Below are 72,089 nucleotides of genomic sequence, written 5' to 3'. Positions count from 1 at the left end.
AGGGAACTTAGATTTAAAGCCCCACTCAAGCGGTACAATAAAAATACCTGGAGTAGTGCTTTAATCTATGTAGATTCTAGATTTTGAAAAGTGACATGCGGATTAGCAGAATACAGGCTCTCTACCCTTAATAGTACATCCTCTGTTTACTGAGCCATGCAGTCCCTGGGCTGGACGCAAACTTCCTGTTCACTGAATATGGACCGTTATCTGTCACGGCGGCACCAGGAAGTGGTCGCTATACCGTGTACAGCGCTGAAGTGTGAGCGGGTCATACGCTTTGAACCCCGTCCACCCGAGGGACCTGGTAATGGTTGAATAGGGCGGTGTGGAGTGATGGACCTTTACTGATCTGATCCCTCCTCCAAGGATAGCGCAACAATTCATTTGCTACGGAAGGGGAAATAATCAAAATATTCCGTATAATATCACCATTAAATATTCATAGATATCAAAAAGCCTTTAACTGAGAACCCACGAAAGATTCAAAAATGAAGGGGATGGTGACAAATTCATAATAAAATTTAAAATAACATATATTTAATATTCATAGAAAATACAAGACTGGATCAAATTCCCAAAAATATTAGCAGCGGTTTACCAGGTTATAAAGTGCTTAGTGCAATGACCAACCATATATTAATACCAATTAATTATATATAACAAGATGCAGAGTGCAGATGTTTAAGTAATAATTAGTTATATATAAATAAGATCTAGATAAAAGGTATACCAAATAATGCCTAATAAATATAAAATGATAGAATGTATAAATCAATTAGGGATTAATGTACCTTTAAAGGTCGTCAAAAGTCCTGTGTACCGCTATACCCTGACGCGCGTTTCAAGCAATCTTTTCCTTAGGGGGCGCCCTTTATACCTTTTTATCTATATCTTATTTATATCTAACTAATTATTAAACATTTGCACTCTGCACTTTGTTATACATAATTACTTGGTATTAATATATGGTTGGTCATTGCACTAAGCACTTTGTAACCTGATTAATCTGCTGCTAATATTTTTGGGAATTTGACCCAGTCTTGTATTTTCTATGAATATTAAATTTATGTTTGTTATTTTAATGATTTAAATAAAAATACAATTTTATTATGAATTTGTCACCATCCCCTTCATTTTTGAATCTTTCGTGGGTTCTCATTTAAAGGCGTTCTGATATTTACGGAAGGGAAAAACCTGCAGGGGGAACTGGGCAAAATTTCATGTCTGTGACCAAAATTGAGGCATCATTCGTAAAGTGCATGAACTAGGGATTTGCAAAACAAACCAGTAGTGCAATTGATATGCCAGAGTATTCCCCCATGGATGCAATGCTCTCTAGGATGGGGAGGGAAAGATTCTAAGGCTATGTGCCCATACTGCGGAAAATGCGCGGATTTTGCCGCGGATTTCTCGCGGAAAAGCCGCGGATTTCCCGAAAATCTGCAGCACAGGTACTTCCCAGCCATTTCTATGGCATTTTGGAAATGCTGTGCCCATGCTGTGGATTTTTCCGCAGCGGATTTCGTGCGGATTTTGTTCCAGTAAAATCTGCAACATGTCAATTATTGTTGCAGATTTTCATCCGGATTTTGGCTTTAAAATTGGGGGGAAAAAAAATCCGCACCAAAATCCGCATCAAATCCGCGGCAATTCCGCGGTAAATCCGCACCTTTGAAAAGGTGTGGATTTTGCGGGAAAGCTGCGGATTTTGATGCAGAAAAATCCGCAGCTACATTCTCCCGTGGAGACACAGCCTTAGAAGAAATCCGCCATGTACACAGTCTTTAAGATTGTTGCTTCTTCATGGGCCAATTATCTGCCTGCTTCAACATACCGCGGTTTAGCCGACAGATGAGCAAACCACTTGTTCGTCGGCTAATTGGATTATTGTGGCGGGGCCATTAATTCATCCTTGTTGCCAACAAATCGCCCCATGTGTGAATTGAGGATGTGATGGAACGATCATGGGGTATACTATTGCGCCGCTGTGCGGTGTAAGGGACGTGTGCACACACTTCTCCTCTGTTCCCATTTATAGGGTGCGCAGATTTACATCTTTTGGATATGCTGAGTCCTGTAGAAAGGAAGAGACAAGGCTACATCCACGAGCTGATAGTGACTGAAGAGAACTACGTGAACGATCTCCAGCTGGTCACCGAGGTGAGTTGATCCGGAGGGGCAACTTTTCTGATCTGCTGAAACATCCAGTAAAGATTCATAGACCAGATTTTCCCATCACCGCTCTTCAGTTTCTATTTATTTTACATACTGTATTTGCCCCTTTTCATTTTTCTTAAAGGGAATCTGTCAGCAGGTTTTTGCAACCTCATCAGAGAGCAGCATGATGTAGGGAAAGAGATCCTAAATCCAATGATATATCACTTTGTCACCACTACTTCACCCAGTAAACTAAGTTTTTAGATTTAGCAATGCAGCGGAGCTGAGAAAGCTGCCCCCGCCCCCACCAGGCTTTCTGTATGCAGTGTCTATAAATTGTCAACTTATCACCCAGCACCAGGCGATGTAGTCCAAGCAATGATAATCTACTGGTACTAAAACAAAGTTTATTTTGATAGTGCCAACATATTTTGTAGCACTTTGCAATTAAAAACAACACCACGGACCTTGATGGGGTGTTTTAACCCCTGCAGCATGCTGTCCACAAATTACATGGCTAAAATCTGCTGATAGATTCCCTTTAAGGAAGACTAAATTTTGGTGGTTGTCTGAGGCAAAGCTTGGCCAACATAACTCCGGTTTCCTATGGCTGTATAAAAAAAAAATAAAATTCAGGCCAGTTATGTCCACAATTCGGCTTTGTCTGTAGGAGCATGCCCTATTCTAATTTGTTTGACAGATCAGATTAATGCATACTGTAATTTTTTTTTCCAATGGACCTTTATCTGTTCAGAAAATTGCTCAAGTGCACTGAAACATTGTCTACCATTGGTCTCTCGTGTGCACGGGCAGCACAAAGGCCAAAAATATGCTTGTCTATATGTACACTAATAGGTTGGGTTTGTGCACAAGAAGACCACACTTCAGGACATGAACAAAACAGACTGTTTGCAAGTCTACGTCCACGGGATCGTCTTGGTCACCATCTCAGAGATAAAAAGCACGGACAGCGTCCCAGGGGTATTTTTAATTTTCTTTATTCCATCAGGCAACGTTTCGCCCTACATATGGGCTTTATCAAGTGTGTGACAACACTTCAGTACATGTCTGCGTTTTTTTTTTATTCTTTTACACCCAAACCATCTCTTGTATCGTTACTTTTTGGTCGTTCTCTGAATTTTCATTCTTCATTTTTGACCACAGGTGCTCATTTTTTGTATTTTTTTTTTTAAGCATTTTTCATCACTTGGATTTTTTTTTTTTCTTACCCTTTTCTGTTTTTTTTTTTTTTTTTTTTTTTTTCTTCCTACCTTTTAACAATGAAGAAATTGCAAGTGGTAGATGCTCAAGAAGGTGTCCAGGGTGTGAAGTATGGAGCTCCTTGAAAGCTAAAAATGGCTGAAGAATGGACATGCCGCTTCTTTTAGCTGTTTGGTCAATTTTTAAACCTGAATCTGTTAAAAGAAACCCAGAACATTGGTGATAAGCGAATAGCATGGGGGTTCTTAACAAGCAGTTGGTGCTCGGATGGGAATGACTTGAGTACTCGAGTATAATGGAAGTCAATGGGGGAACGCCAGCATTTTTCTGGGAAATCTTAAAGGAAAAATGCTTGAGTTCCCCATTGACGTCTATTATACTCTAGTTGCGCCCATCCGAGCATTAACTGCTCGTTAAGAGCCCCCGAAACCGAATTATTCGCTCATCAATACTGAACATATGAACAGTGAGTGGTTTTTATATGGAAATGAATAGGTTCTTTCTTTGGAGCATTTTCTGAAAGCTTTTTCAGGCGGATTTCATAGCGGACATACCTACAAAAAGTCCTAAACTATCTACTTTTCTCGCCATTGGTTCTTACTTCCCGCTGCAGCTCTTCCTTTTCAGTCTTGCTGCACACTCCGGGCCCTGCTGCACACTCCGGGCCCTGCTGCACACTCCGGGCCCTGCTGCACATGATAACCAGGAAATGATTCACAGGGGCACATTAATTTGACTGCTTTTAATGAGCTGCAAGAATTAACTACCAATAATTAGCCCGACATAAAACTTTCTATCCCTGGAAATAACCATATTCCCTCTATCTGTATCCAATATTGATATGATTTCAATGATGTCTCCTAGACTTTCCAGAAGCCATTACTGGAGTCCGAGCTGCTAACGGAGAAGGAAGTGGCAATGATATTTGTCAATTGGAAGGAGTTAATCATGTGCAATATTAAGCTACTGAAGTAAGAGGTTTTATTTTTATTAAGTAATAGTCTGTTCCTCTCTGTAGAACCTTTTTAGCTACAATCAGTACTCGTTTGAGAGGCTAGCTATATTAAATTTATTTTACATGTAAATGTGGCCACTAGGGGGCACACTATACCTGTATCATCCAGTTGCTGTGTTGGATTGATTGAGACACTGTTTCTTTTCTGACCTTTTCCGCCAGTTTGATTTACCATTTTCCTATTTGAATTTAGGAGGTGAGTGGTTAAAACCCAGAAGGAGTGGACTCCTCTTCCTTTATTTCTCACTTAATCCACAGGATCGATGATAAGTGTATGATCTCCGAGGGGTCTGGCTGATGAAGCCCCCCTCTGATCCAGAGAGCAGGGTGTGCCCATAGTCTCTTGTATGGATGGAGCAGTACTGAGCATGTGCAGTCACTGCCTCTACAGGAAGTCGCACATGCTCACACTGACTTTGGCACGCTGTTCTCATGATTGTGGGAGGTCGTAGGGCTCAGATAATACATACTAGGACAGCTCCATTGAGGTCTACACAAATCATTCTGGGTATTACCAGACTCTAGATTTTTCTTTCTCAAAAGTAGCACTTTTTAAAAATTGACCTTTCCTAGGGCATTACGTGTTCGGAAAAAGATGTCTGGTGAGAAGATGCCCGTTAAGATGATCGGTGACATCTTGACAGCCCAGTTACCGCATATGCAGCCCTACATCCGCTTCTGTAGCTGCCAACTTAACGGCGCTGCCCTCATTCAACAGAAAACCGATGAAGTGCCTGAGTTCAAGGAGTTTGTCAAAGTAAGTGTGTCGTCTTTTAGTGCACTCCAATGCCTGCCTTCTTTACTGTTCTCTGTTATCAGCCATTCCAGGTTGGTAGGAGAAAAATTAACAGTAAATGCATAAAAATCACTGACCGCCATGAACGACCATATGTCCAGTGCTGGGAACCTCCTATATTATTTTTTTTTATTATTTTTTTTAGCTTTACTGGATGTTTTTCTTTCTCCTTAGAGACTAGCCATGGATCCTCGATGTAAGGGAATGCCGCTGTCCAGCTTCATTCTCAAACCTATGCAAAGAGTGACGAGATATCCTCTTATCATCAAAAACGTAAGTAATATGGGGTATGGCAGCGAGACGCCTGAAGAGTAATAGGTCTGGTGGTCCATTTGTAGACCTAAGATGCCTGGTGGCCGATTTGAACCATAAGTCCTTGTTTCTTGGGGTTCCAGATGTAACTAGCATGGGTGGACATGCCATTCATGCAACGTGTGCAGTCGCACAAGGTCCCAAAGTTAAGGGGCCCATTTATACCTCCAAAGCAGGTGCAGTTTTGCATTTTTACAACTTATTATGCTGCAGAGAGCCCATATATTCTTCTCGTACAGGGGCCCTTTTCTGGTCCTGTCCGCCAGTTCTGGTCTGGCCAGGATAGATATAACTATGCCTATGTTATAGCAGCTTTGCTCACGCATTGCGATTATTTTTTATTTATTTTTTTTATTATTTTGCTGTTGTTTTTTTTTATATCTTATACTTTTTTTGCCCCATTAATACTTAGATTATAGAAAATACCCCTGAAAATCACCCGGATAACAGCCACTTGAAGCATGCCCTGGAGAAGGCTGAGGAGCTGTGCTCTCAGGTCAACGAGGGCGTCCGAGAGAAGGAAAACTCCGACCGTCTGGAGTGGATTCAGGCGCACGTGCAGTGCGAGGGTCTGTCAGAGGTAGATGGCTGGATGTACATATTATATTTTTCTCTTTTACAATTACGGAGATTTTCTCTACTGGGTAGAAGACTTCTGTTGCAGCAAGCTTCCTCCAGCCAGACACAAAGCTTTTCATGCACTACCAGCATCAGGCAGGACACCAGAGCAGAACGATTTGGAGCCACTAGCTCCCTTCTAGGAGGTTTTAACTACCCATGTAGGACTGTTGAAATTTTTTCTTTAATTTGACATCATTCGCTCGTATTTCTTTTCCGTACAGCAACTAGTATTCAACTCTGTGACCAACTGCTTGGGGCCGCGCAAGTTCCTACACAGCGGCAAACTGTACAAGGCGAAGAGTAACAAGGAATTGTACGGTTTTCTGTTCAATGACTTCCTGCTGCTGACCCAGGTCATAAAACCGCTCGGCTCCTCCGGTACTGACAAAGTTTTCAGCCCCAAGTCCAACCTCCAGTACAAGATGTACAAGACGGTGAGTGGTAACCAGCAAAAGGTCTTCTGGTAGCATACAATAAAGGGAAAGTACACAACACAATTGTCTCACGTGAACATTTTAAGATATTGGGCAGTTAGGAGGTTAAAGGATATGTCCACCTTTGAAGCCAGGACTGTGCAGTTTGATCTTGCAGTCATATCGTTCCATATGTCTTGCTAACTGACATGGAGTAGGGACAGATGCCATGTAATGACAGCAAGATGAGATTACATACGGGTTGGGTTAGCACATTGGACTGCATCGGAGCTGTAAACACAAAATGGTATGAGATTTTCTAATTAAAGAGGACCTTTCAAGAGTGTTTTCAGCGCTCACCCTCCTCTCACACTGACTGCTGTGAAATAATAGCTGGAATTGTTTGTACTGAAACATAACTCAGCTCTGCTGTAACTCTCTTTTGTAGCAGCAAAGATCAGTAAGGAGGGTGTGTTCTTTTCTCCCTGTGTGTTGCTGCCTGCTTAAGATTGGTCAACCTTTTTCAGGGGAAGAAGTACACGCCCCAGAGACAAAATTCTACTAACGGCCAGTTGAACTATAACATAAATAATTACTTTACAAGCTAATATTTCCAATGTACTGGGGTAATTGCCAAATAAAACTTGTTTTTGTCACGCTAGTTACGGGGAAGTACCAAGCGCATGGCGAATGGGAAGGGAAACCCTGTGTCTAGGGAGAGGGATGATGGTGACCCCTGACCGAACCTACTGCTGGTCCCTGGAGTCCTTCACCACACTAGATAGGTTCTTCACATATGCACCGAGCTGGATACCTGACCCTAAGTATCCATAGTGCTGGGCCCTAAATACTTAAAGGATACTATAAAGTCTTTGTTAACCTCACTAAATAACTATAGAAGACACAAGGGGACACACAGGTGGAGAAGCATGTACTATTTATCATTAGATGAGTCGGGTAGACGCTCAGCAGACCTTTCAGCAACGATACCACTGAGGCGTACAAGCCACCTGCTTGCAACCTGGGCTTGAAGGAACTGAAAATTACACCAGTCCAAGGGAAGGAAGGAGTATTTAAGCACCAAGGAAATACTGACAATCATCAGCTGGGTGGAAGTCGAGCTCCTGCTGGGTCTGAAAGGGAAAGAGATGAATCCAACAGGAAAGTTACCTATACCAATGTATACTGACAGCAGGAACAATGGAGAGTCAGGGAGCATTCTGCACAGCCAAACCATGTGACCTTCTACTGCCATAAACCACATGACTGTTACACGTGACACACTCATGACTGTTTTACTTAGCTCTGCAGACTCTATTCTTTAATGTTTTGAACGTTATTTAAAGGGTTTGTGCCCTCTTCATTAATGGGTATTGTCACATAGTACATTTTGCAATTTTAAACTTATTAAAATTTTCAGCAATTCTTTAGATATTCATGTTTTTTTCTTTTGTTTACAGTCAATTGCCTTGGAGACCGACCACCGCTGCACAGAACATGCTCAGTGCTTACAAGTTATTTTCTACCAAGCTTATTTTTGCAGCTGGCCAGGATTGCTGGAACGCGCCGTTACCTCCTAATCATGGCCAAGTGCAATGGCATGTGTAAAATATAGTCAGCAGCAGTGGTCAGTCTCTAAGGCAATGAGCTGTACAAAAAAAAAAAAAAAAGGTGTTAATATTTCAAGAACAACTGTAAATTATAATAAGTGATAAATTGCAAAAGTGCTTCCCTTCAGAAGTGCTATGTGATATCTACCTATGAAGATGGGAATAACCCTTTTCATTTTTTTTTCCTTCTGGTACAATGCAAGGTGGCCGCAAAAGTGTACATTGGTGCAACACAACACTTGTACAAGCAGTCGATTTGCATTCCCAGCCTCGTGGCAGCCGCACATCATATTGTTCCCTATCTTGAGCTCTATTACTATCAGATTTTTAGGAGAACTTCTCCAAATGTTGAACCTAATATCAATCTTCTTCCTGCAGCCAATATTCCTGAATGAAGTCCTGGTGAAGCTGCCCACAGACCCCTCAGGGGACGAGCCGATCTTCCACATCTCTCACATTGATCGTGTGTACACGCTCCGTGCGGAGAGCATCAATGAGCGGTAAGAATTCTGGGCCACACTCATTATTGGATTTCTGCCTTTTTCTTTGTCTATTTTTTGGTGTGTTTTTGGCCACTTTTTGATTTGTACCAAGTTATTTGCTTCTGTTATGTGCTTTTGTGTTTTTGTTGTTTTTTTTTTTATGTTCACCAATTTTTTGTTTTCCAGATTTCTGCAGTCAATTAATCACTTGCCTGTTTTTCTTTATTATTTATTTTATTCATTATTATTAATTTATGAGTCAATGTGCTCAAGTTGCCTCCTTTGTTGCGTCATTTCATGTAATCTGAACTTTTGGTGCAAATTTTGCAACATTGAACCCTCTCGCTCTCGGCTCTCGCTCTCCGCGCCCCCTCTCCGATCGCGCGCCCCCTCTCCGATCGCGCGCCCCCTCTCCGATCGCGCGCCCCGTCTCCGATCGCGCGCCCCGTCTCCGATCGCGCGCCCCGTCTCCGATCGCGCGCCCCGTCTCCGATCGCGCGCCCCGTCTCCGATCGCGCGCCCCCTCTCCGATCGCGCGCCCCCTCTCCGATCGCGCGCCTCCTCTCCGATCGCGCGCCCTAGTCGGCAGATGTGCACCGCATACAGAGCTGAAACACCCTGGCTTAGTACACCGCATAGTGGCCATAACTGGGTACTGCACCTCAGCTCTCATTGAAGCAAATTGTAGTCCTATATAACCCCTTTATCATCTTGCCTTCAGTTTTTCTCATCCACCTTCTGTTTTAGATTTTTAAGTCTGACAGTGGATGGACCCATTTTTTCTTTATTGTTTTTTGTATGTTGATGTCCTGTTTTGTTGACCAGAATCGCTTTTTTATTTTGTATAGATCCGATAAAAACGTAAAATGGAAGACCTCGACTTTCTATAGTTTTTCAGAATTTTAAATAGATCCTTTGAAAAAAGAAATCATAAAATAAAAAAAAATAATTCTAAAATATGACATCACTATGCACGGGAGAATTAGATAATTACTTTTTGGGGAAAATATTATAAACAAAGTACATTAAAAAATAATAAAAAGGAAAAACAAAATTTTCCTGATCTTTTTTTTTTTTTTTTTTTTAAATCTGTGTAATTTTTACTTACAACAATAAAACAAGTTTAATATATAAAGCTGAATGTGTGTGTGTGTGTGTGTGTGTGTATGTATGTATGTATGTATGTATGTGTGTATGTCCGGGATTGGCATCTGCACCGTCGCAGCTACAACCACAAAGTTTTGCACACTCACACTTCTGGACCCCCGAGAGCGTCATAGGCTATGTTTTGAGGGGAAATTTTAACCCTGCGCTTTAGTTATTCACCAAAAAACCTGCCTCCATTAAAGTGAATGGAGCTGGGAGCCACAGTGCAGCCAGAACTTCAGAAGAATGCGCAGCCACGCCCTTATATGGAATGTTGGCGTGTCACAATGCAGCCAGGGGAAGAGACAGACACAGACAGGGAAAGAGGCAGACACAGACAGGGTAAGAAACAGACATAGCCGGAGTAAGAGACAGACACAAAGAGACAGACACAGACAAAGAGACAGACACAGGGAAAGAGACAGACAGGGAAAGAAAGGGAAAGAGACAGGGAAAGAAAGGGAAAGAGACAGGGAAAGAAAGGGAAAGAGACAGACAGGGTAAGAGACAGACAAAGAGACAGACAAAGAGACAGACACAGGGACAGACACAGGGAAAGAGACAGAGGGAAAGAGAAAGACAGGGAAAGTGACAGACAGACAGACAAAGAGAGAGAGAGACAGAGAGATCTAGACAGAGAATGGGAGAGAAACAGAGAGACAGTTACTATCCCGGGAATGTTAATACATTCTATTTTGTTAACAACAGTTATTAACCGGGGCGAAGCCGGGTAGTACAGCTAGTAGATTTATAAAATGGATTGTTCTAAAAAGGGAAATGTTGCTTTTTTGGGTATCAAGACCCAATACATCCATAGTCGTGAATGGTTGCTGTATGTGTTCTCGCTGATGGTTCTGCTTTTCTCCAGGACGGCGTGGGTGCAGAAAATTAAAGCTGCGTCGGAGTTGTACATAGAGACCGAGAAGAGGAAGCGGGAGAAGGCATATCTAGGTAAGACCTCTACATTATACCCCATGCTGATTTTCCGAAATACAGACGGTCCCTTTAAATCTCACAACTTGCCAGTGACACCAAATGCTAACAACATAAGTGACCTGGATGTTTCCTTATATTCTTCAAGCTGTGCACAGGAAATCTCGGCCCCCTGAGCTGCAGGATCCTGTGGTGATAAACACTGCGAATGAGCTTGTTTACTAAAATGATGGAGCAGTCCTTTCATATCAATTCTGTTTCTTTCAGAATATTATAACACTAGATGGCAGCAGACACGTTTTTGTTTTTTATTGATTTCCAGTACGTTCTCAAAGAGCTACAGGAATCGGCCGACTGATGGTGAATATTGTAGAAGGCATCGAACTAAAACCTTGCAGATCACACGGTGAGTATAAAACATTCTCCCAGCCGAGCAGGGAGATTGCGTTTGTGTCTGAGTAAGGCAAAAGGTCCGGAACTGGCTAGGTCTCGCTGGATGGTAAATTATACATTACATAACACTTTGTGATCATTGCTTACAAAAATGACTTCAAAGCAGGAGGAGAAAAAGGTTAATCCCGCACAATCCACCAGAATAAGATGTGGAAATGTTGATAGATTAATAACTCTTTTATTCCATATGTCTACACGTTTCGAGGTATGAAGACCTCTTCCTCAGGACCAGAATATCAACAATGCATATTGATATTCTGATGCTGCCGAAACTATTTACCATGACTTACCTTTCTATTTCTTACACTACACAGGAAAAAGTAATCCGTACTGTGAGATCACCATGGGCTCCCAGTGTCACATCACCAAGACCATACAGGACACCCTGAACCCCAAGTGGAACTCTAATTGTCAGTTCTTCATCAAGGACCTGGAGCAGGATGTCCTCTGCATCACTGTGTTTGAGAGAGACCAGTTTTCTCCAGACGGTCAGTACTCTAAGGGACATCATATACATCCCATATACAATTAAAGGGAAGTAGGCCACCTATTGACATTTTGATCTTACCATGGCTTGTGTGGTTACCCCAGAAATATTAACTCCAGAGTATAAATTCTGTAATTTATATATATATAATGTTTATGTTTGCATTGGCTACTGCAAAGGTTATTAGATGATTGCAGATTGTTGACTGTTTCCAAGTCGGATATCTTTTTCTACAATACAAATGAATACTGGTGCCAAATGTTGCATTTACAAATTTAAAGGGAATCTGTCACCATTTTTTGTTGCCCATCTAAGGGCAGCATAATGTAGGAGCAGAGATCCGGATTCCAGAGAAGTCACTTACTGGACTGGGTGCTGTAGATAGATAAAACGTCCCTTTATTTTCTGCAACTTAGTCCTCTCAGTGATGTGCTCCAGGTATATATGGTGTTTCCCTAAAAATAAGCCATAGAAGGAATCTTTGTCCTTTTCAGGGTAAAACTTAATATAAGCCCTACTCCGAAAATATGCCCTAGTTGCGGTGTCCATGCAGCTAAAAAAAGTTAAAGAATATCGTAGGACACTTCATTATAGAAAGCAGACATTCCCAAAAGAAAGAAGATAGACATCATAACCATACTCATCGGACCCTGACTAGACACTCTGGAACCCATTGATGGCCTGCGTTGGCACGCATTGATGGCCTGCGTTGGCACGCATTGGTGGCCTGCGTTGGCAAGCATTGATGGCCTGCGACGGAACGCATTGATGGCCTGCGACGGAACGCATTGATGGCCTGCGACGGAACGCATTGATGGCCTGTGTCGGAACGCATTGATGGCCTGCGTTGGAACGCATTGATGACCTGCGTCGAAACGCCATGGGGACCTGCGTCGGAACGCCATGGGGACCTGCGTCGGAACACCATGGGGACCTGCGTCGGAACGCCTTGGGGACCTGCGTCGGAGCGCATTGGGGATCTGCGTGGGAGCGCATTGCGGACCTGAATCGGAACGCATTGTTGACCGGCGTCGCAACGCATTAATGTGTTCCACAGCAGGTCCTTGCATTCCACAGCACTGTCGGCCGGAATCGGTACGGTATCACCACATGTTAGTGTGTGCGTGCGTGTGTGCGTGCGTGCGTGCGTGCGTGCGTGCGTGCGTGCGTGTGTGTGTGTGTGTGTGTGGGTGTGTGTGTGTGTGTTGGCCAAAAGCAGGGGAGGGCTGCTGTGTAGCACACATAAGACAGTGTCTTATTTTTGGGAACACACGCTAGTCCTTGATATGCATGAGCTCGCATCCACCACTGATTGGCAGCTCTCTCCCTAAGCAGTGTCGGTGCGGTCAGACAGAGCTCATCAAAGACTGGCAAAGCTGTAGCAGATAAACCTATGTTGAAATTATAAACTTATTAGTGGAAATTATTTTGAATTGTAATTAATAGTATTTTGGTTTCTTTGCCATTTTAGATTTTCTGGGCAGGACAGAAATCCGAGTTTCAGATATAAAGAAAGACCAAGGCTCCAAGGGGCCGGTCACCAAGTGTCTGCTGTTACACGAAGTCCCCACGGGGGAGATAGTCGTCCGTCTGGACTTACAGTTATTCGATGAAACCTAGGGAGCGAGGCACCAACCTGTGTCCTCCTCGTCGGCGTCTCCCGCCAGCCTTTCACGATGGTACATCGTCGCCAAAACCCGGATCTAACATCTCCGTTTTACCATCATAGATTTTTAATTGGAACGACCATTTTCTAAGAAAATGTCTGTGTTTTATATGTGCGACTTTTAGATTTTAGGACGACCTTTGCTGTGATGAACACTCCGCCGCATCGCTCGGAAGGAAGGAACGGTTACATTCCCTGGATTAAGGTTATATTACGAGATGCAGAACTAAAAGTTCCAGCAAGTCCTACCAGCAGCTACGGAGCCATGCTGGGATTAGTAGTTCTACTAAGGCTAGGAAGCACTCCTTTTGAAATTTTCAATAGAGGATATATGACCAAATTGCACCAGAGACCAAGGCCCGGAGCCCACCCATCAGAAATTTACCCGCAGTCGTTCTGCTCAGTTACTATTTTTTTTTCTCATTTTTTGGGGGGAGGTTGTAAGAAATGAATTGTTCACTTTTCTATAGGTAACAGCGCTACCTATCATTAATTTTTTTATAACTGTTTATTACACATAAGACAGTGACAGGGCAAAGCTAATATGTCTGATTGTTTGGTCACTGTAGGCAGCACATGCATTGAGATTTAAAGGGTTTTTCTACTAATGCAGAATATGGACACCCTAGAATATTGGAAATAGCGCAGATATAGTAGCCAGTCAGATGCAACCTTTAATTTTTTTGCACTCCACTCGGCATCTGATTTGGTTGCGACCGCTGGTCCGATTGTTCTTTTAACATCCAGGTTGTGGTGCTGACCATTTGTCTGATTTCAACTTCACAGCATGTTCTAAGTATAGTGTATATTGTGCCTGGCATCCAGCTGAAAAGGACTTGGGAGGAGGAGCAGGGTTTTCAGTCACTTGCTTTTAGCCAATCACACTGTGGAAACCATTCCCAGCGATACTTATTGGCTGAAGGCACCTGACAGCAGTTTGGAATGCTCTTCCTGAAAGTCCTTTCCAGCTGGATGCTAGCCACTATGTACAGCCTCCTGAGAGACATGGTGGAGCTTATTTGAAGCTACATATAAAGTATACAGCAAATAATGCCAGTGTTTAATGTAAATGTATGTGAATTGAATTGTTTTATTTATATGACAGTCTTTTCCTTGTATTCTGGTACTAATATCGTGAACAGCCTGTGTAGACGGTACGATCACCTTATAGAAGGTTTTATTCCTCTTGTAAGTGGTAGCTGTACTTGCTCACTTTAGCGTAAGGGGTTCTTTCTTAGGGGGGTCTAATGTCTGGCACCTCAATCAACTGTGAAAGTGAAGGGGCTTCAGAGCTGAAATCAGCACTGCTGCTTTTTAATCCCAGGATCAATGGAGGGGGGAGCTTATCCCAGTAAGAGAATAGAATAGCTGCTTTCTTTAGCAAATAGCGCCTCTCATGTCCGTAGGCCGTGTCTGTTATTGCTGTTCAGCCTCATTTATGTGACTACCACAATACCCGGCAAAGCCATGGACATCGGCGCCATTTCTGGAAACAAGCAGCTCTTTTTCTCTAATCTTACAATGCCTCTAAAGTGTTTTTTTCTAAAATTAATAATCTTCAGTACCTAAGTCCAGGAAATATTCAGCCATCATGGCCGCCATAACACCTTGCATAAGAGTTGGCACCCAGCTTTCTAAGACTCCTGAATGTCATACTTTCCTATTACTACAATGAGATCGGCCATTAAGCAGCTCAGGATCGCTGGGTTATTCATATTAACGAGAGAGAACGGAATATAACACTTAACAATTTGACAGAATGTACCATTTAAGATATCAGTAAATTAATTAACTGATACCCCTACAGGAGATGAACTGCAAATCCCAGCAAGGCTCAGAAATCAGGACCTTTATTATGCTTGTGCCTGTATTATTACCATTCTGGACCCCAGGAAACTGGCTAAAAAGTAAAACAGCCATTGTTGCCCATAGCAACCAATCACTGCTCAGCTTCCATTTCTGAAACTGCTCTGGGAGAATGTAAGAGGCACTGTGATTGGTTGCTATGGGCAACAGTCTGTTTTCTTGATTGAGGCCTACTGTGTACTTTTCCACCTCTTTGCCTTTAGTGTACTTAGTGCTGAGGAAATATCTGTCCGATGTTCTGTTCCATTCCACTTTCAGTTGAGAATAATCAGCGTATATTTATGCATAGAGGTCATGGGGCAGGTTACTGCTCCGACTACAGCGATGGGGTTTACAAAAACATGGATGGTTTGTCAGAGCTGGTCATGGGTGTATCACACAATAGTCACAAGTATCACAGACCGCACTGAATAGAATGAATCACACTGTTTTCAGCCGCATTTATGCTGGAAAGAAACTAGCGACAAAGTCAAAATCTAGAACAATACGTTTATTAAATATACCGTAATTTTCGTTTATTAAGACGCACAGAATTATAAGACGCAACCCAAATTTAGAGCTAAAAAAGGTAAAAAATTAAAAATCTGGGTTCCGTTATATAAGCCGGTGGTGTCTTACCGAAGTGGGGCAGCAGCGGTGGAGCGGGGGTCACAGGAGGCAGCGGCGGTGATGGAGAGCAGGTCGATGTTGCGAGCGGGGGGGGGGCCCAGATGCTCACTGCGCTGCTGTGTGATGCGGTGGCCACCGCTGCTATGTGATGGTGCTCACTACGGGCACTGGCCATTCTGAAGATGTCGGCGGTGCGGGCTTCAAAGAAATGGTGGCCAGAGTCGGCACTTGCGCAGATGAGAACTCCATCTGCGCACGGTCCGACTCTGGGCGCCATTATATGAAGAACTAACCGCTGACATCTTGAGCACTAGCACACAGCAGCGCTTCGCCGGACAGCGCCGGCCGCCGCAGAGAGCCATGCCGGGCAGCGCCGGCTGCCACACAGAGCAGCACAGCATTGTCCTGGCTCCAGTGTGACCCCTCTCCACTAAACCAACCCCTCCCCCCCCCCGGTAAGCTACATTCGGATTTTAAGAAGACACACCCCTCATTTTCTTCCCAAATTTTTGGGAGGAAAAGTGTGTCCTATATTCTGAAAAATATGGTAATTTAAAACAGCATAAAAGTGCCTCAAGTAATCAAAATAATAGGGACACAAACCGCTACAGATTATAGTCTCCAAATAAATATAGTTGTGAACAATGCACTAAATATATTAGTAAATAATGACAAAAAGACTGGCAACACTAAAAAAAAAAATAATAAAAGTAAAAATATTACTATCCAGTGAGGCAACAAAAAGAGGAGTACCACGCCAACAGTGCAGCAGTGTTAATCACTTAAAAGGTAGCCAACGGGAGAAAAGGTTCAATGTCACAAAGAGTCCGTATAGTACTAGTGTCGCAACAAGACAGACTACCATAACATGTTTATAAAGATAGTGTTTTTTTACCTTAACTCAGTGGTGGCAGTGTTGAAGATCCAAGCGGCTGTGTACCCTCACCCCGACACATGTTTCATAACAGCGTCCTCAGGGGGCTTCCTTTTAAGTGTTTAACACTGCTACGCTGTTGGCGTGATGCTCGTCTTTTGGTTGCCTTACTGGATAGTAATATTTTTACTTTTATTATCTCTTTTTAGTGTTGGCAGTGTTTTTCTCCTTATTCCCCAATATATTTAGTGCACTGTTCAAAACTATAATATTTATCTGGAGACTACAATCTGTAGCAGCCTGTGTCCCCCTATTATTTTGATTACTTGAGACCCTTTTTTTTTTTTTTTTTGCTGTTTTTAATGTAAGCATTCTTTAACTTTTGACTTTGTCACTGGTTTCTTTTCAGAGTATATGTGGCCGAAAATAGTGTGATCCTGGTCATGGTTGTGTCTGGTATTGTAGCTCTGCTTAAGGCTGGGTCCCCATGGGCAAAATTGATGGTCTGTATACAGGGCATAATGCTTTCTAATGACCATGTGTCTTAGGACCTGAACGTGTGGCCTCATACCGTGTTTCCCCAAATATAAGCCCTACCCCTACCCCCAAAATAAGCCCTAGCAGGAATTTTTGGGCTTTTTTGAGCCCTACCTCGAAAATAAGCTCTAGTTGCAGTTCAATAATGAAGTGTCCGTACAGCTAAAAAGTTAAAGAATACAGCAGGACACTTCATTATAGACAGTAGACACCCCCAAAAGTAAGAAGACAGAGGACCCTGTGATCATACTTACCAGACACTGAATGGGCGGCTGCACACAGTTATACCGTACTGCCCTAGGAACCTGGGATGCAGTGGAACGCGAGGACCTGCAGTGGAAGGCATTAATGCGTTCCACCTCAGGTCCTTGCCTTCGACAGCGCTGCCCGCCAGAAGCATTACAGTACCACCGTGTGTGTGTGTGTGTGTGTGTGTGTGTGTGTGTGTGTGTGTGTGTGTGTGTGTGTGTGTGTGCGCGCGCGCGCTGTGGAGCACACAAGGACAGTTCTGCCCGCCAGAAGCAGTACAGTACCACCAGGTGTGTGTGTGTGTGCGCTGTGGAGCACACAAGGACAGTGTGCTGCCCGCCAGAAGCAGTACAGTACCACTAGGTGTGTGTGTGTGTGTGTGTGTGTGTGTGTGCGCTGTGGAGCACACAAGGACCTCCTGAGAGCAGGCGCTGTGGCTCGCAGAATTACCTGGGAGCTACACAGATGTCTGAGGTCTGGTAATTATGATTCTCCTGGGGGGTGTCTGTTTTTTTGGGGGAGGGTAAACTTACCCCCAACCAGTGTTTCTCCAGAAATAGACCCTACCCTGAAAATAAGCACTTTTTTACCAGGGCAAAAAAAATGATAGTGTATTATTTTCGGGGAAACATGGTAGCCATATATGACACTGTATGTTTAAGTCAAGAGACTTGTGGACAGTAGCGGCATTGCTGTTTGTACACGCACCATGAAATATGCCTGTCTGTGGCTACATGCAACTGTGACCACAACACAGGTCCTGGGGCCAAAGATTACTCCATAGTGGAGTGTCATTACGACTCAAAAGGTACCGCGAGAAATAAGATAAGATCCGAATAATTGACTTTTTGTAGCTTGCTTGTCCGGTACCTGCTTGCGTTCCTGTTCACTGTCACTAAGCGGATACCTCCGATCTTTGGTTACACGACCTCTTCTGCAGCCAAAAGTGGACCTTCAGCCCCAGCCTTATAGAAATGAATAAAGCACGGCTGCAATATCACACAAAACCTATAGTATAAGCAGCCATGTTTTTCTAATCCTGAGCACTCGCTTAATATAAGCTTTCTTACCTGCCTAGAATTTTTTTTTTTCTGTTACTGTAGCATTGTTTCTAATCCATTCCCAGCATATAATTGTGTGGACCATTCATATACAGTGTGTCCACTCATATCCTGTCCACCGCCATTAACTTGAGAACGGCGGCAGCTATAGGCATAGAAGTGATGTCTAGGTATAGTAAAGTAGTCATGCGTTACGTAATGAAACCACCTATAGCGCCACCTGGTGGAAAACAATGGAGTTAGCATTTTTATCTTGAAAACGGAACGAGATAGAGAAAAAAGTGAATTACAAAGTTGTAGGGCATCATCAATTCAATACGAATCGACACCTTGCATACAGAAATGCTATGATTAGAACGTGTAAAACTCACTGACGTGAAGCGATACCTCATGGAGACCTTCCTACAAGTCATTGGGTATGGTGGCTGTGTGGAGTGGCCTCCGCTCACCTGACCTGACCCCATTGGACTTCTTTCTGTGAGGTCACATCAAACAGCAGGTGTATGCGACCCCTCCACCAACATTGCAGGACCTACGACGACGTATCACAGATGCTTGTGCAAACGTGTCACCAACCATATTGCACAACGTGCAGCAAGATACAGTATGCTGTGCAGAGTCCAGATGTGCATTGCAGCTGACGGGGGACACTTTGAGCATCAAAGCTAAAAAAGCACCATATGCGTGTCCAGCATCCAATGTTTTTTTTGGGGGGGGGGGGTCATGGGTTTCATATCATAGCATTTCTGTATGCAAGGGGTCGATTCGTATTGAATTGATGATGCCTACAACTTTGTAATTCACTTTTTTTTTTCTCTACCTCGTTCCGTTTTCGAGATAAAAATGCTAACTCCGTTATTTTCCATCAGGTGGCCCTATAGATGGTTTCATTGCGTAGCTCATGGCTGCTTTACTAAACCTAGACACCACTTCTATGCCTATAGCTGCCGCCGTTCTCAAGTTAATAGCGTTGGACAGGATATGGGTGGACACACTGTAGATCATTATTAATCCATTAGGGATTGCAAAACATTTTCCCTTATAGTGTTAAATGGGCCCCATCTCACCACTTTGGTCAGCCTACCTATCCCACTGCCAAAATATCCTGTATTGATTGTCGTGTTTTGTATGGATATTGTATATTTTTCTTGATGCCGTCGGCCATTTTGAGCACTCCGGAGAAGTGACAGATTTAGAGACAAGTCCCGATTGCTGTTTTAACAATGGTTGTGTAATATATTTTTCTCTTTTAATATTAAATGACCTATTAGAAATGTGAAAAATTATAGTTGGCCATCGCTAAATAGGATGGCAGAGCTGGATCCTCTCTCGTAATCCTCAAAAATGGCTGCCAGCGACAAATAGTCGGAAAGTTTCCACTTGTGAATGTGTTAAAGGGATTATGAAATTAGGCAAAAAAAAAAGAATTCCATTAACAGCACCACTTTTTGTGCATATACAGCCTAGTTTTTCTAATCTTAGACTATCCCTTTATTATAAAAGTTGGAATGGATTTTTTTTCGTTATCGTTGTGGTGCCATTGCTTAGGATGCTTAGTCACAATGACTCCTTGATCCTGGCAGTGCCTACTGATGAGACTACTGAAAACTGCCGTAGAGTCTGAAGCGTAATTTATTGCCGGTTACTATGGTACGTGTGTATTATTACGGTACGTATGCCACTATGGCAATCCCATGTTTTAGCCGCCTTGAGGCCATAGTGCGGTGAATGTGTCGAGGATGGAGGACACCGGCATTGCACTAAGCTGGTTCTCTGCGTGTCGTGGCTTCTCCAGCTGTTGTCAAACTACAACCACAACTCCCAGTAGGTTCAGAAACCATATTGGAAGTTGTAGTTTCACAAACTCTGGAAAGGCCACAGGCCGTAGACCGCTGCACAAATCGTACGACATGAAAACTTCTTAACTTGGGGTTCCTCGCGGCTCCCAACGTAAGAGGAGCCAGGGGGTGACCTGCCTGTGTTATATAGGAGTAGACGGGTTGCGGGGGGCATTCCTACGGACCACTGTAATATAAATGTATTTTGAAACCTTATAGGAAAGTTTCCGATACGTCAGAGTTTACATTTCATACATGAATATTTTAGTGATTATTTATTAGGCACAGCGTTTAATATTATTTTTCATTGTTTTTGTTTCTCCTCCAGTCACACACATTAAGGGAATTATTTTGAGTTAAGTTGAGCATGTATTTGTTGCCAATTTTAGGCTTTTACCTTTTAAAAGTATTTTTATGTTTCTTTGTTAAAGTTCCAGTTCTGCTGTCTTGGTTTATTTTTTCCCAGGTGTTCGGTGTCCCCGGCAGCCATCGTGGTACGGCCAAATGTGATAGGAACGAGGGGGAGTTTTTTGTTTTTGTTTTTTTAATTGCGGGTAGGAAACTAGTGGTTACTGTGATGGTCAGATAAGATCAGGCTGTTATGGGTAACACTGTATTTGCACTTTTTCATTGCCCCGTAAGTTTTTAGGGTTTTTTTTTTTTCTCGTGGGTTCATAAACCATTCATATGTCATGTATTGGTATCTGCTCCCAAGAGACATGCACTATGCCACATGGGCATCTTCAGGAAAATGCCAAGGCAGCCGTACTGCAACTTCTAGACATATCAGACCTTTATATCGCCTCTTCTGTGGTGTACGAATTTCATGTTTTGGTGCGGGGGAGGGATAAGAGTTTATTAAAACTATTAGTGAAGTAATTAAGAGTTGTGTTTTGTCTTATTCTTGGATTGACCCAGGTTCACACTGGCTGTAATGCCCAAACACAGGGTACAATATCGAATGAGGACTCGAAATGGATACAACTGCACAAATAACCACTGATACATATTAATAAGCAAAAAAAAAAACAAATTAATTAAAAGCACATGTACAAAAGTTGGTTGACGTGATGGCAATGTCTGACTGCTTTCTGGCACAGGTGTCTGCCTTTGCCCGAAACACGTTGCTCACTGCCATCATATGAACCAACTTGTGTCCATGTGGTTTTAAATACATTTCTAAAAAGAATAAGATTTTGTGATTTTACACTATATGGATGTCAGTTCTGTTTTACAATATAGTAAAAAAAAAAAAGACACCCATTTATCCTCAGACCGGTACCTGGTATTGGGCTACAGCTGTGGTAAGACCTATCTATCTAATACTCAACAGCTGAGTGACTATGACAAGACCTGACGGTAACGGAGACCTCAAAAATGGGTCGAAATGAAGGGATGTTTGTGGAGACACGAGGGTCAGTGGGTGCTCTCGTCCACTGGTGGCCCGGCTGTCTTTATAAAGACTACATGGACCAGGGCTCATCCCACTAATGCTCCTTCCCCATGGGCAGAACACTAATCAGATCAGACAGGGTGAGGGAACCACACATTGGTAAGACGTTACTTGTTCACCAACAGGCAAAATCATATCGTACATTTCCAGCAAGAACACAAGAGGGTACAGGCAAGAGACCCTCACTCTTCTGCTGGCCCGCCAGGAATTAGAGTCTTTGTGACTTCAGGACTTCCAGGGCCAACTATCCCAGTCCCGCAGCACCCTGCTTTTGCCGGGAATTGAGAAGAGATAGCAGCAAGCTTAAGAAGCAGTTCTGTGAACCTTCAACTGGAACTGTGGATCCTAAACCGGATATTCTACAGGATTTCTAAGTGAAGCAGTTCTGTGTTTCCTCAGTAGGAACCGAACTTCCTCAACTGAGATGTTGTAGAATCCTCCTTCAGTGAAGCGGTTCAGTGATTCCCCCAGCCGGAAACGAAGCTCTTTAGTTTGGGTCATGTAGTGTCTAACTCTGGTGGAAGAACAAGACCTTTTTATATCGCTGAGTTCTCTTACAGGATTGGTGGAGATGGCTGCTCTCTCATTGGTCGCAAGTTTAATCGGATTGTATAATTTTTCTCTGAACTATGCAGTCAGAGAGCCTGAGCCAATATACATTTACAGACAAAAAGGCTCTGATCAGTCTGGGACGAGACTATGGTTCACTTTAAATCAAGAGAAGTTAACCAATCACCAGGATTTTCCTATATAAACTGAAGACCGTGCCAGTATAGCACTATCATGCTGATTCTACACATACAGTAGATACGGAAAGTCTTCAGACCCCTTTAAATTTCTCTGTTTCATTGCAGCTATTTGGTAAATTCAAAAAAAAAATTCACTTTTTTTTTCTCATTAATGTACACTCTGCACCTCATCTTGTCAGAAAAAAAAACAAATGTAGAAATTTTTGCAAATTTATTAAACAAGAAAAACTGAAATATCACATGGTCATGAGTATTCAGACTCTTTCCTCAGATACTCATATTTAAAAAAAAGAGAATTTTGTTTACTTACCGTAAATTCTTTTTCTTATAGTTCCGACATGGGAGACCCGAACCATGGGTGTATAGCTTCTGCCTCCGGAGGACACACAAAGTACTACACTAAAAGTGTAGCTCCTCCCTCTGGGCTATATACACTCCCCGGATGAAAAATCCAACCAGTTTAGTGCCAAAGCTGAAGGAGGACATCCACCCATAAGTAGAGAGAGAGTAAAACCCGGAATAACCGGAACTTCTGTCTACAACAACCGCCGGTGAAAACACACGGAACAAGAACTGCCAACAGGCAACAGGGAGGGTGCTGGGTCTCCCATGTCGGAACTATAAGAAAAAGAATTTATGAATTTATGGTAAGTAAACAAAATTCTCTTTTTCTTTATCGTTCCTTATGGGAGACCCAAACCATGGGACGTCTCAAAGCAGTCCATGGGTGGGAAATAAACAGAAACTGAGAAGTAGGCGAAACCTAACTTCACAAATGGGCGACAGCCGTCCAAAGGATGCGTCTGCCCAAGTTCGCATCTGCCGAAGCATGAGCATGCACTTGGTAGTGCTTCGAAAGGGTGTGCAGACTAGACCAAGTGGCAGCCTGACAGACCTGCTGAGCCGTAGCCCAAGAGGCACCGACAGCTCTGGTCGAGTGCGCCTTAATCCCTGGCGGGGGAGGCATCTGAGAACATAGGTAGGCATCGGATATGGCCGACCTAATCCAATGAGCTAGGGTCGGTTTAGAAACCGAGAGACCCTTGCGCTGACCTGTGGTCAGCACAAAAAGAGAGGTGCACCGCCTAAAAAAAAACAGCGGTGCGTGACACACAGATCCGGAGCGTCCGCACCAAATCTAAAGCATGCAACGCTTTCTCAAAGCGATGCACAGGGGCCGAACAAAGGGAAGACAATGAAATGTCCTGGTTAAGGTGGAACGGATACACCACCTTAGGGAGAAGGCCCGGAGTTGGATGGAGAACCACCTTGTCTTGGTGAAAAAAACCAAAAAGGGTGACTCCGAAGAGAGCACAGTCAAATAAGAGACTCTCCTGAGAGAAATTATGGCCACCAGAAAAACCACTTTCTGTGAAAGACTAAACAACGAAACCTCCCTAAGAGGCTCAAAGGGGGGTTTCTGTAAGGCCATGAGGACCAAAGAAAGGTCTCAGGGATCCAGAGACCGCCGGTAAGGCGGAATGATGTGAGATGCGCCCTGCATGAAGGTGCGCACCTGGGCCAGTCGGGCGATACGCCGCTGGAACAACGCTGACAGAGCCGAGACCTGTCCCTTGAGGGAATGAGGGACAGACCTAGCTGCAGGCCGGACTGTAGAAAGGACAGGATGGTCGGCAAGGAAAAAACGGCCAAGGAGCATGGCCGGAAGAACGACACCAGGACAGGAAAATTCTCCAAGTCCTGAGGTAAAACCTGGCCGAGGAAGACTTCCGAGCCTGAGTCATAGTGAAGATGACCTCGGAAGGAATGCCTGAAGCCGTAAGGATTCAGGGCTCAAGAGCCACGCCGTCAATCTGAGAGCCGCAGAATTGTTGTGGAAAACGGACCCTCTGAGAGAACGTCTGGCCGGTCCGGGAGATGCCACAGCACCTCTATGAACAGACGGAGCAGGTCTGGGAACCAAGCTCGCCTGGGCCTGGGGCGATGAGTACGACCCGACGGCCCTCCATTTTGATCTTGCGCAGGACTCTGGGCAAGAGAGCTAGAGGGGGAAACACGTAGGTCAGACGGAACTGGGACCAATCTGGAACCAGCGCGTCCGCTGCCAAGGCCTGAGGATCGTGGGAGCGAGCCACGTAAACCGGGACCTTGTTGTGCCGGGATGCCATAAGATCCACTCCCGGAGTGCCCCGCCTGCTAAATTGACCGGAACACTGCCGGATGCAGGGCTCACTCGCCGCTGTCCACGGTTTGACGGCTGAGATAATCTGCCTCCCAGTTTTCTGCGCCTGGGATGTGGACTGCGGATATGGTGGACTTGGAGTCCTCCGTCCACTGAAGGATATGTTGAACTTCCAACATTGCTAGGCGGCTGCGAGTCCTAGGACTACAGCCCTGATTTCCAGCACATTGATCGAGAGGGCTGATTCGGACGGAGTCCAAGTGCCCTGTGCTCGGTGGTGGAGAAACTCTGTTCCCCAGCCGGATAGACTGGCATCCGTGGTGAGAATCACCCATGACGGGGCCAGAAAGGAGCGTCCCTGGTACAGAGAGAGGGGCCGAAGCCACCACTTAAAGAGAGCCCCTGGTCTGTGGCGACAGAGCCACCAGCCTGTGCAAGGAAGAAGTCCCTTGTCCCAACAGCGGAAAATGTCCAGCTGCAGGGGACGCAGATGGAACTGGCAAGGGGAACCGCTTCTATTGACGCCACCATCTGACCCAGCACCTGCATGAGGTGCCTGATGGAATGACGGCGGAGCCTCAGCAGAGAGCGAACTGCCAGATGAAGAGACTGCTGTTTGACTAAGGGCAGCTTCACAAGTGCCAGCAGAGTCTCGAATTGCATCCCTAGGTACGCAAGTTCCTGGGTCGGGGTCAGAGTGGACTTGCAAGCGTGGCGAGAGTGAGCGAGACACTCCGCTGACAGTCTGCACTGGATGAAGCCCTGACTAGAAGGGCGTCCAGGTAAGGAATCACTACCAACCCCTGGAGGAGCAGAACCGCAACTGGTGAATACACGAGGGGCCGTGGCTAACCCAAAGGGGAGAGCCACGAATTGGAAATGTTCCTCTCCGATTACAAAACGTAGCCAACGCTGGTGTGAAACTGCGAATGGCACATGCAGAGAGACATCTCTGATGTCGATGGATGCTAAAAAATCTCCTTGGGTCATTGACTGATCGCAGAGATTCCATGCAAAATTGCCGCACCTGAACATGCTTGTTGAGAAGCTTGAGATCCAGGTCGGAAAGCACCGTCCTTTTCGGCGACTAGGAAGAGATTTGAGTAGAAATCTCAGAACCGTTCCCAGTCGGGAACTGGTACAATTACTCCATTGGCCTGCAAGAATGCCACGGCCTGTGAGAAGGCGGCGGCCTTGGAGCAGGGGGGAGTTGTCAGAAAAAATCTGTTTGGCGGCTGAATAGAATTCTATTCTGTAGCCGTGGGAGATGGTAACCCACACCCACTGATCGAAGACGTGTTGAAACCACACGTCGCCCAAGAGGGAGAGCCTGCCACCGACCAAGGACGTTACTGGCGCGGCCAGATAATCAAGAGGAGGCTGCCTTGGTGGCAGCAGCTCCTGCCGACTTAGGACGCGGCTTCATGCGCCAGTTGGTTTACGGACCTTGGCTGAGTTAGTGGACGAGGCCGAGGGCTTAGAGGACGACCAGTTAGAGGAAACGAAAGGAACGAAACCTCGACTGGTTCCTGCCCTGGAAGGTTTCCTGGGTTGTGGCATGGAAGTACTCTTCCTGCCAAAAGCTTCCTTAATAATTTCATCCAGTTGTTCACCGAATAGACTGGTCCCAGCAAAAGGGAGTCCAGCAAGGAACTTCTTAAGAAGCATCTGCCTTCCACTCTCGAAGCCACAGGAACCTGCGGATAGCGAGGGAAGTAGCCGAGGCCACCTCAGTGCGGTGACAGTCTCCAGCTATAGGATGAAAAGACTGAAGCCTGGAAGTTAAGGCAACCAATTCGGGCATAAAGGCCCTGGTGAGGGAATGCATCTCCTCCCGAGAAGCAGAGATGGCTTTGAGAGCCCGCACTGCTGCAAAAGATGGGGAGAACGAGGCCCCTGCCGCCTCATATATAGATTTGGCCAGAAGGACAACCTGGCGGACAGTGGGATCCTCAGAGAGGTGCCGTCAGCCACTGATACAACTGTCCGGGCTGAAAGTCTAGACACCGGAGGGTCCACCCTTGGTGAATGAGCCCACTCCTTGACCACCACTGGTGGAAGGGGGAAACAGTCATCAGAACCACGCTCTGGGAAGCGTCTGTCAGGACAGGCTCTGGGCTTGGTCACAGTGACCTGAATGCTGGAGTGGATAAGGAACACACTCCTTGTTCTCTTAGGCAAGGTATACTGATGCTTTTCTGCCAAAGAGGGGTGCTCCCCTGATACAGGCGGATTGAGGTCCAGTACAAATATAATGGACGCAATCAAATCATTAGCATCTGCGTCACTTTCGGACAGATCAATGGGGTACATGGAGAGCGTCCGAGCCCCCAGTAAGGCATCCTCCTTGTCCTGCGAGTCAGCTCGTGAACCAGAGCCGCGGGGCGAGGAGGGAAAGGGGACCCTGCGTCTCCATATTAGGAGGACGGGCTCCCAGATGAAGAATCCTCTGTGAGCTTTGCTGAGCGAGCCGTAGCAGCAGAAGCGCCCTGAGAAGGGGGCTGATGCATGCTCAGCAGTGTCCGGGACAGCTGTCCCCTGGAGAGAGGGATTCTACCCCGGAGCCGGAGCAGCCGGAGGGACCACTGGGGATAAGCCTCCAGGCTGAGGCACCACTATGTCAGAGCAGGCATCACAATGTGGTTATGTGCTCGGTACAGACAGTACGAGTCAACATGCGGTGCATAATAAAAAACAGCCTTGCAGCCCTGCACTGATATAAGACATGCTGCAGAAGTGGGGGCTCTGTCCAGAAAGACCCCCAGCAGAGTATATAAACAGAGTATATAAGCAGCAGCACAACCAGAGGTTGTGACTTGCCAGACCGTTTAACATAACATCTCTGTGCCCTCCAGATTCCCCAGAAGTGGGGGCTTTTCGGAAAAAAAACCCCAGCAGAGTATATAAACAGAGTGTATAAGCAGCTGCACAACCGGAGGTTGTGGCTTGCCAGACTGTTTAACATAGGGGCATCTCTGTGCCCTCCAGATCCCCCAGAACTGGGGGCTCTGTCCCAGGCCCCCATTTGTCACAATGTGTTTGCAGACATTGATCTCTGTGCCCTAGAACGCTGAGAAAATGGCGTCCGCAGCGAGGAGAGGGGGCGGGGCCTACTCTGAGAGCAGGACGGAGGGCAAATGAGGCATACAGGGGAGGGAATCTTTCCTCAGTGAGGAGTGTCCCTTCCCTGTGCTGAGCAGCCGGTGGGCGGAGCCACCCTGTCTCACTGCACTGACTGACATAGAATCGAAACTAGGCCTCAGGCGAAGCCGGGGCCTAGATTTAAACATGCGGCCAGCGTGCAGGCACCATCGGCGCGGTTCTCCAGTGAAAACTGGAGAACCGGCCGGAAATGTTAAAACATACATATAACACATTCTCCCCCACAAATAAAGTACAAGGGACCCCTAGAAAGACCACTTTCTGTGGTAATAACGTCTCAGTACTTAGCTTGAGACGCAGGTGCCAGGTCCCTGGGGGGTCATCGCTCCGTCCGGCAGGATCCTGAACAGGGCTGCGGATGGAGACCGGTCTCCTGCAAAGCAGTGAGAACCGTGATGGCTCCCACTTCAAGCCAGAGCCTCAAGGGATGGTGAAGGAGCGCGGCATGAAAAGGGCTCCAGCCCTGAAATCAACCTTAACAGCACCACCGACACAGTGGGGTGAGAAGGGACATGCCGGGAGTCCAGATTGGACCCGCTTTTCTTCCAAATCTTTGAAATCAAAAATCAAAAATCAGAGGATGCATGTGTGTGTTTGACCTCCTGAACACAAAGCATTGAACTGGTTGGATTTGTCATCCGGGGAGTGTATATGCTCGGAGGGAGGAGCTACACTTTTAGTGTAGTACTTTGTGTGTCCTCCGGAGGCAGAAGCTATACACCCATGGTTTGGGTCTCCCATAAGGAACGATAAAGAAACATGCTTTCCATTTTTTGTGATCCTCCTTGAGATGGTTCAACTCCTTCATTGGAGTCCAGCTGTGTTTAATTAAACTGATTGGACTTGATTTGAAAAGGCGCACACCTGTCTATATAAGAACTCACAGCGCATCTCAGCCAAAATGAGAATCATGAGGTCAAAAGGAACTGCCCAAGGAGCTCAGACACAGGATTGTGACAAGGCATAGATCTGGCCAAGGTTACAAAAGAATTTCTGCAGTACTCAAGATCCCTAAGAGCACAGGGGCCTCCATAATCCTTAAATGGAAGAAGTTTGAGACCACCAGAACTCTTCCAAAACCTGGCCGTCCAGCCAAACTGAGCAATCGTAGGATAAGCGCCTTGGTGAGAGAGGTAAAGATTAACCCCAAGTTCACTGTGGCTGAGCTCCAGAGATGCAGTAGGGAGATAGTTGACTTTGTGGAACTTTCTCCTATCACTGCAGCCCTCCACCAGCGGGTCTTTATGGCAGAGAGGCCCGACGGAAGCATCTTCTCAGTGCAAGATGTATGAAAGCCCGCATAGTTTGCAAAAAAAATACATGAAGGACTCCCAGACTATGAGAAATGATCTCCAAGTGCTCCATCTTTTATAATAGGAGTGGAAGAGGTTATTATATATGGCATGTGTTCTTTCGTCATCGTGATGAGTTGATACTGAGTGGATAACGTCAGATATCGTTGGAACATTTCCGGTTTAAGATTCTCTGGTCTGATGAGGCGATGATAAAAATTTTTGGTGATAATTCTAAGGGGTATGTGTGGAAAAAAACAGGCACTGCTTATCACCTGCCCAATACAATCCCAACAGTGAAACATGGTGGTGGCAGCATCATGCTATGGGGGTGTTTTTCAGCTGCAGGGACAGGACGACTGGTTGCAATTGAAGGAAAGATGAATGCAGCCAAGTACAGAGATATTCTGGAAGGAAACCTCTTCCAGAAGGCTCTTGACCTCAGACTTGGCCGAAGGTTCACCTTCCAACAAGACAATGACCCTAAGCACACAGCTAAAATAACAAAAGGAGTGGCTTCAGAACAACTCTGTGACCATAACTTGACTGGCCCAGCCAGAGCCCTGACCTAAACCCAATTGAGCATGGCTGGAGAGACTTGAAAATGGCATCCACCACCGTTCACCATCCAACCTGACAGAATTGGAGAGGATCTGCAAGAAAGAATGGCAGAGGATCCCCAAATCCAGGGGTGAAAAACTTGTTGCATCATTCCCAAGAAGACTTATGGCTGTACTAACTCAAAAGGGTGCTTCTACTCAATACTGAGCAAAGGGTCTGAATACTTATGACCATGTAAGATTTCAGTTTTTCTTGTTATATACATTTTCAAAAATTTCTACGTTTGTGTACATTGAGAAAAAAAAAAAACTTTTTTGAATTTACCAAATGGCTGCAATGAAACAATGAGTGAAAAATTAAAGGGGTCTAAATACTTTCCATACTCACTATACCTTTGTCAGTTGGATGTATAATTTTAGAAACACAAGCAAGTAACGTTTGTGAAATGTACAGCTTTTTGATTGGCAGCAACTGCCAAATAGCTAATATGTAGGTCGAGTTTTGATATCTATTCCTGCCCCTGTCTGCTGCCTAGCCCCTATAGATGTTTGACTGTATAGGCTGCATCTTTACCACGCCCCTATCACCTGACAGAAATGACCTAGAAGGAGCCTAATGTTACTTGCATGTATTTAAAAAACTATACATCCAATCTGACAACTAAAGGTATGTAAAAAATCAGCCTGATAGTACTGGCTTTAGTTTATGTAGGAAAATCCTGATGATTGGTTCGCTTTAACAAACAATAGGACCCATACGTCTGGCCTAATTAAGAACAGTTCACCCCCACACAAGTGGGAAAACGTTGAGTGGTCACAATGTTCAGATTGAGGGTTTTACAGAATTTCAAGGACAATGTTACCAACAGGTCACTCCATTTGGAACCTGAAACTCATCTTTCCTCAGACACTGAAATCTCAAGAAAGGATAAATTAGGAACGGGCTAGAAGACATGATCAAGAGTGAAAGACAGACACCACAAGGAGCACTTTTTTTTTTGAACCAGCATATTCTCTCAAATTGCCAAAACCCAGTGAAGATCTACAATCCAACGTAGATTCACGAATCATTAATCTCTCATCCAAGGAACTTCACAAGTCTGAAATCAGTTTTGAGGAAAGGTCTCTCATATGTTCCAAGCTCTGATTGTGACTTGTGTATAAAATCTCTACACTTATTTGCTCAAAAATTGAAACAAACCTTTTGTGAAAAAGGACAAATGTATGTGTGATATCTAGTACTATGATCTAACCGGCCAAATACTTTTGGGGAAGAATAATGATGGATTCAAAGAAAAGGTGATAAATAAAAACGAATATAACTTCCTGTTATCCACGAATGCAGTGGTGGCAACCTTCTGATACACAAGGGCTTAGACCCACTTTAAAGTAGACCTACTGTTTCGGAAATCAATGCGCTATGTCACAGCCTAGATATCTATCTGGCTCAGGTGCTAACACCATTTGTTTAGGCCTCACAATCCTATAGCTAGGACAGGACTGATCTGCTACTCCATTCGTAAGGTATTACTGTGAATTCAGAAACCATGTTGGTACGTATTGACTGAGGCTTTGTACTCATCAACTCCATATGGATGTGATCAAATACTTTCTCACTATGAGAAGAAGTCATTGTCATCCACATAATGAATTTGTCCTCAGGGAACTTAAAGGACTTTCATCCTATTTGACCACAAGTACTACCTCCAGCTCAGGGGCACAGCGATGGGGAGCTCTTGGGCCCCCACCTATGCAAATTTGCTCCTCAGCTAGTCTTTGTCAATGAGACAGACCAAGATGTGGAGAAAATTGACATTGGGCACATTATATCGATGATGTATTTGTAATCTGGAAAGGCACAGCGGAGCAGTTTGCTCAGTTCATTGTTACACTTAACCTCAACCTCTAAGGTCTACATTTCTCCTCAGTTCAGCATATTTTCCTTTCTTGGATGATATGGTTAGGTACACAGAGGTGATCTTGCAACTCTAACCTGTGGACAGATACTGACTCCCTGCTAAGATGGGATAGTAATCATCTAGAAGAACTCCTTAGGAGAAAGATACAGAAATAGACATTTCCAGGACCACATGACAGCACCACAGGAGTTGCTTCCTCCGCCCTCTACAGGGACAGGAACACAAGAGGTTAAAAACCCCTCCCCCTCCCAACCTCTCCACTGTTTTTCCTGTCCCTGTACAGGACGGACGTAGGAACTTACCGGGATGTACGGGGTCCAGGTGGATCGGGGGGGTGCTCCGCTCTCTCTCCTTCCAGCCTGTCAAAACGCCCCAGGCCGACACCTCGCAGCGCGGGGTCCCTCGGCCGCGCCGGTCGAACAGGAGCTCCCGGCGCCTGCCGCTTCCCTCCGGGGGGAGGGCTCTCGGCCTCCAGCCACACGATGCTTCCGGGCACGGAGTGGAGAACGCCGGCGCATGCGCAGACGCTGCACTTCCGGTTTCCGGGCGGCCGAAAATTTGTCGCGAAATTCAAATCGGGAGTTGGACGGCAGGATGATGACCGGGCACCTTCACTTAGGTAAATAAAACCTGGAAGGGTATTGGGGGAGTACATTTTTTTCGTTAGGCTCTGCACTCCAGCACTGCCTGTGATGGATGAGAAAGAAAGTTCAGACACTAAAGCCCCTGAGGATGCCCAGGTCTCTGTAAGTGTCAGCCCTTCAGGGTTTCATTGCCCTGTAAGCCAGGAGACTTGTCTGAGCCTTGTTCTTTTTTGCAGGGTGGAGGTTCTTCTGTGGGTTCTGGCCCCATCCCCAAAAAGAAATGTACCACTAAAGTTAAACGTTGTGCGGTGTGTGATGTTAAACTCCCTGACACCTGTGTTAAGAAGCTCTGCGAGACCTGTATTGTGAAACTGATCTCTGAGGAGCAGACTACCCTCCTGTCGGACATGAGGTCCATGATACGGGATGAGGTTCAGGCTGTGGTTACAAGCCACGTCCCCCCACCAGAGCCCCCGGCACCTCCTAAACAAAAGCGTCCCCGCAATCTGTTAGTCCTCAGAGGAAGATGAGATGTCCAGGAACTCAGACTCCCCAGGGGAAGATGAGGTCCTGGGTCCCTTGCCAGAGGAGGAGCGGCGTTACTTGTTTTCCGCAAGCGACACGGATGAGTTACTCTGTGCCGTACGGAGAACTATGATGGGGGAGGATACAGAAAAGCCGCGGACCATACAGGATGAAATGTTTGGGGGACTCCGGTCTCAGCGCCACAGGGTCTTTCCAGTAAATCACCATGTGCGTGCTATGATCCTGGACGAGTGGGAGGAGGCGGAGATAAGATTGCTTGTTCCCAGGGACTTCAAAGCCAGACTGCCGTTTGAACCCGACGACATCAAGGAATGGGAGGATGTTACCAAAATTGATGTTCCCGTAGCGAAAGTCGCACGAAAGACGTCAATTCCGTTTGAGGACTCCTCGGGTCTCCGGGACCCCATGGATAGGAAGGCTGATGGCCTTCTTAAAAAAGCTTGGGAGGCTTCTGCAGCCACCATTAAGGCCAACATTGCCGCTACTTCCGTAGCTCGGTCTATGTCCCGTTGGTTGTTGGACCTGGAAACTCAGGTTCGGGATAACGTCCCTAGAGACGCCATCTTGGAATCCCTTCCTCTGCTGAAGCTGGCAACCGGATTCATGGCAGATGCTTCCGCTGAGTCTGTGCGGTTTTCTGCCAGGAATGAGGCCCTTAATAATTCTGCCCGCAGGGCCATATGGTTGAAAACCTGGTCTGGGGACGGAGCGTCCAAAAATAAGCTGTGCTCCATCCCCTTTTCGGGTGCCCGGGTGTTCGGTCCTGCTCTAGATGATATTCTAGAAAAAGCTTCCGATAAAAAGGGCGGTTTCCCGGAGGTTAGACTTCCACGTTCCCTTCCCTCCCGGAGGTTTCGTCCCGCTAGGCAGGACTATAAGGGTAGGGGTAAGACGGGCAGGTGGGGTTTCCATAAGGGCGGCCCAGATAAGCAACCCCATTTCGAACCCCGAAGAAATCAGGATAGGTCCTGACGCAATTATCGGGGGGAGGCTCAGCAAGTTTTTGGGTGACTGGCAAAAGATAACGTCCAATCCATGGGTCCTGCAAGTGGTGGGGGAGGGTCTACAGATAGAATTTTCGGGGACCCCCCCTACCAGATTCCTCCTGACGAAACCACAGTCGCAGTCCCTTGCCGACCGCCTATGGTCGGATGTGGATACCCTTACTACACACCGGAGCAGTCCTCCCGGTTCCGATCTCAGAACAGTTCCAGGGCCACTATTCTTCCCTATTCTCTGTTCCCAAGCCCTCCGAAGAATTCCGGACGATCATAAATTTAAAGCCCCTCAATCGGTGGGTCCGGTACAAAAGATTCCGGATGGAATCAATCAAATCCACCATCCCTCTTCTCAACACGCATTCCGTCATGGCCACGGTAGATCTGAAAAACGCATACTACCACATAGCCATTCACCCACACTACCAGAAATACCTGAGATTTGCGTTAGAGAGGGACGGAGTAATGTATCATTTCCAGTTCCGGTGCCTTCCATTCGGGCTCTCTTCTGCTCCCAGGGTGTTCACGAAGATAATGACGGAAGTTGTAGCGCACCTGCGAAGATCCGACGTGTCCATCGTCCCTTACCTGGACGACCTGTTGTTGGCGGATTCCCCGGAGGAGCTCTCCCGGTCAATCACCACCACCTTGGCTCTGCTGACGTCCCTTGGCTGGATCATAAACGTTCAGAAGTCCAATCTCAGGGCGGAGACGAGAAAGGTGTTTCTGGGCATTCTTCTGGACTCCGATGCGCGAACATCCTTTTTGCCGTCTCAAAAAATAGTAGACATCAGGTCGAAAATTCGGAGCTTCGGCCGAAAGAACCAGTGCTCCGTCAGAGAGGCCATGAGCATCCTGGGCATGATGACTTCCTGCATCCAATGTGTTCGCTGGAGTCAGTTTCACTCCAGGCCACTCCAAAAGCTGATCCTGTCTTACACTGTAGGGTCCCACTGGTCCCTACATTGCAAGATTTCCCTGACCCCTCAGGTCATTCAAGGTCTCAGATGGTGGATGTGCAAGAAAAATCTTCAATTGGGCGTCCTGTGGGACTGTTCGCCATCCGTCACACTCACAACCGATGCAAGTCAGACTGGCTGGGGCGCCCATGTGAACTTCCTTTACTTTCAAGGCAGGTGGCCCCTGGAGGTGTCGACCCAGTCATCCAATTTCAGGGAGCTACAAGCGGTCTGGCAGGCTCTGCAGGCGGCTCCTCCCTTATTCCACGGTCGTCATGTTCCGGTCCTCTCGGACAATGTTACGACGGTAGCCTTCCTTCGTCATCAAGGGGGCTCTCGCCACCCACCCCTGCAGGCTCTGGCATCGCGGATCTTTCAGTGGGCAGAACGCATGGTTCTCTCCATCTCGGCTGTCCATCTCAGGGGCTCGGACAACCATCTCGCAGACTTCCTGAGCAGGCGCACGATCGACCCCTCGGAATGGGAGCTGAAGGACAGTGTCTTTCAGGATCTAGTCAAACGATGGGGAAAACCCCAGGTGGATTTGTTCGCGTCCAGAACCAATGCCAAGCTGAAAATCTTCTTTTCTCTGAATCCCCGGGATGCTCCTGCTGCGATCAACGCCATGGCCCAGCCATGGTGCGTGGGACTGGTGTACGCCTTTCCACCGCTGCCGTTGCTCCCCAGAGTACCCCGGAAGATTCAACAGGACGGCGCTCATGTGATTCTCATAGCCCCGTTTTGGCCCAAACGGAGCTGGTTCTCTTTACTCAGAAACCTGTCAGTTGCAGATCCGGTCCTCCTTCCCCGGACGGGCGATCTCCTCAGCCAGGGTCCAGTGCTTCACCCGGACCTGGATCACCTTCAGCTGTCAGCCTGGATCTTGAAGGGAGGTTCCTGAGACGAAAAGGCTTGTCGCTTGATGTCATCTCTACACTCCAGGCAAGTCGTAAGCAGATTACCCGGACCAGCTACGGGAAGATCTGGAAGAAATTCTGCTCTTTTTTGGGTGAAGAACCTGCTGACAGTTCTCGGCCTAATATTCCGAAACTCTTGGATTTCCTACAACTGGGATTCCGCAAGGGTCTTAGCCTAGCACTTTGAAGGTCCAAATATCAGCGCTCAGCGTCTTCTTTGACATGCCACTGGCGTCCAATCCCTGGATTGCCAGATTCGTGAAGGGAATTCAACGCCTTCGCCCTACAGTTCAGCCCACAGTGCCTCCCTGGGATCTGACCTTGGTGCTCAATGGCCTTTGTGATTCTCCTTTTTAGCCCTTGTCTACCATTTCGATGGAACATTTGTCCTTCAAGACGGTGTTTTTAGTGGCCATCACCACGGCTAAGCGGATTGGTGAATTACAGGCTTTGTCTATCAGGGAGCTGTATCTTCAGGTTCTGGATGACAGAATTGTGCTGAAACTTGATCCGACGTTTCGCCCCAAGGTGGTCTCCTCTGCTAACCTAGAACAGGAAGTAGTTTTGCCATCCTTCTGCCACAACTACACGAACCAAAAGGAACAGCGGCTGCATTCCTTGGATGTGAAGCGAACAGTGCTGTGCTATTTGGAGGCCACCCGGAACTGGAGATTGGACTCCACCTTATTCCTTCAGTTTAGGGGGAAAAATCGAGGCAAATCGGCATCTAAGGCTGTCCTGTCTCTATGGGTTAGGTCCACAATATCCTCAACCTATCAATTGGCGGGAAAGACCCCGCCTGATCACCTTAGTGATCTAGTGGAGTGGGCTCTATCTACCACTTGGGCAGAAAGGGCGGGGGCTTCACTAGACCAGATTTGCAAAACTGCCACTTTGTCAGGTCCCAACACTTTTTGTAGACACTACAAGTTGGATATTCTGTCCTCCCACCAGACCTCGTTTGGTAGGAAGGTGCTCCAGGCAGTAGTCCCCCCTAAGGATAAATTAGTTTGGTATTCTCCTGTGGTGCTGTCATGTGGTCCTGGAAAATAGGAATTACTACCTACCGGTAATGGTGTTTCCAGGATCCATCATGACAGCACCCTTATTTCCCTCCCTTTTGTTTCTACTGCGTGTGCATTTACATTGTATGTAGCTCAAGCATGAATCAACGTGGTGTTATACCCATCCTGGTGTGGTACTTGAAAAGCCACTGGAGAGGTTGGGAGGGGGAGGGGTTTTTAACATCTTGTGTTCCTGTCCCTGTAGAGGGCGGAGGAAGCAACTCCTGTGGTGCTGTCATGATGGATCCTGTAAACACCATTACCGGTAGGTAGTAATTCCTATTTTCTATGCAGCAAAATTTACCACTTGGCACCCACATTAAAGGGAACCTGTCACCAGAATTTTCGCTATTAAACTAAAAGAATCCCCTTCTGCAGCTCCTGGGCTGCATTCTGTAAAGGTTCATGTTGCTACTGGCCCCTCTTTCAGACCTAAATAACTTTATAAAATATTACCTTTTGCTATGGTAATGAGGTTTTCTGGCCCGGTGGGTGGGCTGTATTTCGACAGTTATCCCCCCTCCTGTTGCTGTTCGCTGTCCCCCAGTGTTCATTTACATAGATGAGGCCGCAGCCCTCATCTTCCGCAGTGCTTCGGAAGTCTCGCGCATGTGCAGTGGCACTATCGCGGGACTGAGCACTGTTTGCAAAAAAGGTAAACGGGTATGATAAAAGTAAGCAATGTCCAGCGCAAGCGCATAACGGTAGTGGCAGAGGTAAAAGCGCAGGCACAAGATTATGGACGGGTACTTAGATGACGCTGGTGATGACATTCACAGCGCCGCCCATAATCTCGCGCCTGTGCAATAACATCACTGGCGCTCGCGTTTTGAAAACGGTGCTCAGTCCCGCGATTGTGCCATTGCGCATGCGCGCGACTTCCGGAGCACTGCGGAAGATGAGGGCGGCGGCCTCATCTATGTAAATGAACACTGGGGGATGGCGAACAGCGACAGGAGGGGGGTGGGGGTGGGGGGGTGGTAACTGACGAAATACAGCCCCCTCGCGGGGCCAACAAACCTCATTACCAGAGCAAAAAGTAATATTTTATAAAGTTCTTATTTAGGTCTGAAAGGGGGGCCAGTAGCAACATGATGCTTTCTAGAATGCAGCCCAGGGGCTACAGGAGGGGATTCTTTTAGTTTAATAGCAAAAATTCTGGTGACAGGTTCCCTTTAAAGGTTCTCATAAACGCGGCAAGTGTGTGACTTGCCTCTTTATATCCACTGGTGGTCTCTCTAAAAGGAGAATGTCACGAGGTATTCCAATAACTGGATTTATCAACTGTCATATGGCTCAACAGCACAAAGCAACTTGTATTTGTGGTCCTGAACGTGTCAGCAAAATGTGGAGAATCAAAACAAAGAGTTGGGTGACCACATTGGAAATATGTAGTGAAACCTTGGTTTATGAGAACAATCCGTTCTGGGAGTATGCTTGTAAACCAAGTTACTCGTCTAGCAAAGCAAAATTTCCCATAGGAAATAATGCAAGCTAAGACAATTCGTTCCACAACCTGTTCAATGTCCCATCCTGGTCCCCTATTGTGCCAACACACACACACACCTACCTTATGTTCCATTGCCGGACTCCTGGTTCTTGTTCGCCGGTACAGGATGTGTATCGGGTAACCATTGCGACAGACACCGGAGCTTCCGCTGCCAGACCGCTGATGTCAGAGGCAGGAGCTGCTTGCTTCTGATTGGCCAGCGCGCTTGCCTTTGATTAGCGGCTGACCGCGAAGATCCTCCATCATCGCGATGGTTACCGCTTGCCTCTGATTGGCCAGCACGCTGCCTTTGATTAGTGGCTGACAGCGAAGTTCCTTCTTCATCACGATGGTTACCCGATACACATCCTGTACCGGCAAACTACAAGAACCATGAGGCCGGTGATGGAATGGAAGGTAAGGTGAGCATAATATGTGTGCGCGCGCATGTTTGTGTGGACTGCAAGAGTGGGTCAGAGCACGGTGAAAGTACAGAACTGGAAGTGTGTGCGGTGAGTATTTTGCTCGTACAGCAAAGCATTGCTCGTAAACTGAGTTACAAATTTTACAGCAAGCCTTGCTCGTTCAGCAAAATACTCGCACAACAAGTTACTCATAAACCGAGGTTCCACTGTATATGCAGAGAGGTGTTTATGTTCTAGATCTGTGACATTCTTGGAGGTGCTGCAGAGACCATCAATAAGAGGTTATTGGGCGTGACTGATCCCATGGAGGGAGACTAAATGGATTTTTTTTTGGTCTCACCACTGTCACCCCAAGATTGAACGAGCAGCTTAACTTTGGTTGCTTTACGTAATCAGATACATGTCTGTGCCCTTTGTCAGTGTATGACACAAATTCTGCACGAATAATAAAACTTGCCTATCAAAACCACATTTTTGTTTCGGATGCTCCGACAGCCTTTTCCCTCTTGGTATTTGATAAGAATGATGTTTAATTGGTGGGATTGTTTAATTTCATAAGCACACGATAATCAATCATCGGGTAAAGCAGAAAAAGGCAATCAGCAGCGCTCACTGTATTTTTCAAATAGGAACTCTGCCTTAGGCCTGAGTCACACTTGTGAGTGATTCGCACGAGTCTCACATCGGCATCACCCAGCACGGCCGCACACTCTCCTGACAGTAGCGTCTCAGCTGCATGGAAATACATGCAGCCGACCCGCTCCCGTCAGGAGAGTGCGGCCATGCTGGGTGACTCCGGCCTTAGTTACAACTGCATCGTACACCTATTGACCCATAGGAAATTCCACAAGAAAAAATAAAAATGAACGATTTTTGTTTGTGACTTGTTCCTGATAAATAGGAGTTAAGTGTCCCTTCTACTGCCGCTCGTTGGTGCCGTTTTGATAGGTGCACAGCCCAATGGAGTGATAGAACCATAGCCCTAGATCGCCATTGGATATACATGCAATGAAATTACCTCCATTGATGAACCCGACTAGAGGAAACTCATTGGAAGTCACTTGGGAAAAATTCACGGCAACTATTGTGACGTGATAGCAATGGTCTGCCCTTGCTAGGGTTGGAGATTGTGGGATAATCTTAATTACTCACCGGTAATGGGATTTTCAATAGCCCATGACAGCACCACATGAGAGATAGGTTCCGCCCACATCAGGACAGGAAACCCACTGATAAAAAGGCGGTACCTCTCCTCCACATCAGTAGGTTTTCAGAGCCAGAGAGGACCAACAAAACACAATAAACAGATTAATCACACCACCACCCAAGGAAACCACCAATAACTAACACTCCCCGAAGGGTGCCCACAACCAGTGAATAGGGGGGGAACTAAGGGTGCTGTCATGGGCTATTGAAAATCCCATTACCGGTGAGTAATTAAGATTTTTCCCTGCCGCCCATGACAGCACCACATGAGAGATTTATATAGACCAACCACCTTAGGGAGGGACCACCGCTTGTAAGACCCGTCTCCCAAAGGAAAGGTCAGTTGTGGAGGACAAGTCCAGCCTATAGTGCCGAAAGAAAGTCCCAGGAGACGACCAAGTAGCCGCCCGACAGATCTGGTCAAGAGAGGCATCCGCCCTCTCCGCCCAAGACGTAGACACTGCTCTAGTGGAGTGCGCCCTTATGCCCGGAGGAGGAGTGGCGTCTTTAGCCGAGTACGCCAAACCGATGGCATCCCTGACCCATCTGGCCAAGGTAGCTTTAGAAGCCCCACGCCCCTTGGACTGCCCCTGAAAAGTGATAAACAGGACCTGAGACTTCCTCCATTCCCTAGTCCTATCTAGGTACGTGACTTCCAGCTTCACCCCGGCGTGCAGCACAGCAGGGACAAGCCTTCCGGCGGCCGCCGTGAGTGCGCACATCCCCGGAGCGACGCCGGGCCGAGCTCCCGCTCCAGGCCCGCGCCTCACCGCCGCAGAGGTCTGAGACCGAGGGGGGGTGCATCCAGGCCCGAGCACCGGCTTCAGGTAAGTACCAGGCTTCCACACCGGGCCGGACCTGGGACATCAATGGGTTGTCCATACCAGGACAGGAAACCAAACTGATGTGGAGGAGAGGTACCGCCTTTTTATCAGTGGGTTTCCTGTCCTGATGTGGGCGGAACCTATCTCTCATGTGGTGCTGTCATGGGCGGCAGGGAAAAATCAGATCTTGTATAACCAGAACCGGGCCTAGTAGGATTAAGACCAGATTATCGCTTCGCCCGGAATAAGAGCCATTGAAATATCCACAGATCTGCGATGACCCTTCTGCTCCACTAAATAGAAGAGACTGTTATATTTTACATTACACGATGTTACGTTCACAACGTGCCATCTTCTTTATGATCTAGGGCTCTTTGGTTACACAGACCACCATAACGGTCAGGGTTATATATCACCCGTATATACCATTGGAGATCCACTTGCTTGTTTCTACTGGGTCTACATGAGTAGGTGCTGATATTTTTCTATCAACTTTTAATCCACCTATACTATTATAGGCTTATTATCTTTCGGATCAATTGCATTTTAGTATATGAATAAAAGGATGTGATTTATTTTTCCTCACAATTGGCTGGTTACTAGATGGTCACATATACAATTTGTTTTTCTGCATGAAAAGCCACAGCAGAAATTCTATAGTAGTTTTTTTTTTTGCACATTTATTGTGCGGCGTATCTTTGATAAAAATACAGATTTTTTGATCACGTGAAGGAAGCAAAAAAAAAAAAAAAATTTAATTTTGCGGTTATTTTTAACACCCACCCCCTCTATATGAAAAAGGACTGAAAAAGCCATCAATAATTCTACACATGAACATGAGCCTAGACTGTGCAACCCTTATAAAAAGCCACAGGAGGATGTATTGTGAGCTCCATTATCCAAGTTTATATCCTATTCTTAAAACTCAACATTTATAATGCGGGATCCATACATACAACATGCACAATACACCTCTGAGTGCAGATCAATGTGTCTCCTAATACGAATAAAATCGGCCTCTGCCATATGAGGAGGTTGCATTCGGGTCGAGAAACCCATGGCCAAATTTGACACGCGGCCTGTACTCAAACCTTGACTATCATTCGTTAAACCGGCTGAATAGTGCTGGGTGTCCATAGTTTTACCAGTTTGAGAATGATGGCAAGACGTTTTGTGCTCAGGACCCTCTTCAATGTGTCCGTTCTGGTGGGCTGAAATGTAACAATGTCCCCTCCATACATCATTTAGACAAGACCTGTGTATAACATGTAGCAGCTTCTTATCAGACATGATGGGGAGGAGGCGCATCATGATGTAGGCGGCAGCGAGTCAATGGACATCTTCAGGAAAACACTCAGACACCAGATAAGTTACACTCCGTAAAATTATTTATTCAGTTACTAGTGATCTGACAGATTTAACGCTCTTACACAGTATCTCTCATAACCTTGGTCAATTTTTGGATCTTGGTTTTCGTCGACATGTCAACATATTTCTCCCCAATGCTGACAACCATTCCTCCCAAGATGGAGGGGTCGGTCTAAAAAGAGAAAGCACAAGATTATAGCAAGATACATTTAAGTGCATTTTCATAATTTTAATGTTCTATCAGCCCCACCTCTCTTACCCCATGTATAAGGAGCCATTGATATCTATGGCTACATCAGTTATGGGATAACAGATGAGGGACGAACTATCAGACATAATTTCCAGGGATAAATAGTCATTGATACCTAAACATACAGTGTGTCCACCCATATCCTGTCCACTGCCATTAACTTGAGATAGCAGTTGTCATTTTTGATGCCAACTCAGTTTTCCACCAGGTGGCGCTATAAGTGGTTTCATTGCGTAGCACATGGCTACTTTACTATACCTAGACACCATTTCTATTCCTATAACTGCTGCCGTTCTCAAGTTAATGGCGGTGGACAGGATATGGGTAGACACACTGTATAATTTACTAGAAAACCCCAAAAGACAGCGCGATCTGTACCTACATGAAGGGTAGAAATGAGCAAATCGATTTGCAGGACTCTGGATCAGTGGCCAGGTCAGTATACTATGGTTGCTGGTCCTGCACAATTCTTCCTTCCCGCCAGCTCTTTTGATCAGCCAGCTTCCATGACATCATTAGTTGCAGGATGAAACAATCAGCGAGTCCAGCCCTACTAATAACAGGAGCCGGTCCGCACAGGTCCCGTCCATCAGCCATGGGATATTGATCTGGTTGTTGGACGAGGATCCTGTGAATTTATTTGCTCAACTGTAATGGAAGTCTTTGTACATTATCTAGCCTATCCATAGTATAAGCGATAGTTGGAGGTGTGAATGGAGCAGAGGAACAGCTTTTGCCAACTCAATCAGTTCTACAGAAAATAAATGGAGTGAAGGTGCCCATGGTTGACCTTCTCCATCCCATCAAGCACTATTCTTTGAATTGGTGCAGGTCCAATCAATTGGACCTCTAGCAATCACTAAGGTGGAATACGAGGGGGAAAATTGAAGGGATAGGCAATAACTTACAAACTTGGTACAACCCCTTCAACAACGGGCAAAGTCAGACATGGCTACACGGTTAAAAATAGAAGGCAGTGCTATCCTGTGTTGTGTGGACAGTACGGTCACCAGTCTCTGAGCAATAGATATCTGATAAAGACATCAAGACTATTTCTTAGACAATGTAATGCACGGTGGGGTCTAACCAATGTGACATCGATCGGTGGAACTTTTATCTTCATTACAAAATCATTATTCTCTCGGGGACTAGAGCCAATCACAGCGCTCAGCATCGGCGGTCGTAGCGGTATGCGCACTGTTGCTCCATGCTAACGAAGATAAAGTTTCCTGTTCTGATGATCAGTGCGAGTCCCAGTGCTCAGACCCCATCGATCAAGTTATCACATAATTTGTTTTGACCGGACAACCCCTTTAAGAGGCTGAACTGCAAACCCAAACACCATAAACAACCCTTTACCTGCTCAGATACCACCTGACCATACTGAAATCATTCGGCAAACACTTACCTTGATCTCCAGTTTCAGGGATTCTCCCTTTGCAAGGAAACCATTGAGGGCAGTCTTTAATTCTGTCAAGCTTGGTTCATCCAGAGGCTGAAATCAGATGGTTATGTGATCAGTCGCTGACGGTTTATAGGGAAGACACAGATCTTAGCCCCAGACTGGAGTCCGATCACACAGCATCTCATATTATTCAGTGCATATTGTATGGAACATGAGGCGGATTTCACTTCACTGCTGAAAGCAAAACACTGCTTAGGGTCCACTTTTCTGAAAGGTGAAAATCCCCTTAAGGCCTTTCACATGTCTATGAAAAACACACTTTTGCACGGTCCGTGGTGTAGGTGCGTATGTGTGTGTCAGTGTGTGTATTCAGCGTGTGCTATCCGTGTGACATCTACATAGCACACCGACAGCATGAACTTCTACACTTACCTGTCCATGGTACTGCTGCTGCTTCCGGTCCGAGGTGCAGTGAATATTCAATGAGCAGGGGTCAGGCACCGGACACGGCAGCATATAGAAAAGCAATTTATTTCACAGACAAGTGTTTTCTCCAGTATGTGTCAAACGGAGCACATCAGTCCGTGGACCGTATTACATCTGTTCTACCGGAGAAAAAACTGACATGTCTACGTGTGGCACACACACACACACACACACACATTGATTTTACTGGGTCTACGTATGTCTATCTCAGATACGTGTGAAAACGGATGTCACAAGTACCAGAAACACGGGACATGTGAAGGAGGCCTAAGAGAGTGACAGATTTGGAGTATTTGTTATGGGCAATCATTTTAGGAATGCCTGCCCTGCAATCTGTGAAGAAATTCCGGGCCACCTGACATTCACATAATACATGTTCCCCGTCCAAATTCATGAACACATCCTGGTTCAAAGAAGAAGAAGAGGAAAAAAAAAAAAAAAATACATTTCCAAACTTTCTCTCCCCCCAAGATCGGGATCATACGTCACATGTGAGCCGGCCACAGACATCCTGAGGGTCAGTTACATTTGGGCAGTTTATGAACCAGTTGTGTTTGGTCAGCTGCAGACACTTACGGAGGCTGTGGTAACAGAACACACCACCTCTCCTCGGTGAGCGCTCATGATTTTAGCAAACGCGCCAATGACTTCTGGGGTGTAGCGCAGACGGCCATTCTCAGCCAGCAGATCTGTGGAGAAATAGGAAAATAACGAAGATACTTGACAATTAAAGGGTTATTTCTATCTTAGCGTCTCATGGATGTGGCAAGATCATCAACACCATGACGCCAGCCACAGGAGGCGACCACGACACTCTTCATAACCCTGGATCTTCATTTCTCCATGTAGCAATTCTTCACAATTCCACTGGTTCCCTTCTCCATGGGCATGACACGTGCCCAAACAGCGGAGGGAATGGACTGCTGCCAGACTGTTAAAGAGTCAGCAGAAGCAAGCAATGGGCACAAATCAGGGCAGGAGGATGGATACTCACTGACAAAGTTGGAGGTGAGTGGGGAAAACTTCTCTTTAGCCACAAGATCAGTGACCGTCTTCTGTTTCAGGGCGCGCTTGATGTGGGGGTTGGTGATGATGGTAGATAACTTAGGATCCTTAATAAGAGTCTGGAAGACAAAGAATGAACATTGTATATAATCATGGCACTTGTCAAAGGACAAGGTCCTGCTCCTTCTAGGGTCCTCTAGACCAGGTCCATACATTGAGTGGACCTGGCCTGGGGGTGAGCAGCAGCTGTCATACTCACAGATACTCTGTTCAGCTCCTTCTCCACCTGATCCAGTTTCTTCTCCTTGGAAGCGGCAGAGTACAGAGCGGTGGCATAGCGGCCTTCAAGACCAAACACCTGGATGGGCGGCTGCGGAAAAGTGACAGAAGAAAAAAAAAAATACAAAAGTAAAATAAATAAATTTCAAGGAGAAAAAAAAAAAAAAAAAAAAGAAGTCTTGCATTGGCACAGCGACCAGAGGCCACTATCGCGCGGGCACAGCGACCAGAGGCCACTATCGCGCGGGCACAGCGACCAGAGGCCACTATCGCGCGGGCACAGCGACCAGAGGCCACTATCGCGCGGGCACAGCGACCAGAGGCCACTATCGCGCGGGCACAGCGACCAGAGGCCACTATCGCGCGGGCACAGCGACCAGAGGCCACTATCGCGCGGGCACAGCGACCAGAGGCCACTATCGCGCGGGCACAGCGACCAGAGGCCACTATCGCGCGGGCACAGCGACCAGAGGCCACTATCGCGCGGGCACAGCGACCAGAGGCCACTATCGCGCGGGCACAGCGACCAGAGGCCACTATCGCGCGGGCACAGCGACCAGAGGCCACTATCGCGCGGGCACAGCGACCAGAGGCCACTATCGCGCGGGCACAGCGACCAGAGGCCACTATCGCGCGGGCACAGCGACCAGAGGCCACTATCGCGCGGGCACAGCACCTGTGCGAAACTTCGGCATCAGCGTGGAGGAGGACGGCGTCGTCATCATCCATGCAAATCAAGACTGGGGGACGGCGAACAGCGACAGGAGGGGGGGACAGAAGGCGAAATAGAGCCTGCCCATCTGGCCAACCAAACTCATTTGCACATGAAAAGGTAATATTTTATAAAATTGTTTTGGAGGTCTGAAAAGGGGGTCAGCAACAAGGTGCACCTTCCTAGAATGCAGCCGAGGAGCTGCAGAAGGTGATAGTTTTGGTTTAATAGGGAAAAATCTGGTGAAAGGTTCTCTTTAATCAAAGACCTCTGCCCCCCGTCTTATTCTCACCCTCCGGTGTTTTTATCCTTTTACAGCAAGGTCTTGCGGCGCCCCATCTTGTGTCTGTAACTTCTGAAAGCCCAGAAGTCACAAAATATGTCATTTGAATTGAGTTGTGACCTCCGGCTCCAAGTAACTGGAGCTGCCGGCAGGTCACAAATTGCCGGAGACTGACCAGAGTGGTGGTGGGATAGAAGATGACGCCGCCGGAAGGAGAGTATAAGACTGGGGACTCAGATTTAAAGAATCACTCCAGCAGACAAAAAAACTATTAAACACTGGAGTGGGGCTTTAAACACTAGAAGTCCCAGAGAGGGGTCATTTAACATTTCTACCATTGGTACCCTATAGAGCTCGAAATTCCTGGGACTTCTAGTGTTAAAAATGAGCATTGTCACTATTAGAGTTGATCAAAAAGTTTCACGGCAACTTGGTCCGGCGGACACTGAGCCCTGCGAGCCCCCACCCACCTGCTGGTAGCCCTGGCGCCTCTCCTGATTAGCAGGTCTTGCACAATGTCATGCTTGAGTGCGTCATATGCAAATGTCCGGTTGACTCTACTGATCAGAAGAGGTGCCGGGGGGCCATAAAGAAGAGGCTTTTAACAGCAGTCACACAACACAAATGTGGCTCCCAGACCAGGGTCCTGCTATCTTTTAGCCCAAAACATAATAGTTGTGATGAAAGGTCACCATGGTGGGCAGTAATTGATCGACGTGACCCCATGGCAAACCGGCTGTATGCTAAGCTGAGCAAAACCTATTCACATAAGAAAAGCTTCATAAGACACATCGTGATGGGCTCATTATAGACTTACCCTCACCAACTTGGCGACCGGTCTGGAGACGCTTGTGCTGAAGGAACGCACCTGCAATACAAGACGCAGAGGTAAGAGGACTACAAAATATGGCTGTGGGAATAGAAATGTGGATACCTTTCACTCACACCCCGTCCATATTATTCACCCTCTTCAAGCCCCACTCCAGCGGTTTGTTTTTGCTTCCTTTCAGTGCTGGTGTCTATGAGTTCTCATCCTGGCTCTCATAGACTTGCATTGAGCGCTTGTGACATAAAATCTGATTTCCAGACAGTCAGAAGTTACGGCCACAAGTTGGTGCTGCGGGATCGGAGTTCAAACCGCCGAAAAGTGAGTATATGGCAGGGGGAGGGGAACTTCCATTTAAACCACCAATCAGGCAACAAAAAAAAACTCGGCTGGTGTGGTGCTTTAAGTGTTTGTGATCCCTTTAACCACTGATTATAAGTGAATATTTCATTGCTGGAAAATCCCCCCCCATATAAGAAGGTGATTATGAAAGTCACCCATCGCTCTCGCTTCCCAGTGCATCCAGGTGTTATGTGACTGCCAATGTAGCAGCTTCCGGGAGAAGAAACCTGGGATTGCAGACGCTGAACTTTCACACCCCAACAGTTTATTTTCCCCAATTATATAGCACTATTAACTCCCCAGCGCTTTATACACATCACTGTCCCCATTGGGGCTCAAAGTCTACATTCCCTACCACTGTCTTTGGAGTGTGGGAGGAAACCCATGCAAACACGGGGAGAACATAGAAAACGCCTTCAGATGTTATCCTTTGTGGGATTTGCACACCGGACCCCAGCGCTGCAAAATGACAGTGCTAACCACTGAGCCACCGTGCTGCTCATTGCACAGTGCTAACCACTGAGCCACCGTGCTGCTCATTGCACAGTGCTAACCACTGAGCCACCGTTCTGCTCATTGCAAAGTGCTAACCACTGAGCCACCGTGCTGCTCATTGTACGGCGCTAACCACCATGCTGTTCTTTGTACAGTGCTAATCATAGCCATGGTATTGCCCACTGTGCAGTGTCAACCACTGAGCCACCGTGTTGCTCATTGTATGGCACTAACCAACATGCTTGCCCATTGTACTAGTGCTTTCTTAAATCTTGTCCACAAACGCTGGAATCGTACTGCATATGACCAGTGTGAACGTAGTCTTACCAGAAAGCACTGACAGTATATTCTTCATATGTCAAGGTGAGCGAGCGCTCCTGTGCCCTTACTGCATGACAATGGCCGCCTCAGTGCGATATAGCAATACTCAAATAATAAAAAGGAAGCTTGTCAAGATTTCAGAGCAGTGTGGTTGAGGAGCGGCGCCAGCAGAGGGGGCACAGAGCATCACCCCGAAAATGTGCACATAAGGAAGACTTGTTGGTTTATATAAAGCCACAATGGCCGGCGCCACTTTTTAGGCTATGTGCGCACAGTGCGTTTTTTCGCGGTGTTTTTGGCCTCAAAACTGCAGGACTTTGCTTCCCCAGCAAAGTCTATGCGTTTTCATTTTTGCTGTCCGCACACATCTGGTTTTTTTACCTGCGTTTTTGAGTAAAAAAAAAAAAAAAAAAAAAAAAAAAAAAAATGGACATGTCAGTTCTTTCCTGCGTTTTTCCCCCCATGCAATGCATTGGAAAAACGCAGCAAAACGCAGCCAAAAACGCACCAAATCGCGGCAAAAACGCACAAAAACGCAGCGTCAAAAAGACGCAGTGTGCGAACCTAGCCTTAAAAGGGAACCTGAGAGCCGCTACCTGCTGCCCGATCCAAGGTCAGACGGTATCAGGGACCGGCCGTACCATCTCAGCCACTTAGATTCCACTGTGAAACACTTTCAGAAAAAAAAACAAGAGAACTATTTTAACCCTTTCACCACTTGGCGATTTTCCATTTTTGGTTTTCGTTTTCTCCTCTCCATAGCTTTACTTTTCTGTCAGTATAGCCATACGAGGGCTTGTTTTTCGCAGGACAAGTTGCATTAATTGCAGTAATACAACGTTGCGGCAACCAACAAACTGTACTTCTGATGTTTTGATTTGTTTTCTCGTTACGCCGTGTACCAATCAGATTAAGTGATTTTATATTTTGATGGATCAGTCGTTTCTGAATGCGGCGATACCAAATATGTGTATTTGTTAAATTACTTTCAATGGGGCAAAAAAACCTTTGTTTTGTATTTACTAGTGGCACTGGAAGCTGAGATCATCCGACCGCTTATGCTGTACATAGCAGTGCACCAGCATCAGCCCCGCTCTGTACAGCAGAAATCAGTCTCCTATGAATGTTGCTTACAGTGTTCACAGGCGGATGGTAATGACAGGCACAGGGGTCATCAGCTGACCCCCAGGCATTATAACTAGAGATGATCGAATGGCTCAAATATTCGGCTTCGCGACTATTTTCCAAATAGGTCGCCGCTATGCGAATATTCAATGCGCAATGTAAGTCTATGGGAAGCACGAATAGTTCCGAATAGTTGCTATTCAAGTTTCTTATAGACTTACATTGCCCATCGAATATTCGCATAGCAGCGACCTATTCAGAAAATATTCGCGTAGCCGAATATGTGAGGTATTCGATCATCCCTAATCAGCGCCCCACAATCACGTCACAGGCGCACAGATGGAAGCTGAGAATGATGTGCCCCTGCCGGTGCATGTTAAGTATCGACAGAGGGATTTAACTAGTTAACGGCTGTGGGCGGATCTCAGATCCACCGCGGCTGTTAGGGGCACATGATGGCGGATCAGATCCGCTGCCATTAGCAAGGAAAGAAGCGAGCTCATCGTGCAAACCTATTTTAAAGGGACTGACTTGACCTTGGACGTACCAGTATGTCCAAGGTCGTGAAGGAGTTATGACCTGCCAGGGACTGAGCGCAGGAGACTAGTCGGGCAGGCGGGTTTATGACCTGCCAGGGACAGAGCGCAGGAGACTAGTCGAGCAGGTGGGTTTATGAGCTGCCAGGGACCGAGCGCAGGAGACTAGTCGGGCAGGCAGGTTTATGACCTGCCAGGGACAGAGCGCAGGAGACTAGTCGAGCAGGTGGGTTTATGAGCTGCCAGGGACCGAGCGCAGGAGACTAGTCGGGCGGGGAGGGGGGGGGGGGGGGTGTTATGACCTGCCAGGGACCGAGCGCAGGAGACTAGTCGGGCAGGGGGGGGGTTATGACCTGCCAGGGACCGAGCGCAGGAGACTAGTCGAGCAGGTGGGTTTATGAGCTGCCAGGGACCGAGCGCAGGAGACTAGTCGGGCAGGGGGGGGGGGGGAGGAGGGGGGTTATGACCTGCCAGGGACCGAGCGCAGGAGACTAGTCAGGCAGGCGGGTTTATGACCTGCCAGGGACCGAGCGCAGGAGACTAGTCAGGCAGGTGGGTCCTTGGCGGCTTTTAAAGTAGGTTCACAGTCAGACCTTCCCGGCTGAGATCGTACACAGAGACCAGGCGTGAATGAAAAGAAGAACCAGGAGCATTAATGGCAAAATACAAAAGCTTTATAAAAAAAATCCAAATGTAAAAACTAGATCACACAATTATACAGAGAGAAGGGAATTTTGTTTACTTACCGTAAATTCCTTTTCTTCTAGCTCCAATTGGGAGACCCAGACAATTGGGTGTATAGCTACTGCCTCCGGAGGCCACACAAAGCACTACACTTAAAAGTGTAAGGCCCCTCCCCTTCTGCCTATACACCCCCCGTGGGATCACGGGCTCCTCAGTTTTAGTGCAAGAGCAAGAAGGAGGAAAGCCAATAACTGGTTTAAAAACAAATTCGATCCGAAGAAACATCGGAGAACTGAAACCATTCAACATGAACAACATGTGTACCCGAAAAAACAAAAATCCCTAAGAAAACAGGGCGGGTGCTGGGTCTCCCAACTGGAGCTAGAAGAAAAGGAATTTACGGTAAGTAAACAAAATTCCCTTCTTCTTTGTCGCTCCTAATTGGGAGACCCAGACAATTGGGACGTCCAAAAGCAGTCCCTGGGTGGGTAAAATAACACCTCGTGATAGGGCCGTAAAAACAGCCCTTTCCTACAGGTGGGCAACCGCCGCCTGAAGGACTTGTCTACCTAGGCTGGCGTCCGCCGAAGCGTAGGTATGCACCTGATAATGCTTGGTAAAAGTGTGCAGACTCGACCAGGTAGCCGCCTGGCACACCTGCTGAGCCGTAGCCTGGTGCCGTAATGCCCAGGATGCACCCACGGCTCTGGTAGAATGGGCCTTCAGCCCTGAGGGAACCGGAATCCCAGCAGAACGGTAGGCTTCAAGAATTGGTTCCTTGATCCACCGAGCCAGGGTGGATTTGGAAGCTTGCGACCCTTTACGCTGACCAGCGACAAGGACAAAGAGTGTATCCGAGCGGCGCAGAGGCGCCGTGCGGGAAATGTAGATTCTGAGTGCTCTCACCAGATCCAACAAATGCAAATCCTTTTCACATTGATGAACTGGATGAGGACACAAAGAAGGTAAGACGATATCCTGATTGAGATGAAAGGGGGATACCACCTTAGGGAGAAACTCCGGAATCGGGCGCAGAACCACCTTGTCCTGGTGAAACACCAGGAAGGGAGATTTGCATGACAGCGCTGCTAGCTCGGACACTCTCCGAAGAGACGTGACCGCTACTAGAAAGGCCACTTTCTGTGAAAGGCGAGAAAGGGAAACATCCCTCATAGGCTCGAAAGGCGGCTTCTGGAGAGCAATTAGAACCCTGTTCAGATCCCAGGGCTCTAACGGCCGCTTGTAAGGAGGGACGATATGACAAACCCCTTGCAGGAACGTGCGTACCTGAGGAAGTCGTGCTAGGCGTTTCTGAAAAAATACAGATAGCGCTGAGACTTGTCCTTTAAGGGAGCCTAGCGACAAACCTTTTTCCAAACCGGATTGCAGGAAGGAAAGAAGAGTAGGCAATGCAAATGGCCAGGGAGAAACTCCCTGAGCAGAGCACCAAGATAAGAATATCTTCCACGTCCTGTGGTAGATCTTGGCGGAGGATGGTTTTCTAGCCTGTCTCATGGTGGCAATGACCTCTTGAGATAATCCTGAAGAAGCTAGGATCCAGGACTCAATGGCCACACAGTCAGGTTCAGGGCCGCAGAATTCCGATGGAAAAACGGCCCTTGGGACAACAAGTCTGGTCGGTCTGGTAGTGCCCACGGTTGGCCTACCGTGAGGTGCCACAGATCCGGGTACCACGACCTCCTCGGCCAGTCTGGAGCAACGAGGATGGCGCGGCGACAGTCGGACCTGATCTTGCGCAGCACTCTGGGCAACAGTGCCAGAGGTGGGAACACATAAGGTAGCCGGAACTGCGACCAATCTTGAACTAAGGCGTCCGCCGCCAGAGCTCGGTGATCGTGAGACCGTGCCATGAAAGCCGGGACCTTGTTGTTGTGCCGGGACGCCATTAGGTCGACGTCCGGCATCCCCCAGCGGCGACAGATCTCCTGAAACACGTCCGGGTGAAGAGACCATTCCCCTGCGTCCATACCCTGGCGACTGAGGAAGTCTGCTTCCCAGTTTTCCACGCCTGGGATGTGAACTGCGGATATGGTGGATGCCATGTCTTCCACCCACGTCAGAATCCGCCGGACTTCCCGGAAGGCTTGCCGACTGCGTGTTCCTCCTTGGTGGTTGATGTATGCCACCGCTGTGGAGTTGTCCGACTGAATTCGGATCTGCTTGCCTTCCAGCCACTGCTGGAAGGCTTGTAGGGCAAGATACACTGCTCTGATTTCCAGAACATTGATCTGAAGGGTGGACTCTTGCTGAGTCCACGTACCTTGAGCCCTGTGGTGGAGAAAAACTGCTCCCCACCCTGAAAGACTCGCGTCTGTCGTAACCACCGCCCAGGATGGGGGTAGAAAGGACTTTCCTTTTGACAATGAGGTGGGAAGAAGCCACCACCGAATAGATTCCTTGGCCGCCTGAGAAAGGGAGACGTTCCTGTCGAGGGACGTCGACTTCCCGTCCCATTGGCGGAGAATGTCCCATTGTAGTGGACGCAGATGAAACTGCGCGAAAGGGACTGCCTCCATTGTTGCTACCATCTTCCCTAGGAAGTGCATGAGGCGTCTCAAGGGGTGTGACTGGCCTTGAAGGAGAGATTGCACCCCTGTCTGTAGTGAACGCTGTTTGTCCAGCGGAAGCTTCACTATCGCTGAGAGAGTATGAAACTCCATGCCAAGATATGTTAGCGATTGGGTCGGGGTCAGATTTGACTTTGAAAAGTTGATGATCCACCCGAAACTCTGGAGAGTCTCCAGCGCAACGTTCAGGCTGTGTTGGCATGCCTCTTGAGAGGGTGCCTTGACAAGTAGATCGTCCAAATACGGGATCACAGAGTGACCTTGAGAGTGCAGGACTGCTACTACTGCTGCCATGACCTTGGTGAAGACCCGTGGGGCTGTCGCCAGCCCGAAAGGCAGAGCTACGAACTGAAGGTGTTCGTCTCCTATAACGAAGCGTAGAAAACGCTGGTGCTCTGGAGCAATCGGCACGTGGAGATAAGCATCCTTGATGTCTATTGATGCTAGGAAATCTCCTTGAGACATTGAGGCGATGACGGAGCGGAGGGATTCCATCCGGAACCGCCTGGTTTTCACGTGCTTGTTGAGCAGTTTTAGATCCAGAACGGGACGGAAAGACCCGTCCTTTTTTGGCACCACAAACAAATTGGAGTAAAAACCGTGACCTCGCTCCTGAAGAGGAACAGGGGTCACCACTCCTTCTGCCTTTAGAGTGCACACCGCTTGCAGAAGAGCATCGGCTCGGTCGGGAAGTGGAGAAGTTCTGAAGAATCGAGTTGGAGGACGAGAACTGAACTCTATCCTGTACCCGTGAGACAGAATGTCTCTCACCCAACGGTCTTTGACCTGTGGCAGCCAAATGTCGCCAAGCGGGAGAGCCTGCCACCGACCGAGGATGCGGAGAGAGGAGGCCGAAAGTCATGAGAAAGCCGCCTTGGTAGCGGGTCTTCCGGCTGTCTTTTTTGGGCGTGACTGAGCCCGCCAAGAATCTGAGCTCCTCTGATCCTTTTGAGTCCTTTTGGACGAGGAGAATCGGGACCTGCCCGAGCCTCGAAAGGACCGAAACCCCGACTGTCCCCTCCTCTGTTGGGGTTTGTTTTGTCTGGGCTGAGGTAAGGATGAATCCTTACCCTTGGACGGTTTAATGATTTCAGCCAAACGCTCACCAAACAGTCGGTCACCAGAAAATGGCAAACTGGTTAAGCACTTTTTGGAAGCAGAATCTGCCTTCCATTCCCTTAACCACAAGGCTCTGCGTAAAACCACGGAGTTGGCGGACGCCACTGCCGTACGGCTCGTAGAGTCCAGGACAGCATTAATCGCGTAAGACGCAAATGCAGACATTTGAGAGGTTAAGGATGCCACCTGCGGAACAGATGTACGTGTGACCGTGTCAATCTGTGCAAGACCAGCTGAAATAGCTTGGAGTGCCCATACGGCTGCGAATGCTGGAGCAAACGACGCGCCGATAGCTTCATAGATGGATTTCAACCAGAGCTCCATCTGTCTGTCAGTGGCATCTTTAAGTGCAGCCCCATCTTCCACTGCAACTATGGATCTAGCCGCAAGCCTGGAGATTGGAGGATCCACCTTGGGACACTGGGTCCAGCCCTTGACCACGTCAGGGGGAAAGGGATAACGTGTATCCTTAAGCCGTTTGGAGAAACGCTTATCTGGATAAGCGTGGTGTTTCTGGACTGCCTCTCTAAAGTCAGAGTGGTCCAGAAAAGTACTTAATTTACGCTTGGGATACTGAAATGGAATTTCTCCTGCTGTGAAGCTGACTCCTCCACTGGAGGAGCTGGGGGAGAAATATCCAACATTCTATTGATGGACACTATAAGATCATTCACTATGGCGTCACCATCAGGAGTATCCAGATTGAGAGCGGTCTCAGGATCAGAATCCTGATCAGCTACCTCCGCCTCATCATACAGAGAGTCCTCCTGCTGGGACCCTGACCAGTGTGATGAAGTCGAGGGCCGCTCATAGCGAGCTCGCTTAGGCTGTCTGGGACTGTCGTCCGTGTCAGAGCCTTCACCCTGGGATGCATGGGACACCCCCGGAGCTGTTCCAACCGAGGGGGACCAGGGAGCAATGATTCAACAGTGCCCATGGTCTGAGTTACTGGTCTAGACTGCACTTACCGCCCGCTCAAACGCGGGTGTGTGGTCGCCAGAATCCCGTGTCTGGGTCTCCCAGAACTTGTCTCCCCTCTCCAGCTCAGACTGCACACAGGAATGGCTGCCGGCGTTCTGTGAAGAGGGGCGGACCGTGGGCGTGCCTCAGACAAAGTGCGGGAAACTGGCGTCCCACTGTGCCCAGTGTGAGGGCTGGAGTATGTAAAGTAGACTCCAGCCCTCGGCGCTGACGTTCTGTACAGCGTCCCGCCCTTCCCCTGACTGGCAGGCCTGGGGGCGGGAACGAAACGAAACTAGGCCGCAAAAGCCGGGGACTCGAGTAATAAGCGCGGCCGTCATATATGCACGGCCAGCGCGGAAGTCCCCGGCGCACCACAAGTCCCAGCCGCGCCGCAGCGTGAACTGACAGCAGCGGCCGGCGCGGCAGTTCCCAATACATTGACTCACTCAGCAGAGCTGTAGCTAGTAATGGCACAAGCGCGCAGCGCTGTTGTCCCCGGCGCACTAACACACCCAGCAATGCTGCAGTGTGTCTGCGCGCGGTCTGTACGGGGACACAGAGTACCTTGACGTAGCAGGGCCCTGTCCCTGACGATACTCAGCTCCATATCCAGCAGAATCCCCAGGGGCTGTAGATGGAGCACGGTCTCAGTGCCTGGAGACCGGTAAAATCCCACTTCACCCAGAGCCCTAAGGGGGATGGGGAAGGAAGCAGCATGTGGGCTCCAGCCTCCGTACCCGCAATGGGTACCTCAACCTTAACAAACACCGCCGACAAAAGTGGGGTGAGAAGGGAGCATGCTGGGGGCCCTAGTATGGGCCCTCTTTTCTTCCATCCGACATAGTCAGCAGCTGCTGCTGACTAAACAGTGGAGCTATGCGTGGATGTCTGACCTCCTTCGCACAAAGCATGAAAACTGAGGAGCCTGTGATACCACGGGGGGTGTATAGGCAGAAGGGGAGGGGCTTTACACTTTTAAGTGTAGTGCTTTGTGTGGCCTCCGGAGGCAGTAGCTATACACCCAATTGTCTGGGTCTCCCAATTAGGAGCGACAAAGAAATAGTGAAAGTGCTGAGATGGTAAATGTGGATGAAGACCCACAGACATGTGAGGGGCAAAAGGGAAAGGCCAGGATGTCCACCAGACCCAGGGGCAGCTTTCAACCTAGAACCACCAAGTGCAATATAATAGCACAAAGAGTTAATCGTTAGTACAAGAAGTGAACATAAAGGTGGTTTAGGCAAAGTTCAAAGATTTTTTCCATAACAGCGTACCCATGGGTGGAGGCATCTCCCTTGTGCACCTCACAAGTGCGACAAGAAAACCTCTGACGCGAGCCTCACGTGTCTGTGTGTCTTCATCCATATTTACCATCTCAGCACGGTCACTATTCTCTGTATTTGTGTGATCTAGTTTTTACATTTGGATTGTTTGATAAAGCGTTTGTATTTTGCCATTACTGCTCCTGGTTCTTTTCATTCATTCTGTGATGGAGTGGATTTTCTGCACAATTTAAATTGAGACAATGCACGTTGTTCATTTATTTACGTATCTCACAGGGACCAGGCAGCAGCGGAATCATCCACACAGTCACATTATCAGCAAATCTGCATCAGAGAAACACAGTAATGGGAGGCTGAGAGCTCACTGACACTGCTCCAGGGAATCACAGGACCCCGAGATAAGAGCAAGGAATGGAGGCTGAGAGCACACTGACACTGCTCCAGAGGAAATCACAGGACCCCGAGATAAGAGCAAGAAATGGAGGCTGAGAGCGCACTGACACTGCTCCAGGGAATCACAGGACCCCGAGATCAGAGCCAGAAATGGAGGCTGAGAGCGCACTGACACTGCTCCAGGGGAAGCACAGGACCCCGAGATAAGGGCCAGAAATGGAGGCTGAGAGCACACTGACACTGCTCCAGGGGAAGCACAGGACCCCGAGATAAGAGCCAGAAATGGAGGCTGAGAGCGCACTGACACTGCTCCAGGGGAAGCACAGGACCCCGAGATAAGAGCAAGAAGAAATGGAGGCTGAGAGCGCACTGACACTGCTCCAGGGGAAGCACAGGACCCCGAGATAAGGGCCAGAAATGGAGGCTGAGAGCTCACTGACACTGCTCCAGGGGAAGCACAGGACCCCGAGATAAGAGCAAGAAGAAATGGAGGCTGAGAGCGCACTGACACTGGGGAACCACAGGGGGACTAGAGATTACACAGGACCCTAAGCTGAGTGCCGGCACACAGCGGCCACATTCCCTCCTTCTCCTCCTCACTACGGTTACCTTCAAGGAGATCCTGCCCGCCGCTGCCATCTTCTCCTCCGGCCGCTGTCTAGGTCACACCAGCGCCTCCCACGAGCCAGCGAGCGTCAAGCGTCGTGACGTCAAATATGTAAATGAGAGAAACGCGCATTCACTTCCGGGTAAGTGGAATACGGCAGAGGTTATAACGCATGCGTACTAAGCTATCAAAAGCAGCTCGCTGACTCTGAGGCGCGCATGCGCTGTGCAAGACTATATATATATTTTTTTATTTTTTTTTTTTTTTTTTTTTTTGTACATACGAGTGATTGCGCGCCCTTTGGGCGCTCGGTGGGATTACGAACTACGCAATGGGGGTTTAACCACGCACTAGACAGGGTATGTGCAGATAACAGCAACACATAAATACCTGGTGTACGTGTCCTGCCACTCTTACCTTGTGTATGAAAAAAGAGGGAATAGTGATATTAGTGCTTTTTTTGATAGCGCTATCCGTTCTCTAGAAGCAGCGCTATCGGATAGCTCTACACGTTCTCTTTCATTATTGGTAGCACTATGCAGGTAGCGCTATCTGTGCTCTTTCTTTTGAAGTAGCGCTATCCTATAGCGCTAGCCTGACATAGTGTCGCCTCACAACGTTGCCTGAGTGTTGCCTCACAACGTTGCCTGAGTGTTGCCTCACAACGTTGCCTGAGTGTTGCCTCACACAGTGTCTCCGTCAGGGGACAGCTCTGTCGTTAATTCTGTTCGGGTAGAGCTAGCGTCGGACTGGCTACCGGAGGAACTGCAGTAATACCAGGCCTGGCCGCGGTTCCCTGCATTGAACTTCGGCGCTCTCACCTGAGCTCCGGAGTGCAGCCTGGACTGAACAGCGGGTTGCAGCACTGAACTGCGAGCGCCGACTGATTCCCCGGCTATCACAGTTCAGTCCATGACAGCGGGACAGGCCAGGCTGAACTCCGGAGCTCAAGTGAGAGCTCCGAAGTTCAATGCAGGTAACCGTGGCCAGGAATAGCTTTGCCGGCAGTTTCCGGTAATACCAGTCCTGGCTATGGTAACCTGCATTCAGCTGCGGACAGGCCGGGCTGCACTCCGCAGCTCAGCTGAGAGCTCCAGAGTTCAGTGCAGGTAACCGCAGCCAGGGTATTACTGGCAGTTTCTCCAGTAGCCAGTCCGACGCTGGGTAGAGCTATCCGATAGCGCTATCCATGAAGAAAGTGAACAGGTAGAGCTATCCGATAGTTGCTACTTTTGCGACACGTATTCTATCTTGTTCTCGTCTTTGTGAAATTTGTGTCTAAGTTTGTGCATTGCGTGTTGCTCGTTGTCGTGCAGCATTAGATATTCTACGTGGTTCAGTTACTTCATTCGTTTCTCTAGCTCTGGACGCCCTCTGTCGGGCTGCATCAGCAGTTCTTCGACAGTTTCTTTCATCTTCTGTTTCATTAAGACGCAGGTTACGCATCCATATGCGATTCACTTCTCTATGTGCAGCAGCGCGATCACTTTGATCCATCTTTGCAATGTTGCCTCACAATGTTGCCTCACAGGGGCTGTGGATCGTTGCCTCGGCAACATAGGGTTGTGGGTGACTCATTGCACACAGACACGTCCAAATTAGGTATATTGATAGGTACACCGCAAATAAACACACATATACTGTATATACACTGACACAGACATATACATGTATGCATATAATATCTATATCTGTGTGTGTTTATATATTTGCGTGTGTATATATATATATATATATATATATATATATATATATATATATATATATATATATATATATATATATATATATATATATATATATATATATATATATATATATATATATATATGTGTGTTTGTTCTTGCTGTGCTCTATACAGAATTGTGCAAGTATAGATGCAGAATGCTCCAGACTCCCATTATAACAACAAAACACATAGAGCTGCACACTAAAATGCTAACACTGAATAAGTGAACTCTGGTATTGCATTACTGCTATAGGAATATTTGAAAAAAAGAGATATTTAGCTCATGTATTGGCCAATGTATGTGAGCCCGATAACCAACGGCAAGGTAATCTTTGTATATCGGGAACCTCAGCGGGCTCACATGCACTAGCCAATACATAAGCTAAATATCTCTTTTTCAAATATTCCTATATATTCGTATGCGTTTTTTGCTACGTTTTTGGCTGCAGTTTTGTCAGAACTTTCTGACATTTGACTTCCCAGCAAAATCTATGAGAAGTCAGATTTGCTATGCGCACATTGCAGTTTGTCAGCGTTTTATTTGTCTAAAGTTTGTGACAAAAAAAATGCAGCATGTTCATTCTTCCTGCGTTTTTGTCAATATTTGGCACAAAAACGCACCTACAATTACAAGCATTTTTTGTGACATTTCCAGGCCCAACAACGTGCAGCTTTGGCTGCAGCTTGTGAACACAAAAAGATGCAGTGTGAGCATGTAGCCTAAGGCTATGTACGCACGCTGCACCTTTCTGGTGACCACAAAGATGCACGTTTTTGATCCTAAAATAAGCTGCAATGTGCAGATGTGGTGCCCTTGAGGCTTCAGTCGCCAGAGGTGTGGTATCCCATCCCTGGGTAAGGAAGAGGTCATCCACCGATTCACACAAAACACACACTTATTTAGCAACACTCCACTGGATCGTGGTTAGGGCTAGTTGCACCTTTGATGTAGCCATTGGTATGAACAGTCAGAGCCAGGCTGGGGGTGGAGTCTAGTTAGTGGGAGCAGACTAGAACGAGGGAGTTGAGAAGGAGCAGTGGAGGAGTGAAGACCTGTGGTCTGGAGCTGGAGCAGCTCGGCCCAGGCACAAAACAAAAAGGATCCTAGAGCCACTGGAATTGCGCCAGACTCCAGTGGTGTCATTCCACATACGACATATCGGAGTGGAGGGACTTGGCCGCAAACGGGGATCCGGTCCCTAGACTAGATGAGAAGAATCGACGTGCTCATCTAGTAACACCGGAGGCAGAGGTGTCTGCAAGCACCAAGGCCACACCTGCACACGAATCCACTGGAAGGTGACCACAGAGGGCCAAGGGATAGAGCTTGAAGCCACCCAACAGGGTCAGCGGACACCGGCTCAGGGCACTGCGTGCGTAGGCGTGGGACAGGCGGGCGAGAAGTCAGTGCAGGAAGACCAGGGAAAGGGACACACGAAGGGTGCACTGGTCTTGACCTCCAAACTACCCGGGATCGGCTGGAGCCCTTCACAGTGAAACCCAGTACTCCGAAGGCGGTCACTGACTAGTCGTGTTACCTTGGACCCTGCTACACTGATTAAAAACTTGAGACTGCATCCCTGTGTCGCAGCGTTATTCGCCTGCGCCTCTGGCCCTGCACCCCCACCATCACCTACTACTACTCCCATCCGCCCTGGCGCCCAGCTCTACCTGTGAAAAGCTATACCAACCAAGCTGTGTCACCATCTGCCCCAGAGGCCCCATCCCGCAGCGTCGGCTATCTCTGGCTGAGTATCCCAGGTGGCATCACGACAGACTACTTTATTCCTCTGTAAATAAACCCCCATTTAATGACACCGTAACACCCCAAAGAGTAAGTAACCGCGGCCCGGTGACAAGTAACCCCCACAGCCTCGGTGGGCGCGTCAGACAGAAAAACTGAAATCTTATAGAGTTTGCTAGGGAAGGAAATGCATGCAGTTTTGGGACCAAAACTGCACCCAAAAAACGCATAAAAACACGGCAAAAAATGCAGTGTGCACACAAGGCCTCATCCTCCTTTTCCCAAGTGCTTATTTTTTTTTTTTTACATTCACACAGCCGTGTTTCATTTTTAGTTTTTTGTTTTCTTTTTTTTTGCATGGTGAATTAGAGGTTTTAAATGACACCATTCATTTTACTGTATTATAATAATATATATAATATCTAATCACTTATATAGCGCCATTAATTCCATAGCACTTTACATGAATAATATAGTACAAACCGGGGAAAAAAAATCCAAGGATGATGAAATGTTGAAGGAAAATAAAAAAGTAAAATTTAAATTATTTTTTTTTTTTTTTACGGATTTCATTTTGCAGTAAATATGTACGGGAGCCATGATTCCCCAAGTCACTAGGATTAGGTGATACCAAACACGCAGAGTTTTTTGTTTTATTACTTTAGTGTCTAAAAAAAAATCATAATTTTGAAAAAAAAAAACAATTTTATTTTGCCATTTTGAGAGTCCTGTAACTTTTTTTTTTTTTTTTTTTTACAACTGGGGAGCTTGAGTGTTTTTTTGTTTTTTTTGTTCCCTGTGACCGGTTATTATTATTTTTAGATTCGCAAAAGAAAGGTGATTTTTTTTTTTTTTTGTATTTTTACATTGTTTTTCCCTCTTGGTAACATGAAGCTGCGACTGATCGCTTGTGTGATATGCCGCCATATTGCAGTATTCCAGTGTATAGACTGTATTAGGGTCTCCTATGGGCTACACAAAAGTACTAAGTTTGCGGTAACAGTGGCAACATTACAAGGGGCCGATGGGTAACCACTAATACACCTCACTGGGATCACAGCACCTACATGCTGCCCGTCAGAGGCAGACAGGGCAGTATAACACAGAAACAACAAAGAGCCAGCACCAATGTGCACTAAGGCATCAAATATTCCAAACTGCATTATAAAAATTTTTTTGAGATTTTTGGCAAAAAATTGCAATTTCTTGAGCTGCTTCGCCACGTCACGGCAAATCTCATTTGAAGCAGTCCTACACTAAAATATTATTATAAAATGTGCCATGCGGCCTCACATATAAATAGCAGAACTGCTCTCAGCAGCACTCACCTGGTCTATTGCAGTCCCGTACCCATGACTGAGTCATGGCTGTGGGCGGGACAGGTCCAAGCAAATGCTGCATGAAGTATATATATAGCCTGTGGACAAAGCCTGATGACCCAATGTGAACAGTCACCAAACGCCAAAATCTAAACAGATGGAATACATCCCAAATTGGGGTGCATAGCAAGGTGGAGGTCAACCACCGACCAATTCAACAAAGAAACAACAAAGAGCCAGCACCAATGTGCACTAAGGCATCAAATATTCCAAACTGCATTATAAAAATTTTTTTGAGATTTTTGGCAAAAAATTGCAATTTCTTGAGCTGCTTCGCCACGTCACGGCAAATCTCATTTGAAGCAGTCCTACACTAAAATATTATTATAAAATGTGCCATGCGGCCTCACATATAAATAGCAGAACTGCTCTCAGCAGCACTCACCTGGTCTATTGCAGTCCCGTACCCATGACTGAGTCATGGCTGTGGGCGGGACAGGTCCAAGCAAATGCTGCATGAAGTATATATATAGCCTGTGGACAAAGCCTGATGACCCAATGTGAACAGTCACCAAACGCCAAAATCTAAACAGATGGAATACATCCCAAATTGGGGTGCATAGCAAGGTGGAGGTCAACCACCGACCAATTCAACAAAGAAACAACAAAGAGCCAGCACCAATGTGCACTAAGGCATCAAATATTCCAAACTGCATTATAAAAATTTTTTTTTTTTTTTTTTTTGAGATTTTTGGCAAAAAATTGCAATTTCTTGAGCTGCTTCGCCACGTCACGGCAAATCTCATTTGAAGCAGTCCTACACTAAAATATTATTATAAAATGTGCCATGCGGCCTCACATATAAATAGCAGAACTGCTCTCAGCAGCACTCACCTGGTCTATTGCAGTCCCGTACCCATGACTGAGTCATGGCTGTGGGCGGGACAGGTCCAAGCAAATGCTGCATGAAGTATATATATAGCCTGTGGACAAAGCCTGATGACCCAATGTGAACAGTCACCAAACGCCAAAATCTAAACAGATGGAATACATCCCAAATTGGGGTGCATAGCAAGGTGGAGGTCAACCACCGACCAATTCAACAAAGAAACAACAAAGAGCCAGCACCAATGTGCACTAAGGCATCAAATATATTTTTTTGTTTTTTTTGTTCCCTGTGACCGGTTATTATTATTTTTAGATTCGCAAAAGAAAGGTGATTTTTTTTTTTTTTGTATTTTTACATTGTTTTTCCCTCTTGGTAACATGAAGCTGCGACTGATCGCTTGTGTGATATGCCGCCATATTGCAGTATTCCAGTGTATAGACTGTATTAGGGTCTCCTATGGGCTACACAAAAGTACTAAGTTTGCGGTAACAGTGGCAACATTACAAGGGGCCGATGGGTAACCACTAATACACCTCACTGGGATCACAGCACCTACATGCTGCCCGTCAGAGGCAGACAGGGCAGTATAACACAGCTGGCATCTGCCTTGTGTGGTCACAGTTTTGCTCGTGAGACTGTTCCATAATATATCATAGAGATGGAGCATGAAGGGTTAAATGCATCGTCCCATCTGCACCACTTTTTTCGGATTGAGGGCTTGACTGTGCTCATTGATGTAGTGAAAACCCTGACAATCAGCTGTTATCACCAATGAAAGCCTCCAGGCAGGAAGTGCACTGGGGGCATGGCAATGCACTTGGAAGAAAAAGTCTAAGTACAATGACACGCCCCCAGTGCACTTCCAACCTGATTTGCATACAGCTTCTACATTAGATTTGTAAAGGATTAACACATCAGATCTCTAAAAAAAAATATATCTTCTTAATTGATGGACAAGCAATACCTTTACTTCCATATGTAAAAACGTGCTGATGGGTTCCCTTAATTCGAGAGCTTGCTATACTTTCACTTGTTATATTTTTAATTGGCTGTGTATACGTGCATTTAGTCTAGATCCTGGAATATGAGACTTTCCGGATTATCAGATGCCTGATTAATGGCATTACACATTGATAAAATCCCATTTGTTTCCTAACTAGAGAGACTACACAAAACCCAATGGTGTCATTTTCCTTGGAGTACTATGGAGTCAATAGGCCACTATTGGTGAATGAGCACTACCATGCTCGGGTGCTTGGTATTCGAAATGAACAGGATGGATGTTCGGACAGGCTTGATCCGAGTACTGAGTATAATAGATCTCAATGGGGGGACGTGAGCATTTTTCTGAAAGATCTTCCGGAAAAGATCTTGAGTGGAGCCTGTCCGACCTGTTCGTTTCGAAACCCAAGCGCCCGAGCATGGTAGTGCCCGCTCATCACTAGTTACGAGTACTGAGCACTCAAGCATGGTAGTGCCCGCTCATCACTAGTTATGAGTACAGAGCACCCGAGCATGGTAGTGCCCGCTCATCACTAGTTATGAGTACAGAGCACCCGAGCATGGTAGTGCCCGCTCATCACTAGTTATGAGTATAGAGCACCCGAGCATGGTAGTGCCCGCTCATCACTAGTTACCAGTACAGAGCACCTGAGCATGGTAGTGCCCGCTCATCACTAGTTACCAGTACAGAGCACCTGAGCATGGTAGTGCCCGCTCATCACTAGTTACCAGTACAGAGCACCCGAGCATGGAAGTGCCCGCTCATCACTAGTTACCAGTACAGAGCACCTGAGCATGGTAGTGCCCGCTCATCACTAGTTACCAGTACAGTTTGAAAACAAAAAATAGAAGGGCACCACCCAGAAGGGATCTCCTGGTATACTAAAGAGACATGACGAGAAACAAAAAAAGAAGTATACCGGTACAGGGATCACCAAATACAGACAGTTAGCAAAAAAATTGTAACTTTATTGGTACAGCACAGCAACAACTAATAAAACACACTCGGTGAAAGGACACACCAATAATAAAATCATTTAAAAAGCCTAAAAGGCATAAGGTACAGAGTCGGAGCCCTCGGTTAAAGATGATAGATAACAATAATAAGTTTATAAACCCCTCTGTGACAACATCAACAGATCACAAAATATTTCACAATAGTAAATGCGTATATATAATTACTATCCCCTAGAGAAACTGTCACTGATAGAAATAATATGTCAGATCAAATATAGTACTCAGAGACAACAGGTGCACCTGTGTCCCTGAGGCAACAAATTGTAGTACAATAGCACAGGCTTAATATACTGACATATATAGGCTCCTAGAACAGTATAAGATCCTTAAAAGAATGTACATAGTGGACCAACTAGGAAAGCCATCATATTATAGTGACAGTGGTAATCAAGTATGCACGTCTCAGTGCTAATCTCAATGGTCTAATAAAAAAGAGAGCAATGCATCCAGGAGACCAAAAAAAGGGAAGAGAACGCAGATACCATAGACCCAGCCGGGTAGTTATCACAGAGGTGGGAGGGTTCCGGCGTAAATACCCTAACCCACGCGTATCGCCACCTTAGAAGGTGGCTTCCTCAGGGCAAAGGGGCAATGTATGGCAGGTGGTCGCTGTATTTAAATGTGAGAATAATGATCTAATTGCTTACCAGTGTGAGAGGTACAGCATGGCGCGAGGTAGCAGTGATGGCGGCCGCCATCTTGACTGAATCACATGATTCAGATCAGTCAATGAAGATCAAAGTTTCGTTCGTGCAGTGCGCATGCGCATAGAGTGTAAGAAAATCGCTACAGCGCATGCGTTACGAGTACAGCGTAGAGGAGCCTTCATAGAGAGACAGACAGGGCATGTTCATTCGGGACCTGCGCAATTAGCGTAAAAGTCAGACCGAGAAGACACAAAGTAATGGAGGGAAGGCAAATACTTGTGCAAACCTACAACCCATCTAGATCGCATTCGATCAAAAGATATACCAGCATGATAAGGGAATGTAGAGCTAAAAGGGGACCAACCTACAGCTCACATTGTTGTAAGGTGCATATCGTCAAGGGGAGCGTGAAAACACAGAGACTAATTCAATCCACGGAAAAACCTATTCAAGGAATGAAAAATAGAAATGGAGATACTCGTTGCATAGTGGATTTAATAAGAAAAAACTCAAATCCATTTTGGTGGTAAAGACGACTCGACTCACAACCACAGGAGCACACTAAGTGGGATCAGGTACAGTATACAGTAAAAGCCAGGGCTCATCAATAGGTCTCCTAGAGGGCAACCAGAACTACCAGAAATGAATGCGCACTGCACGAACGAAACTTTGATCTTCATTGACTGATCTGAATCATGTGATTCAGTCAAGATGGCGGCCGCCATCACTGCTACCTCGCGCCATGCTGTACCTCTCACACTGGTAAGCAATTAGATCATTATTCTCACATTTAAATACAGCGACCACCTGCCATACATTGCCCCTTTGCCCTGAGGAAGCCACCTTCTAAGGTGGCGATACGCGTGGGTTAGGGTATTTACGCCGGAACCCTCCCACCTCTGTGATAACTACCCGGCTGGGTCTATGGTATCTGCGTTCTCTTCCCTTTTTTTGGTCTCCTGGATGCATTGCTCTCTTTTTTATTAGACCATTGAGATTAGCACTGAGACGTGCATACTTGATTACCACTGTCACTATAATATGATGGCTTTCCTAGTTGGTCCACTATGTACATTCTTTTAAGGATCTTATACTGTTCTAGGAGCCTATATATGTCAGTATATTAAGCCTGTGCTATTGTACTACAATTTGTTGCCTCAGGGACACAGGTGCACCTGTTGTCTCTGAGTACTATATTTGATCTGACATATTATTTCTATCAGTGACAGTTTCTCTAGGGGATAGTAATTATATATACGCATTTACTATTGTGAAATATTTTGTGATCTGTTGATGTTGTCACAGAGGGGTTTATAAACTTATTATTGTTATCTATCATCTTTAACCGAGGGCTCCGACTCTGTACCTTATGCCTTTTAGGCTTTTTAAATGATTTTATTATTGGTGTGTCCTTTCACCGAGTGTGTTTTATTAGTTGTTGCTGTGCTGTACCAATAAAGTTACAATTTTTTTGCTAACTGTCTGTATTTGGTGATCCCTGTACCGGTATACTTCTTTTTTTTTTTTTTTTGTTTCTAGTTACCAGTACAGAGCACCCGAGCATGGTAGTGCCCGCTCATCACTAGTTATGAGTACTGCGCACCCGAGCATGGTAGTGCCCGCTCATCACTAGTTATGAGTACTGCGCACCCGAGCATGGTAGTGCCCGCTCATCACTAGTTATGAGTATAGAGCACCCGAGCATGGTAGTGCCCACTCATCACTAGTTACCAGTACAGAGCACCTGAGCATGGTAGTGCCCGCTCATCACTAGTTACCAGTACAGAGCACCTGAGCATGGTAGTGCCCGCTCATCACTAGTTACCAGTACAGAGCACCCGAGCATGGTAGTGCCCGCTCATCACTAGTTACCAGTACAGAGCACCTGAGCATGGTAGTGCCCTCTCATCACTAGTTACGAGAATATGGCACCCTCCGGTTATGTAGCCACAGTAATATCTGGTTGGTGCAGTAAGGGGTTTCCACATTGGAAGTACTCACATACACTTTCACCCCAGGCCTGTAGGGGGAGCTCTAGGTAACTGATGTCAGGCATACTGGCTGATGTCAGTTGAAGTCTCCTAGAAATGTAAATGCTGGGGGCAGAGAGAGGCAGTTGAAACCGGTCGGGTCCAGTGCAGGACTGACAGGAAGCCACCTGAAAACGGTGCTGTGTTGGGCCAGTACCAGGGGAAAAGCCCAGCAGTGTGAGGGATCCTGAGTGAGGGTCGGAGGCGAGACAGAGAAGGGGTGAAGGAACCAGTTCTGTTCACCCCAGAAGAAGCAACCCGGACACCGGAGTCCGAGTCTGCGCGGGTTTAGTCAGGCCCAGTAGAAAAGTCCGGAAGGTGAGGGGGACTTCAGCCTCCCAGCACAGAAACACTTGTAGCACCGCCATCAACAGAGCCAGGGACCGCAGCAGAGTTAGTGGTGGCCAGCAGAACGGTCCATTACGCCTGCTATACAAGTGACAGACACAGGAGAGGTGAGGGCCAGGACATATTACACACGCAGCAATAAGGAGGCCTCACAACTCACCGATGTGGAAATCCCAACTGCCACCCGACCACCCGGACTGTGCCCGGAGATAACCCTGCTAACATCAGTAACGGTACAGAAAGCAAGACCCGCTGTGTGTCAGTTATTGCTATGCACGGTCCTGCTCTCACTACAGACTGTGTTTGCCTAAACATGGGGAGCCACATCTCAGCGGCCTTGAAGAGACCGATATCGGGACTTGTGTGGTAAGCTGCCTCCCTGTGTGTACAATCTTGTCCTTTTTCAAGGCCTCGGGGACATCGCTCCAGCTACAGGGAACGTTGCAAATTAGCTGCTTCATCATCACCCCTGAGGTCTGCAAGCAGCGCCAGTAACATTACTGAGAACCGTAGGTGGCGTCACAAGGCACTTTTATTTTATTTATTTTTACTATTGTTTTAATAAGACTTCTTTTAACTGCCACCAGGGCCCCGGGATCGGCCACACCCACTTGTGACAATCCCCCGAGAACTAAAGGTGGTGTCACACACAGCGACGACGACAACGACGTCGCTGCTAAGTCACCATTTTCTGTGACGTTGCAGCGACGTCCCGTCGCTGTCGCTGTGTGTGACATCCAGCAACGACCTGGCCCCTGCTGTGAGGTCGTTGCTGAATGTCCTGCTTCATTTTTTGGTCGTCGCTCTCCCGCTGTGAAGCGCACATCGCTGTGTGTGACAGCGAGAGAGCGACGAAATGAAGCGAGCAGGGACCAGGAGCCGGCGTCTGGCAGCTGCGGAAAGCTGTAACCAAGGTAAACATCGGGTAACCAAGGGAAGACCTTTCCCTGGTTACCCGATATTTACCTTCGTTACCAGCCTCCGCCGCTCTCAGCTGCCAGTGCCGGCTCCTGCACTGTGCACATGTAGCTGCAGTACGCATCGGGTAATTAACCCTATGTGTACTGTAGCTAGGAGAGCAAGGAGCCAGCGCTAAGCAGTGTGCGCGGCTCCCTGCTCTCTGCACATGTAGCGACGTTATGATCGCTGCTTCTGCTGTGTTTGACAGCTAAGCAGCGATCATAACAGCGACTTACAAGGTCACTGTTACGTCACAGAAAATGGTGACGTAACAGCGATGTCGCTGTCGCTATGTGTGACCCCAGCTTAAAAGCCCGGGACCAGGTACCCCACGGCCCTGGGTCAGGCAAGTACAGAGCACCCAAGCAATGTAGTACTTATTCATCACTAGTTAGGAGTACAGACCACCCAAGCATAGTAGTGCCCGCTCATCACTAATTACCAGTACTGAGCACCCGAGCATGGTAGTGCCCGCTCATCACTAATTACCAGTACTGAGCACCCGAGCATGGTAGTGCCCGCTCATCACTAGTTACCAGTACTGAGCACCTGAGCATGGTAGTGCCCGCTCATCACTAGTTACCAGTACTAAGCACCTGAGCATGGTAGTGCCCGCTCATCACTAGTTACCAGTACTAAGCACCCGAGCATGGTAGTGCCCGCTCATCACTAATTACCAGTACTGAGCACCCGAGCATGGTAGTGCCCGCTCATCACTAGTTACCAGTACTGAGCACCTGAGCATGGTAGTGCCCGCTCATCACTAATTACCAGTACTAAGCACCTGAGCATGGTAGTGCCCGCTCATCACTAATTACCAGTACTGAGCACCCGAGCATGGTAGTGCCCGCTCATCACTAGTTACCAGTACTGAGCACCTGAGCATGGTAGTGCCCGCTCATCACTAATTACCAGTACTGAGCACCCGAGCATGGTAGTGCCCGCTCATCACTAGTTACCAGTACTAAGCACCTAAGCATGGTAGTGCCCACTCATCACTAGTTATGAGTACTGCGCACCCGAGCATGGTAGTGCCCGCTTATCACTAGTTATGAGTACTGCGCACCCGAGCATGGTAGTGCCCGCTTATCACTAGCTATGAGTACTGCGCACCCGAGCATGGTAGTGCCCGCTTATCACTAGTTATGAGTACTGCGCACCCGAGCATGGTAGTGCCCGCTTATCACTAGTTATGAGTACTGAGCACCCGAGCATGGTAGTGCCCGCTCATCACTAGTTATGAGTACTGAACACCTGAGCATGGTAGTGCTCATTCATCACTAGCTATGAGTACTGAGCACCTGAGCATGGTAGTGCCCGCTCATCACTAGTTACGAGTGCCGAGCACCTGAGCATGGTAGTGCCCACTCATCATTAGTTACGAGTACTGAGCACCCGAGCATGGTAGTGCCCGCTCATCACTAGTTACCAGTACTGCGCACCCGAGCATGGTAGTGCCCGCTTATCACTGGTTATGAGTACTGCGCACCCGAGCATGGTAGTGCCAGCTTATCACTAGTTATGAGTACTGCGCACCCGAGCATGGTAGTGCCCGCTTATCACTAGTTATGAGTACTGCGCACCCGAGCATGGTAGTGCCCGCTTATCACTAGTTATGAGTACTGCGCACCCGAGCATGGTAGTGCCCGCTTATCACTAGTTATGAGTACTGCGCACCCGAGCATGGTAGTGCCCGCTTATCACTAGTTATGAGTACTGAGCACCCGAGCATGGTAGTGCCCGCTTATCACTAGTTATGAGTACTGCGCACCCGAGCATGGTAATGCCCGCTTATCACTAGTTATGAGTACTGAGCACCCGAGCATGGTAGTGCTCATTCATCACTAGCTATGAGTACTGAGCACCCGAGCATCGTAGTGCACGCTTATCACTAGCTATGAATACTGAGCAACTGAGCATGGTAGTGCCCGCTAGTTACCAGTACTGAGCACCTGAGCATGGTAGTGCCCGCTCATCACTAGTTACGAGTGCCGAGCACCTGAGCATGGTAGTGCTCACTCATCACTAGTTACCAGTATTGAGCACCCGAGCATGGTAGTGCCCACTCATCACTAGTTACGAGTACTGAGCACCTGAGCATGGTAGTGCCCGCTCATCACTAGTTACGAGTACTGAGCACTTGAGCATGGTAGTGCCCGCTCATCACTAGTTACGAGTGCCGAGCACCTGAGCATGGTAGTGCTCACTCATCACTAGTTACCAGTATTGAGCACCCGAGCATGGTAGTGCCCACTCATCACTAGTTACGAGTACTGAGCACCTGAGCATGGTAGTGCCCGCTCATCACTAGTTACGAGTACTGAGCACCTGAGCATGGTAGTGCCCGCTCATCACTAGTTACGAGTACTGAGCACCTGAGCATGGTAGTGCCCGCTCATCATTAGTTACGAGTACTGAGCACCTGAGCATGGTAGTGCCCGCTCATCACAAGTTACGAGTACCAAGCAACCGAGCATGGTAGTGCTCACTCATTACGAGTACTAAGCACCCGAGCATGGTAGTGCTCGCTCATCACTAGCTATGAGTACTGAGCACCCGAGCATGGTAGTGCCCGCTCATCATTAGTTACGAGTACTGAGCACCTGAGCATGGTAGTGCCCACTCATCACAAGTAACGAGTACCGAGCATGGTAATGCCCGCTCATCACAAGTTACGAGTGCCAAGCACCCGAGC

General features: G+C 47.2%; 2 protein-coding genes across 2 annotated transcripts in view; one reads left to right on the top strand and one right to left on the bottom strand.

The window, feature by feature from the left end:
* ITSN1 (intersectin 1) overlaps positions 1-16,376 on the top strand; it is a 287,902-nt gene extending 271,526 nt beyond the window's left edge. The window contains exons 29-39 of the mRNA XM_075335003.1: positions 2,042-2,163; positions 4,246-4,352; positions 4,970-5,153; positions 5,367-5,465; positions 5,917-6,084; positions 6,347-6,559; positions 8,527-8,648; positions 10,645-10,727; positions 11,032-11,115; positions 11,477-11,650; positions 13,121-16,376. Of these exons, the coding sequence (XP_075191118.1) occupies positions 2,042-2,163; positions 4,246-4,352; positions 4,970-5,153; positions 5,367-5,465; positions 5,917-6,084; positions 6,347-6,559; positions 8,527-8,648; positions 10,645-10,727; positions 11,032-11,115; positions 11,477-11,650; positions 13,121-13,269 (1,505 nt within the window). The 3' untranslated portion in view covers positions 13,270-16,376. The remainder of the gene's footprint in view (positions 1-2,041; positions 2,164-4,245; positions 4,353-4,969; positions 5,154-5,366; positions 5,466-5,916; positions 6,085-6,346; positions 6,560-8,526; positions 8,649-10,644; positions 10,728-11,031; positions 11,116-11,476; positions 11,651-13,120) is intronic.
* A 25,629-nt stretch (positions 16,377-42,005) lies between these two features.
* On the bottom strand, positions 42,006-57,817 carry ATP5PO (ATP synthase peripheral stalk subunit OSCP). Its single transcript, XM_075335002.1, has 7 exons — positions 57,712-57,817; positions 47,245-47,295; positions 45,413-45,523; positions 45,143-45,272; positions 44,725-44,837; positions 43,666-43,752; positions 42,006-42,179 (listed from the first exon to the last, which is right to left on the bottom strand). The coding sequence occupies exons 1-7, from the start codon at positions 57,739-57,741 to the stop codon at positions 42,066-42,068; spliced, it is 636 nt and encodes a 211-aa protein (XP_075191117.1). The 5' UTR covers positions 57,742-57,817; the 3' UTR covers positions 42,006-42,065.
* Positions 57,818-72,089: the final 14,272 nt, after the last annotated feature.

Source organism: Anomaloglossus baeobatrachus, chromosome 2, assembly GCF_048569485.1.
Source record: "Anomaloglossus baeobatrachus isolate aAnoBae1 chromosome 2, aAnoBae1.hap1, whole genome shotgun sequence".
Lineage (NCBI taxonomy): Eukaryota > Metazoa > Chordata > Amphibia > Anura > Aromobatidae > Anomaloglossus > Anomaloglossus baeobatrachus.
This window is presented reverse-complemented; position numbering and strand designations above follow the sequence as displayed.

Coding starts and splice junctions, on each gene's coding strand:
- ATP5PO (XM_075335002.1), bottom strand. CDS start 57,741: ATGGCAGCGGCGGGCAGGATCTCCTTGAAG. Junction 45,524..47,244: donor CGGTCGCCAAGTTGGTGAGG/GTAAGTCTATAA, acceptor ACTTTTCCGCAG/CCGCCCATCCAGGTGTTTGG. Junction 43,753..44,724: donor GTTCTGTTACCACAGCCTCC/GTAAGTGTCTGC, acceptor ATCTGATTTCAG/CCTCTGGATGAACCAAGCTT.